At 43.5% G+C, this 69,654-nt stretch overlaps 3 protein-coding genes and 14 non-coding genes across 17 annotated transcripts in view; 13 read left to right on the top strand and 4 right to left on the bottom strand.

The window, feature by feature from the left end:
- Window positions 1-2,421: 2,421 nt before the first annotated feature.
- On the top strand, window positions 2,422-2,503 carry TRNAL-UAG (transfer RNA leucine (anticodon UAG)). Its single transcript has one exon. It is a non-coding gene; the product is annotated as a tRNA-Leu (tRNA).
- Window positions 2,504-4,044: 1,541 nt separating this feature from the next.
- Window positions 4,045-4,126, top strand: TRNAL-AAG (transfer RNA leucine (anticodon AAG)). Its single transcript has one exon. It is a non-coding gene; the product is annotated as a tRNA-Leu (tRNA).
- A 3,180-nt stretch (window positions 4,127-7,306) lies between these two features.
- Window positions 7,307-7,396, top strand: TRNAY-GUA (transfer RNA tyrosine (anticodon GUA)). Its single transcript is given in 2 exon segments — window positions 7,307-7,343; window positions 7,361-7,396. It is a non-coding gene; the product is annotated as a tRNA-Tyr (tRNA).
- A 578-nt stretch (window positions 7,397-7,974) lies between these two features.
- On the top strand, window positions 7,975-8,064 carry TRNAY-GUA (transfer RNA tyrosine (anticodon GUA)). Its single transcript is given in 2 exon segments — window positions 7,975-8,011; window positions 8,029-8,064. It is a non-coding gene; the product is annotated as a tRNA-Tyr (tRNA).
- Window positions 8,065-10,752: 2,688 nt separating this feature from the next.
- On the top strand, window positions 10,753-10,843 carry TRNAY-GUA (transfer RNA tyrosine (anticodon GUA)). Its single transcript is given in 2 exon segments — window positions 10,753-10,789; window positions 10,808-10,843. It is a non-coding gene; the product is annotated as a tRNA-Tyr (tRNA).
- A 1,711-nt stretch (window positions 10,844-12,554) lies between these two features.
- TRNAY-GUA (transfer RNA tyrosine (anticodon GUA)) lies at window positions 12,555-12,644 on the top strand. The gene is given in 2 exon segments: window positions 12,555-12,591; window positions 12,609-12,644. It is a non-coding gene; the product is annotated as a tRNA-Tyr (tRNA).
- A 10,839-nt stretch (window positions 12,645-23,483) lies between these two features.
- LOC128054759 (olfactory receptor 6S1) lies at window positions 23,484-24,479 on the top strand. Its single transcript, XM_052647331.1, has one exon. It carries the CDS (start codon window positions 23,484-23,486, stop codon window positions 24,477-24,479), a length of 996 nt encoding a protein of 331 aa, XP_052503291.1.
- A 5,335-nt stretch (window positions 24,480-29,814) lies between these two features.
- TRNAP-UGG (transfer RNA proline (anticodon UGG)) lies at window positions 29,815-29,886 on the bottom strand. Its single transcript has one exon. It is a non-coding gene; the product is annotated as a tRNA-Pro (tRNA).
- Window positions 29,887-31,436: 1,550 nt separating this feature from the next.
- On the top strand, window positions 31,437-31,509 carry TRNAT-UGU (transfer RNA threonine (anticodon UGU)). Its single transcript has one exon. It is a non-coding gene; the product is annotated as a tRNA-Thr (tRNA).
- A 3,569-nt stretch (window positions 31,510-35,078) lies between these two features.
- TRNAL-UAG (transfer RNA leucine (anticodon UAG)) lies at window positions 35,079-35,160 on the bottom strand. Its single transcript has one exon. It is a non-coding gene; the product is annotated as a tRNA-Leu (tRNA).
- Window positions 35,161-41,424: 6,264 nt separating this feature from the next.
- Window positions 41,425-41,497, top strand: TRNAT-UGU (transfer RNA threonine (anticodon UGU)). Its single transcript has one exon. It is a non-coding gene; the product is annotated as a tRNA-Thr (tRNA).
- A 319-nt stretch (window positions 41,498-41,816) lies between these two features.
- TRNAP-AGG (transfer RNA proline (anticodon AGG)) lies at window positions 41,817-41,888 on the top strand. The gene has a single exon. It is a non-coding gene; the product is annotated as a tRNA-Pro (tRNA).
- Window positions 41,889-45,436: 3,548 nt separating this feature from the next.
- Window positions 45,437-45,518, bottom strand: TRNAL-AAG (transfer RNA leucine (anticodon AAG)). Its single transcript has one exon. It is a non-coding gene; the product is annotated as a tRNA-Leu (tRNA).
- Window positions 45,519-46,367: 849 nt separating this feature from the next.
- On the top strand, window positions 46,368-46,439 carry TRNAP-AGG (transfer RNA proline (anticodon AGG)). Its single transcript has one exon. It is a non-coding gene; the product is annotated as a tRNA-Pro (tRNA).
- Window positions 46,440-54,361: 7,922 nt separating this feature from the next.
- TRNAL-AAG (transfer RNA leucine (anticodon AAG)) lies at window positions 54,362-54,443 on the bottom strand. The gene has a single exon. It is a non-coding gene; the product is annotated as a tRNA-Leu (tRNA).
- A 9,404-nt stretch (window positions 54,444-63,847) lies between these two features.
- On the top strand, window positions 63,848-68,201 carry RNASE12 (ribonuclease A family member 12 (inactive)). Its single transcript, XM_052647313.1, has 2 exons — window positions 63,848-63,914; window positions 67,726-68,201. The coding sequence occupies exons 1-2, from the start codon at window positions 63,848-63,850 to the stop codon at window positions 68,199-68,201; spliced, it is 543 nt and encodes a 180-aa protein (XP_052503273.1).
- A 1,237-nt stretch (window positions 68,202-69,438) lies between these two features.
- RNASE11 (ribonuclease A family member 11 (inactive)) overlaps window positions 69,439-69,654 on the top strand; it is a 4,519-nt gene continuing 4,303 nt past the window's right edge. The window contains exon 1 of the mRNA XM_052647294.1: window positions 69,439-69,452. Coding sequence (XP_052503254.1) covers window positions 69,439-69,452 — 14 coding nt within the window. The remainder of the gene's footprint in view (window positions 69,453-69,654) is intronic.

Consider the following 69,654-nt stretch of genomic DNA (forward strand, 5'->3'; position numbering starts at 1 on the left):
CATCTCCATATCTTTATATCTAAGGCTTCTCATTTTTTCCCCCACTGCCACCACAGTGAGCACTATCTCTTCCCTGCACACTGCTTTCAAGACATCTGCAGATCTTTAACTTCTTTAGTTCACCTTCCTCATTTCTGCTAGAATTCAAAAATTCTACAAAACTGATCTCTGCTGCAATCAATGGTTCTCAAAGCATGGTCCCTGGATCAGTAGCATTTGCATCACCTAAAAACCTGTTAGAAATATAAATTCTTAGGCCCTTGGTCTTCTAAATCAGCAATTCCAAGAGCTGAGTCCAACGATTTGTCTTTTTAATAAGCTCTCAGGTGACTATGATGCCTGCTGACATTTGAGAGTCAGTGCTCTACCGCTGGAGAGATGCCCCTCTCCAGTGATGTCTCTCTCCACAGCAGCAGGGAGCTCTGGCCCCAATATGCCTACCTCTTTAACCCTTGAAAATGCATTGTGGTTCATTGACAGAGATCCCACAGAGGATCTGAGTTAGCAGTCTTGCTCCAATCCCTGCTCCCTTCACTTTTATGTTAAAACTTACTGGATTTCAAGAAGAGATCTCTGTCTCTATGCCCAAATTTCCCCTTTGCATAAGGACACTAGCCATTTTGGATTAATGCTCACATTAATAACTTCATTTGAACTTGGTTACTTCTGTAAATATCTTGTTTACAAATAAGGTCACATATTGGGGCACTGGGGATTAGGACTTCTATATAACCTTTTGGAGGGACACAATTCCACCTAGAACAAAGACCACAGAATTTTACAGGAGGCTCTGGGAAAATCCCCTTTATATGTCCAGGGAACCCCCAACACCACCATAGGATTAATTTTCTCTTCTCTTGGGGGAAATTAAGAGACAGTGACAAGTGTCTGTTCTTAAGGAAGTAAGCCAGGTCTGGGTGCTTCTTCCCTAACATAGACTGTATATTTGCAAGAGAGAGGGGTGCACAGAACATGAACATATACAATCTCCCTATTTAAAGCTCTTTGTGGAAATGTGCTCCCCAAATAGCTTTAATGTTATTAAATGGAGGGTGTGATCCGATGTCATCAGGGAGCCACAATTTCTACTTTCTTAGAAGGCAGAAAATTGGCCCAAATGTCCCCCAGTCCCACCACCCAGCCTTTTGCTGCCACCTGTTCCCCGACCCCATCACCACCTCCAACAAGTCTAGGCAGTAGTTGTGAAATAATTCTGCTACAGCCACACTAGCGAAAGAGATAGCAGCATCTGGTCGTTCCGTAATTTCCAATTCGTTGTAAGGAAAAGAAGCAAGAGTTCCTTTCCGCATAGGGAACACGGAGACTCAAGTGTGTGGACTCTAAACAGATGCTCAAGCGTTTGGAAAACTGATGTGTGTGGGTACTCTTCTCTGTGTCAAGAGGAGTGACAGTGTAATGCTAACTTTCTCTCTTTCCGACTCCGTTCCCAGGCTCCTCTCCGTAGGCCTGCAGGCTCGGGGTTCTGGGTAGGATGAGGTGCGGGAGCACGCAGAGTACCAGCCTGGGCTCAGAATCATGCCTCAGTCCCTGGAGAAGGGCTTGTCTGGCTTCGCCTTCCGCAGTCGCCAGTGGTAATAACCGCGGCATGGCTACAACTGCGCAGGGGAGACAGGACCTCTCTGGGAGACGCAGAAATGTATGTTCCAAAGAAAGGGACTGAAGGCTCCCTGGAAGCAGGAACCGATCCAACCCAAAAGACAGCCTTCTCTTGCAACAGGTTGAGTTGGGAAGATTCTGCTTGGGCTGACAACTAGGCAGCGGACATTGATTGGCGTCGGCTTTTTGGGCTCTAGGCCACTAAGAGCAAAAGGGAACTAGGATACAAGTTTTGTTTCGTTTTGGTTTTTGTTCATTTATTTATGTTAATCCTTTAACGCACGCCCTATCCATGCCTCCTGGAGACTCAAGACTGCTCTCCTAGCTTCAGAATAAAAAAGTATCGAACTCAAAATTTAGCAAAAAATTGAAGTCCAGGCACGCGGAGCTGACAGGGAAAGGCAGCTTTGCTCATTTTTACTCCACCACCATCAGTATCCCCAAGCGATATGGATACTAATCACTTTTTGTCCAATCAACAAGTAGTTTTTGAGCGCTTACTGGACGCAAAGCAGAAGCTGATGTGACCCACCTTCGGGAAGCTGTTTCATTCCACACCCTAAGAGCTGCGCTTCCGGAGCGATACTTGGCTTTGAAATTATTTCCCTTTTAGTTCCTCGAGTGAGAAAAGCTATTTGGGTTGGGTGGATACAGGTTCGAGTTAGTAGAGCAGAGAAGAACTTTCTTAGTGTCCTCTGGTGATATCTAGAATCAAGGTTTGGGATCACAGAGTAGGGGACAACGCTGAAAAACAAGGCAGAAAGGTATTACTAGCAAGTGTAGGGAAATTCTTGGTGTGGGTACGGTAGCGTGGCCGAGCGGTCTAAGGCGCTGGATTTAGGCTCCAGTCTCTCTGGAGGCGTGGGTTCGAATCCCACCGCTGCCAAGGTTTTGTTTCTTGATCACGTCCTCACTACAGGACCGGATAAGGACTTGCCAAAAGGATAGCATTTAAGCTGGGGCTTTTTCAAGTTGAGAGAAGAGAGCTGGAGAGCCTTGAAAGTGCACGTGCCCCACAGCGGGCTGCCCCAGCGAGGGGAGCAGGGAGTGAAGTCAGATGGTCTCATCATTTGCTGTTAAGCCAGCAAACTTCGGGCAGTTGCAGAATGTCCCCGTGCACACTTCCTGCTGCTGACTGCCTCCGGGATCCCTACTGTTTCCTACAGGATGATCTCTATTTATCTGCTGCTCTGCTCACTTAAACGGCACCCCCTCCCTCACTCACCCTTTCTCTTTCCATCCCTTCCAGGCAAGGGTGATAAAGTCAGGCCAGTAAAGAAGATGGGTTAAGCTGGAAGAGAATCATCGAGGGAGGCAGTTGCTCCTCAGTTTACCATCTGTGCCACCAGGGAAGCCCCATCAGCTCAGGGAAGTGATTTAATTCCTAGGCTTGAGTCAGCCAAGGAAGAGTACTCTGACCCTACTTAGCACAGTGTCCTAGGATGAGTTCAAAGTCAGAATTTGAGCTCTTTAAGGAACACTCACTTTCTGACCCTAGAGGGCAGTGCCTTTTCTCCCCAATGTGCACCACCTTTGGTTCCCAAAGGGTGCATTGGGTATGGTTTGGCACCTACTGCACTCAGATTTGAATCCAGACATCTTCTCTTCCTTAAGCCCTTGAGGAGTCATTGGTTCATTTTAGTAGGTGGTGATGGTCCTGACTGGACTCATCTGACTTGTCACTAGTCAGCTTCTGAAAGTGAAGTGAAAGTGCTAGTTGCTCAGTCCTGTCTATTTGAGACCCGATGGACTGGAGCCCACCAGGCTCCTCTGTCCATGGAATTCTCCAGACAAGTGATAGTTTGGACAATTCCATATGAAATTTCCACATGAATCAATCAGCTGATTGTTTTCTAGAGAAAAAAATAAAAGAAGCTTCTTTTCTAAAGAAATAATTCAGCAGAGCCACATGTGTGCATTCTTTGATGTCTCAGCTGGTGGAAATAGGGGGAGTTATAGAATTCTGTTGACATCTTTGGGTTGCTGGTTAGATTCCAAATAGGCGCTGGAGCATTTGCAAATGCTCTAAAAACGCCATTGGATGTCATGTTCCTTTGAAGATAAGATTTTCGTAGCTTTAATTAGCAACAGCCTTCGTTTATCTTTGTAAGAGATTTATGGCAGACTGAGGAAGCCGCAAGGAATAAAACATAGTAACACTGCAGAAGGCCCACAGCCTAGTGTGTGGTACAGATTTAATTTATTCAGTGCTCATTTATTCATTCACTAAATTCTTCCCCTTCCTGGGTGGAAGATGAAAAATTCAGAGTCAACGAGGCGAGTAAACTTTTGCGATAAGTGCCCTGTGCCCTGAACCCCTTGCTCTTGACGTTTGAAGTTAGGACTTCAAGAACGCTTTGTATAAAGCAAAACTGAGATGTAAAGAAAGTATTATCAGAAAGAGTAATGAATATGTGTCCAACACCCGGTAGCGTGGCCGAGCGGTCTAAGGCGCTGGATTAAGGCTCCAGTCTCTTCGGGGGCGTGGGTTCGAATCCCACCGCTGCCAGGGAAGGTTTTTGCCAGTTGCAGAAGACTGAGATCTAAAATGAGACAGACACTGCACCTACTAGGTTAGAGGCGAGAAACGGAACTTGTGGGAGCGAAGGCCAGTTAAGACTAGTCAAACCCGTTTTCTGGCGAGAAAGTTTTGCTAATTGGTAACGTTTTGATTAGTCTTCAAAAATTGATTTCACCAAGGGCATAGGGGTCATCAGAAACAAGTTTTAAAACCTTAAAACGGAAGCTTTAAGTTCAAACGCAACTCCGGAGGAGGAAGCTGTCACATTCGACAAGGGACTGATAAAAGGGCAGGGGAAAGGGAGAGTGGTGTCCTCCCCCTTTCCCCACCCCCCACATTTTCACAGAGGGAAATTCACCGAGGCTTCGCCGGCAGTGTAAAACCGAAATTCAAGAGGCAACTCTTTTGGCAAAAGTGCAGATTGTAGCCGTTGGGTCCATACTGTCGTCAGAGTACAGCGGTGACTTTAAAGTCAGTTCCTCAGGTCCTGAGCTCTCCATTGGTCTGTTTGCTCTGGGACGCATCTGCCTCCCCACGCCCAAGCCCCATTTCTGGTCTGCTGATGCAGACTCTGCATCTTTCTCTACCAGGAAGCGAGAAGAACAGGGAGGGTCTGAGGGAGACTGTCTGGAGTGTGACTCAACAAAAAGGCAATGTCCACCGGAGGAGGGAGGTGTTTAAATTCTTGTAGACTTGAATCAAGGATCTTGGACAACTAACTTGGAAAATTATCTCACTGCCCCTACAGCTTGCTTTCAAAAAGTCCGAAAATGTTTTAACCCATAATCTGAACGCCTGTTAGACATTTTCACCTCTTGAACTGTGAATACAGTGAACTTTGAATCTTTGCCCACATTTCAGGGGTCCAGGAGAGTGTATGGATGGAATTTGGTGTCCACTGCAATCCAGGTTGAATTAAAATGTTACACCTTTCTTACTGTCTTTGGAGAGACCCATTTTGCAGGAGAGAGCACCCTTAGGCAAAGGAGAGAACACCTTCAGGAAGTGGTGAAGGGACAAAGATGGCCCATGTCCTTAAAAGAAACATCAAGAGAAGTTTCCAGTTCCTGGCTGAATTCTCAGTCTAAGGGTCTGCATATGATTATTCCTCTTTTGCTTAGAAAACTCACATAACAAAATTGCAGTCTTTGTTTAACATAAACATTGCACCCCTGCACTCACCGAGCTGAACTAGAATGAAGAGAAACCCAGTAAAGTTCAAACGGTCTCAATTTAAATTCATGACAATGATCTCAAGTGCATCTGCATAATAATCTTACTATTTTTCTCAGTCGCTTCACTGTACCATTCTTAAAGGCTAATTTTTCATTCCTTCTATAGTGTCTTTAAAATAGCAATACCTCAGCATCCATTCTCACTCTTAGCTTTCTATTTCACTAAGGAGACAGAAGCATTCACAGGAGAATGTCAGCATGCACAGTACTACAAGGTACCCATCCACAGGCATCTGAGGACTTTCATTCCTCCTGTTACTGTGAGCTAAGATGCTAGCTAAGACCATTCGCTCTAACTGCACCCTAGAAGCCATCCTTTGTTGCTTACCCAAGAACATTCTTTCTAGTAGCTGTATACATGTAAATGGCTATACATGGAAAAAATCAATTCATGAATTTTTCAATTAATACTTTTTTCTGTTTGGAGGCAGTTTTATTTAAAAGAAAACTGAGCACGATGTAAAGAAAGTTCTCATATATATGCTCTCAGTGCTCCTCTTCCAATATTTTCCCTTCTAATGACAAATTGCATTGGTATAATACATTTTGTTATATTTGGTGAACCAATTGTACCATTTTGTTAATAATTAAATCCAGGCATCATCCTAGCAAAATTTCTTTGTTTGCCATTAAAGATTTCTTCAAACCTGCAGAGTAAAAGAGTCTTGCAATGAAAGTCCAAGAGAATCTGAGCATGCCTAATTATAAACACACCCTGGATAACTATCCTGAACTTTCGGAACACTTACTTTATTTTCCCACTGGCTTGTCTCAGCCTGCATTTTAGACAAATATCTGTTACCCTATACGCTGCTCTCCTCGCACCCAGAAAGTGTTAGTTTCATCTGTAAGAGCAATGAGTGCTGAAACTTGGAGAATTAGGAACAAATATACTGCAAGTTCTGACATAGAGATATAGAAATAGAAATAGAGAAAGACAGAAAAAGAAAAAAAAAAGGGAGAGAGAGAGACCAAAAGCAAGAGAAAGAGACATAGAAACAAGGAAGAAAACAGTGAAAAAAAAAGTTACAGAGAAAAATCAGACCAAGAGGGCTAGACAGTCTGCGAGACAGAAAGAAAATGAGAAACAAATACAGCAATTCAAGAAGAGGAAAGTTTAAGAGAAAAGCACGAACTTAGGGATCAAAAAGGGATCAGAAATACATCTGGTAGTAGGAAGGTGGTGGGGAAAATAAAGAGGACTGAAGCAAGGGAACTGAAAGGCGCAGGGAGTGGGAGATAGACGCTGGAGAAACAGCTACTGACAAAAATTTCGGGTCTGTGGGCAGAAAAGAAGATCCAAGTCCCTAGATTGGCCTCAGCGAGCAGGGCAGAAGAGTATCGACGGGCGTGGTCGTCCCCGCAGAACCGAACGTCACTTTCTCCATCCCTTCCCAGGAAGAGTCATGAGCGCAGAAAGTCAGACTAGGTCTAGGAGAGCAGCGCAGTCCCGGTCTGGAGTGAGTGTTGAGGCGAGGTGAGTACGGAACCTGGGGCGGCAGTTGAGTGGGATGGGGAGAGGCGGTTAGAGGCAGTGATTCTCCTCAAAAGGTCTTCATCGACCCTGCAGGATGCTTTCTTCTGCTCTCCACTCCTCCGCAAGCCCGCCACCAACCAACCCACGCTTCCGTTTGGCTGACGCCCCCTTTACCCTCACCTCTTACAGAGTTTCGGACCTAGGATGGCCGGTATCCCACCACTCCGTGTAGAAAGGAGCAGGGGAGAGAAAACGAGTCAACGAGTGACTGTCCAGGCCCAGACATTCTGAAAATAGCCACCCCGGGTGCCTGACAATCACGGAGCTGGCATGTATATCTTTCTTTGACAAGAGGGCTTGCAACTAACCAGAGGCTTGATGTACCCAGGGTCATCCAGTGTGTTGGCCTCTGTCCTTCCTGCAAAAAGGAAGGACCCGGCATGAGTCCATGCGCACCCTTCGATAGCTCAGCTGGCAGAGCGGAGGACTGTAGGTCTACTACACGTGGTCATCCTTAGGTCGCCGGTTCGACTCCGGCTCGAAGGAAGTGCCTCACTTGCTTTTGCCTCATCATAAGTGCCACCACCTCCTGGCACCTAGTGCCTCTGCCCTGCAAACTGGCCCTTGCCCATGCACTACAAGAGCATCTTCATTCTCACTGGACAAAGCCAATAAAGCCCTCCCAGAGTCTCTTGTCCCTTCCCCAAATCCAAGGACACAGGCCCTTCATTCAAAAGCAACCTAAGTAGACTGCCCCAACTACTTCAGCATCCCAAGTCCTGTAAGCTTTTATTCACGCACCTCTTCCTGGGGAGACAAGTGCCCCCTCTCCCACTACCACTCTGCTCAACAGGGACAGATTCCTGACAAACACGTGTCTGCACAGGAGCTGCCCACTGAAAGCCCTGGAGCCCAACAAGCACTTGGGTCATCTCATAGTTCATGGAAAACCAAGGCATTCTTCTTGAAAATCCTCCCACTCAGTTTCCTAGCGGGTGGGATGGAAGGAGGCGCTTAGAGGTGGTGTTCCTTTGAGGAGCAGTGAGGTTCCCGTTCCTTAGCCCCTCTCATATTTGCAAAAACAAAGGACCTAGTGCTTGTCAGTGCAGGACATAGACATGCACCCTTCGATAGCTCAGCTGGTAGAGCGGAGGACTGTAGACTTGATAAATGTGGAAATCCTTAGGTCGCTGGTTCGATTCCGGCTCGAAGGAGGTGCACTGGTTACTTTTGCCCCATCATATGGGCCACTATTGAAATGTGTCCACTGACATATGCCCCCCCCCAGCCCCAAATACCCCTTTTCTCCTGCCTTAGGAGGCTGCCCCAACAAGGCACCTGTTGACCCCACAAAGCCCTTTAAACTTTTATTCACCCACCTCTCCCCAGGGACAGCAGCACCTGCTCTGCTAGTACCACTTACTCAACATGGATAGATCCAGCCACACAGTACCTGCCCGCCACAAGCCCTGGAGCCAGACAAGCACTGGGCCATGAAATGGGTCATGGACAGTGAAGTCATTCTTCTTGAAAATCCTCCCATTCAATTTCTCTCTCCTGCTCGGCCTAGTCCTAGGGTGGTCCCTTGCTTCTCTCTTCTGTCTAGCCCAACGGCAATCTCTGTGTGTGCTTGTCCATTTCTCCAACTTTCTCTCTGACTCTCTCTCTTTCTCTCTCTCCCTCATTCTCACGTTTGTTCTCTCTTTCTGTGTTTCCTTCGAATAATCCATAAATATATAGACATAGGGAGACTGAAAACCTCCATCAGTGTTCGTTTTATATGCTGTGGGACAGGACTGCCACTCTGAGACTTACCAAGCCCCTGCCAACTGTACACCTGCATTGAGAGCCACTGGCATTAGCAGCAGTGAAAGACACCAGGGCTCTCAGGATGGGGGAGAAGGCTTGAAGTCATGATGAAAACTTCAGAGGCCCGATTCACGTCTCTTGTCAGAGAACGAGGCCGAGGCCATGGGGAAACTTCAAATTCCTTGAAACTTCACAGCTTTTCTGGTTGCTATAGGAAGCTTTGAGTTCCTTCTGAAAGACTAATAATGATTGCTCCTACTCTGCACAATGGTGGGAAAAACACGTGCACGGACTCCCCTGCTGCTTCTGATGGAAGACATAGAAATAGAGATGGAGATAAAGACAGAGACAGAGAGAGACCAAGGGTGATTGACTGCAAGCGGAGGGGGAGATAAAGAGAGAGGAGCAGAGTTTGTGAGCGAAAGGAAAGATTTAGAGTTGAGAGAGCCCCGAGAGTAGGAAAAGTGGGGGTGGAGGGGAGGGCAGACAGTGGTGGCTGAAGGCAGCGAGCAGAAGGGGCCAGGGTTTGATGGCTGGATGTGTGATCTGGAGGGATACACCAACTGTTCTCCTTACACAGATCAGTGGCCTGTGCTTTCTGACCAGCTGGCTTACTTAAGGGCTGGGCCCTAAGGCTACATGGGCTGGGCCTTCCCACCAACCTCCATCCATCCCCACTGAGCCAGGCTGAAGAGGTGGTGGTGGCGGGGGGAGGGTTGTCAAGGCTTGTGGGTGCAGAGAGGAAAGCCAAGGTGTGGCCCTTGCTCTTACCCCTCTTTGGGAGGGAAACTTCTGAAGGTGGGAGATATGTTTGGAAAGCATGGGAAAGAGAACTGTCATGGGAAAGAGTACAACGGTGATGGGCTTGTGACTCTCTGCAGTTCTGGGGCCCAGCTGCTGGCCTCCCCTGACCCCTAAGCCCACAAACTCCTTTTCAGTTCAGGTTCTGCCTCTGCATTCAGACTGCATTTCCCCACACATTTTCCTCTCCAGATGAGTTGCCCCAGGACTTCCCATGTCCCACTGCTGACTAAAAGGGGCTGAGCCCAGGGCTGTGGTGTCTCCATGGGGGTGGTGCCACTGCTGTCCCACAGGAGACCTTCAGGAGAAAGGTTTTATTGCTCTGTGGCCACAAAGAGTCCTCAGCCTCGAATGTGACCTTCTGCAGAGTCCAGAGGGCAGGGACCAAAAAGAGATGCTAAGGCTTTCGTTGGATATGCCCACAGACACTCCTACCTCCTCTTCCTCCCCCTCTCCACGGGAACTGGAGGTTCCCAGGTTTGGGGGAACTAACTTTGATGTTTGGGGGATGTAGCAGGGGCAGGGGAGTACCCATAGCTGGAAGATGGACTCTAATGACTTGGATACTCTAGGGTGAGCCCTAGCACGGTCAAATCCTCTGATCTGGAGCCTCACAGTGAGCAGTAGGGGACCTCCATGGACATGGTCCTCATCCTCACAGGAGCAGACCTGTGGGTCTTTCGATCGGGGTGGTGACACAGGCATTGGAGGGCAGGTGACTTGGGTGTGGCTTGCAACACCTCTGTTCTACCTGTGCTGCGTGGGTGACCATGCACTGTTGGGGTGGCGAGCCCACACCAGATAGGATCTGAAAGGTTTTTCAAAGACTCCAAGTGAGGGCAAGAGGTCCAAGTCGGACAGCAGGGTGCTCTGGCTCCTCCCTTCGTCTCCCGTGCCTATCCACGAAGCCCAGAGAATCTTGAGCTACTTCAGGGAGCAGTCGCCTCTGCCAAAGGAATCCGGGTCTGTGGGCCTAGGAGGGTCACCAAGGCCCCAGACTGGGCTAGCCCAATCAACATCTTTCTGCATCACTTCCCAGGAAGCCTCACTGCACGGAAAAGCAAGACTAGATCTAGGTGGGCACCGAGGCCCCTCTCTGGAGTGAGTAACAGGTAAAGGAGATAAGAACCAGGGATGGGGGTTGGGGATGAGACAGATGGAAAGGGGGAAGGAACACCCATGGAGGCCCATGCTCCTCTTTAAGAAGCAGTGAGGCTCCATCTTTTTGACCTCCGTCATTTCTGCAAAAGGAAAGGCCCAGTACTTGTCAGTGGAAATATCTGGCTGTGCACCCTTCGATAGCTCAGCTGGTAGAGCGGAGGACTGTAGTATTTCATGAATATAGACATCCTTAGGTCGCTGGTTCGATTCCGGCTCGAAGGAAGTGCTTGGGTTTCTTTTTTTTATCCATCACGAAGACCGCTAGCGCCCTCTACCTCTGCCCTGTATATTGGCCTTGGCCCTTTCACTTTCACAGGACAGAGCCCTTCTGAAGCCATTTACCTACCTCTCCTTCCTGAAATCCTGACAAATGCCCCTCAGCCTAACAACACCCCTTTGCTCCTGCCTTAGCAGGCGAGTTAGCCACCCTCTCAACCTCCCAAACCTTTTAAACTTTATTCATATATCTCTCCCCAGGGAAAGCTGCACTTGCTCTGCCGCTACCACTTACTCAACATGGACAGATTCGTGACAGATAAGTGGCCACAGAGGAGCTACCCACCACAAGCCCTGGAGCCTGACAAGCACCCCTGCCATCACATGGGTCAGGGACAACCAAGGTGTTCTTCTTGAAAATCCTCCCATTCAATTTCCCTTTCCTACTTGGCCTAGTCCTAGAATGGTCCATAGCTTTTCTCTTCTGTCTAGCCCAATGACTGTCTCTGTTTCTCTGTCCATCTCTCTCTTTCCAACTTTCTCTTTCTCTCTCTAGCTCTCTCTCTTCCTCACTCTCCAGAGAGGAGAGAAGGTTACCAGGTTTGGGGGAACTAGCTTTGATATTTGGGGATATAACAGAATGAGAGTGTGACCATGGTTGGGAGGTGGACTCTGGTGACTTGGACACTCCAGAGTGAGCCCCTCCATGACCCCACTCCTCCTGTCTGGGAACTTACAACGAGCAGTAGCAGACCTTCGAGAACATGGACCTCGTCTTTGCAGGTGAAAACCTGCGGGTATCTGGATCAGGAGAGGCCACACTGGCACTGGAGGCCGTGCTTGGGTGTGGCTTGCCATACTTCTGTGCGACATGAGCTGGGTGGGTGACCAAGCAAGCACTGTCGGGGTGGCAGGCTCACACCAGATGGGATCTTAAACATTTGTCCAAGACGTGGAGCAAAGGCAAGAGGTCCAAGCCTGACAGCGGGGTGCTCTGGTCCTCCCTTCATCTCCTGTGCCTGTCCAGGAAGCCCTCAGAATCTGGAGCTACATAAGGGAGCAGCCGGCTCTTGCCCAAGAGATCTGGGTCTGTGGGCAGAGAAGGGGAGCCAAGTCCCCAGACTGGCAGCAGCATAACCAGGCTTCTGGGTGCCTAAGGGTGTGGTCTCCTCTCTAGCCCGACATCCTTTCCCCATCACTTCCCAGGAAGCCTCACCGTGAGGAAAAGTGAGCCCAGCTCGTGGTGGCAACAGGGTCAGGTCAGCACCAGAGGGCAGGTCTGGGTTTGGGTAAGGGCTGGGGGAGACGCTCAGACACTCCTCGAGGGCCCCTCAGCGGATGCTACGTGGGTGGTAGGATCCTCTGCTTTCCTCCGCGAGCCGGCTCCCACCTCACCTACGCATCCATTTGGGTTTCAGTAACGCCCCTTTCTCCTCACCCTCTTTCCAGTTTTCTGGCCACAGAGGGCTGCTGTCCTGTTCTCTCTGAAGAAAGAGCCCAAGGGAGAGAAAATGAGTCAACAACTGGCGGGCTGGGCTCAGATTCTGAAAATCGCTTCTCCGAGATGCCTGGCCACCACGGATCCCCGGCGTGTGCACGGCTCTTTGCCAACGGACTTCCAGCCAACCCAGAGTATGTTGTACCCGGAGCCTCTTAAAGCCTTTTGGCTTTTGCCGTTTCTCCAAAAAGGAAGGACCCAGCACGAACGCGTGTGCGCCCTTCGATAGCTCAGCTGGTAGAGCGGAGGACTGTAGATACAAAGCATGTAGACATCCTTAGGTCGCTGGTTCGATTCCGGCTCGAAGGAAGTGCAGTTGGTGATTTTGCTCCGTCGTGAAGGCCGCCGCCACCCCCGGGAGCCTAGCTGCGCAAATTTACCCTTGCAAAGCAGGTTAGCATCTGAACTCTCACAGAATAGGGGCAGGAAAGCCCTTCTGGAGCCACCCTCACTGCGTCCTGTGAACTGGCGCCAAGGAATACATTTGCTTCTTCTCAAGTCCACGGCTTTCAGCGCAAAACAACAGCCCCTGGTCCCCCAAACATCGCTCCCACTTAAGGGGACAGTACCCCAACCCTCGAGCCCCTTTGCTTTTGCATCTTCTGCCTAGCACAGCGCTGTCTTTGATACCCACATTTCTGAATTCGTTTGCTACAATAGTTTTTTAGGGCGGATGGATTCTTTAGGATTTTCTACAGATAAAAATCATAAAACCTCCTAGCGGAGATAGTTTTATTTCTTCCTTTCCAATTTGGATGCATTATATTGTATGCTGCTGCTACTGCTGCTAAGTCGCTTCAGTCGTGTCCGACTCTGTGCGACCCCATAGACGGCAGCCCACCAGGCTCCCCCAGCCCTGGGATTCTCCAGGCAAGAACACTGGAGTGGGTTGCCATTTCCTTCTCCAGTGCATGAAAGTGAAAAGTGAAAGTGAAGTCGCTCAGTCCTGTCCGACCCTCAGCGACCCCAAGGACTGCAGCCTACCAGGCTCCTCCGTCCATGGGATTTTCCAGGCAAGAGTACTGGAGTGGGGTGCCATGGCCTTCTCTGATTATATTGTATAGTATGGTATATACTATATATCATTTTGTTTTGTTTCATTTTGTTTTATTCCATTCCATTCTATTTGCCTGAATTCCTTAGCTAGAACTTCCTGTACAATGTTGAATAGTGGTTGTCCACTCTTGTTCCTGAATTTAGGGGGAACGTTTTCAATGTTTCACCACTAAGACTGATATTAGCTGCAGATTTTTCATAGGTGTCCTTTATCGTATTGAAGACGTTCCCTTGTATTCCTAGTTTGCTGGGTATTCTCATCAGGAAAGGATATCAAGTTTGTCTAATGCTTTTCCTTTATCAATTGGAATGATGATGTGTTTTCCCCCTCTGTTTTGTTAACATGGCATATTATATTCATTTTCATATGTTGAACCACTCTTACATTCTTGGGGTATATCCCAATTGGTTTTAGTGTATAATCTTTTTACTATGCTGCTGGATTAGGTTTACTGGTATTTGGTTGAGGATTTTTGCATTTGCATTCATGTGGTACAATGGTGTATCATTTTCTTTTCTTCTTCTTATTTTTCTTCTAAATTTCATATGAGGCTAGTACTGGCCTCATAGAACAAGTTTGGAAGCATTCCCTCCTCTGCCTTTTGGAAGAGTTTGAGAAGGATTGGAGTTAATTTTTCTTGAAATGTTTGGTAGAATTCACTAATAAAGCCATCTGATCCTGAATTTTTCTTCGATAGGTTTTCAGTTATTTCTTTAATTTCTTTATTTGCTATAGATCTGTTCAGATTTTCTATTTTTCAAAGAAACTTTTGAGTGAGTTTTGATAGTTTGTGTGTTTCTAGAAATTTTTCCATTTCATCTCGGTTATCTAATTTGTTGGCATATAGGTGTTAATAGTATTCTCTTACAGTATTTTTTATTTCTATAAGGTCAGTAGTAACATCTCCACTTTAATTCCTGATTTCAGTAATCTGATGGGTTTTTTTCTTTTGTTTTTTTCCTTTGTCAGTCAAGCTAAAGATTTGTCGGTTTTTTTTCACGTTTTCAAAAATCAACTTTTGGTTTTGTTGATTTTGTTTTTTTAAATTATTTTTCATTATCGCTCCTCTAATCTTTACTATTCCTTCCATCTGCTTGCTTTGTTTGTGTTTAGTTTGCTCTTCTTTTTTCTTAAAACTTTTCTTCTTAAACATTTTTTTCAACCTTCAGATTGAAGGTTAGGTTATTGATTTGAGATTTTTTTTTTAAATGTGCATTTATGGAGAAGGCAATGGCACCCCACTCCAGTACTCTTGCCTGGAAAATCCCATGGACGGAGGAGCCTGGTAGGCTGCAGTCCATGGGGTCGCTGAGAGTTGGACACGACTCAGTGACTTCACTTTCACTTTTCACTTTCATGCACTGGAGAAGGAAATGGCAACCCACTCCAGTGTTCTTGCCTGGAGAACCCCAGGGATGGGGGAGCCTGGTGGGCTGCCGTCTGTGGGGTCTCACAGAGTCGAACACAACTGAAGCGACTTAGCAGCAGCAGCAGCAGCATGGCGCTAAATTTCCTTCTGAACATTGCTTTTGCTGCATCCTTTAAGTTTTGGTATGTTGTGACTTTGTTTTCACTGATCTCTAAGTATTTTCTAATTTCTCTTGTGTTAGCTAATTTGACACATTTGTTGCTCAAAACTGTGTGGTCTAAGTTCTTTCTGCTATTGATTTGTAGTTTCATTACATGGAGATCAGAAAAGGCACTTGTGTAATTTCAACAGTTTAATTTTATTGTGACTAGTTTCGTGGCCCAAAGTCTGTCTTGGAGAATGTTCCATCTGTATTTCTTAGGGAGATATATTCTGTTGTCATTGGGTGGAATGTTCTATGTGTGGTCTCTGAGATCTGCACTGTTAGGTTAGCTTACTGTGTTGAAGTCTTCTATTTCCTTATTTATCTTTTGTCTAGTCTCCATTATTTACACTGGGGTGTCGAAGTCTCCAACTATCATTGTAGGGCTGTTCAAATCTTTTTTTCATTTAAAAAATTAGAGGTAGGTTTTCTTATTAACAAGTTTTGCAAGTTCTTAATATAGCTGGATACTATTTTACCTTTGTTAGATATGTGATTTTAATATATATAATTTTCCCAACTTATAATTTGTTTATGTGTTGTCTTAATAGTATTTTTTTTTGAAAAAGAAAACTTGTAATTTTGATGAAGTTCAATTTATCAATTTTTCTTTTATGGACTGTGCTTTTGATTTAGTTTCTATTAAATCTGCCTAAATCAAAGTCACAGAGGTTATATCTTATTTTGTACTTTTAGAAATTAAAATTATTTTAGTTTTACATTTAAGTCTATGAATCAGTTTTTACTTAGTTTTTATAAGTCTAAGATGTAGATTAAAGTCCATTTTATCATATGAATATCCAACTGTTCTTTTGATATTTGTTGAAAAGACTATACTTTTTCCGCTGAATTTCCTTTTCTCATTGAAAATCAAGTGGCCATAAATGTGTGGGTCTATTTCTGCACCATTCTGTTTCATAGATATTTGTCTGCCTTTATGTCACTTAACATTTCTCTCATATATTTTATCTCTTAGTTCTATGTTCTTTAAGATAGTCTTCAGCCAATCCTGAAGTACCTGTTTTCTCTAAGGTTGCTTGTCCTGTTTTATCCTTCTTTTCACACTGTGGTTATTATACTCAAGGCCAGATTATACATAGGTATGAGTTAACATATATAAATTAAGGAGTACGGAATAATCTCCCATTCATATTTTAGATTTGTATCGTATTTCTTGTTCTCTTTATTCAATTCTATGTGCTATTTTTTCTCCTGTAAGTTCCTCTTATGTAAAATTTGATAATGGAACTCAATCTTGTTTTCCTATGTTATTTACTTACCCTTTTAAAATATGAAAAGGGGAAAGAAGAAGGGAGAGAAAAGCAAACTTTATTTTAAGAAATTTTATCATAATGAAAAAGACAATCTTCTGTATTCAATATTTTCTTTAAATCCTATCTCCCCATTCTGAACTGTGATTCTGTGTGAATAGCTGTGTTTCTATATTGCCTCCACTACTTTTGGGTCAGAAAGCAAGTTGTTTCTGGGAAGCTTGAATTCCTCCTGGAGTTGATAGTTCATTAGAGTTTTACATTTCCTGGCTCAGAGTAGGCCACATGGTATCTGACATTCCCCAGTGGTTGGTTGGCTAATTTTGTGGAAATTGAGTTGCCATCTTTAGGGAAATATTTCTGACATTCATTAATTTTTAACTGCAGACATTTTGTATTTAATCTAAAAACTTTGAGTTTTCTCGAAATATATGCCTGATTGTTGCTACATATTTCTGACACTTTTTCATTATGAAAAATTCCAAACATTCTAAAAATAGAGAAAATGGTATAATGAATAATGGTGTAACAAACTCATAGTTCCATGAATTACCGAATCATGGCCATGCTAATATCATCTATACCTCCACTCATTTTTTTGGAAGCACATCCCAAGTATCATATCATTTTGCTATAAATTATTTTCTATACAGTTACCACAACAGGAATTTTACTGATGAGGAAAACTAAAGTCAAAGTGATATTAAAAGATGATTAAAATAGAAGTATAATTCGAGAATATTGAAATTCCATCATTCAACAGAGTTGTCAAGCTAGTAGTCTCCTTAGTTTAAATATTTTCCTTCTGTTCTCCATATAATGACAGGGAAAGTTTTCCAGGGTATCTTAAAAGTGAGTAATAAGGTACAGAACAGAGTAAGAAAGTCACAGGTAAAGAATTAAGCATTTTGACATTTGCTTACATATACACAAAACAACAGTAGAAAGTTGTGCAATAAAATAATGAAAATGGTTAATTAGGGAAGGGATATAGGATGGGTGGAGGGAGGAGGAGAATTAGAACTTTAAAAATCCATACATTGTTGTATTTTTAAGTCATTTGAGTATGTTTTATATTTTTAAAATAAATATGATCTTTTCTTCTAGAATGTACTATCTCATGCAAAAACTAGGATAGTCCTATGATCAAGTCAGTTTGAAAGTATTATAACAATACCAAGATCATTGTTAATTGGACAGATAGCTATGTCGTTTTTTTAAAAATTGCCTGACTTTATAGTTAGAGCCTTAAGTTTTATAGTTTAATTAAATGTTAAAAACATATATGGCTTAAGTGTGCTTTACTAGCGCTCAGATTTCATGCGTCTCTCTTCACTTCGACCTGTCTTCCTTGCAGCTCAACAAACAGGAGCCTCAGTTTCTCGTTTAGTTTTGTTCAACTTACCTCAACCAGGTCTACCTGTTTGTGATCTCACTATTTCCTCAGAATCTAAAGTGAGGAAACTTCTCATGCCTCATTCATGTTTCCAGTTAGGTATTTTCTTTTCTCTAAAAAAGAATATGTCCAGAAGAATGGAATTCAGTCAAACTGAGTCTCAGGGGGACCTCTGTACAACCAATCCTCCATACTCATGGGTTCTGCATCTGGGAACTCAACCAACTGTGGATTTAAAATAATCAGCAAAAAAAAAATCCAGAAAGTTTCAAAATGCAAAGCAAATTTGATACACCAACAACTATTTACATAGCATTTACATTGTGTTGTGTGTGTGTGTGTGTGTGTGTGTGTGTGTGTGTGTTAGCCACTCAGTCGTGTTTAACTTCTTGCAATCCCATGGACTATAGCCCGTCAGGCTCCTCCATCCATGGAATTTCTCCAGGCAAGAATACTGGAGTTGGTTGCCATTTCCTACTGCATTACATTGCATTAGGTATTATAAGTAATCTAGAAATGATTTAAAGTATAGCTTACCCTTGAACAACATGGGTCTGAACTGAATGAGTCCACTTACTTGTGGATTTTTCCAATAAATATAGTACCTACTTTTTCATTTTACATATCCTTAAATTAACTAGCTATGAGAGTAAGTTTCTTTTCTCTTAAAGATCACAATATGTGGAATCAAAATAAATCAAAAGGATTTGAGTACTGATTCTGACCAAACTGTTTCAGGTTTCTGCTCTTGGGTAAGTCATTTATGAATTCCTCTGTTTTTGAGGCAGAAATATCAGTATGTGGGTTTTCAACTACACAGGATTTGACATTCCTAAACCTCCCTCCCACTGCATTTTTCAAGAGTCAACTTTATATGGAAGATATGTGCAGGTTATATTCAAATACTATTCCATTCTAATCAAGGGGCTTGAACACTCATAGTTTTTTTGATATCCCCAGGGGGTTCTGGAACCGATCTGATGGAGATAATAAGAGACAACTCTACTCTTCTTCCTCTCAGCTTGACTTAACTGGTTTTCATCTCACAATACCAGCTGCTCCTCAAGTCTAGGGCTCAGAGTAGTTTAATTCACTTATTTATTGAGCACCTAATGTGTTCCAGGCACTATGTTTGGTGGTTGTTATTATGCTAAAATATAATTCCTGTCCTACAAGTTCAGAATCTGGCATGAGACACAAATGAGAAAGTAGAGTTCCAATTAGGTATTGAGACTTAGTTTAGCAGAACCAGCCATGAATCAGGTTGGAGAGTGGGCAGGAGGTGGGGTTAAGCTTCTCAGAAAAGAAGCTGATGTGTGTCAGAGTAAACTGAGTTCTAGAACATGAACAGGAATTAGTCAAGTCTTTATTCAAGGACATAAAGTGGACACAGATAGAAAAATGTGAAGAGTGGTTCAGAATTCTGAATAGTGTTTTAGGTATGTGTGTTATTTATTAGAAGATAAGGTCCAAGGCTGGGAGAAGCAGTAAAAGCTAGGGATGATGCAGGAAAGTTTCTCTTATCCCACCCTTGGGGCTACTATTCCTTCCCAACCCAAAGGCCAGGGGAGGGATTCTCAATACCAGTGTAAATCCTCAGGGAGAAAACACAATGCTTCTGTTATTGGGATATAAATATTTCCCATGAGTGCTGTGCAGGAGAAAGACGGATGTTGGCTATGGTCCTCCACAGCTGGTCAAACTCCATTCTTTCTCTCATTACTGTACTGTATTGCCCAGTACTTTCGCAGCTGCTGGTTTGGGATGAGTGACAGATGAAAGCAGAAGCATTCCCACTCAACCTTTGTTAAGGGTCAGCCTCCTTTTCATCAAGCATGAAGTCTGAGAAACTTCTGTTGAATTGCAAATCTCTCTTGTGTCTTTAAGGAATTATTTTCTCTCTTTCTTATGGCTTTATTTCCTCACCAATTGGATCTCTTTTCTTTAGCAGGCACTGCTGCTAGTTGGGCTCCTAATGTTTGGTTCAGTAAATCCTCATTTTGGGGCATCACCACTGGAAACTCAAGTTTTTTTAATTGGAGGATAACTGCTTTATAGTGTTATGGTGGTCTCTGCTGTATGTGAATTAGTCATAATTATATACAATATATGTAATATATTATACATATATTATATATATCCCCTCCCTCTGTCACCCATTCCACCCTTCTAGGTTGTCAGAGTTCCATGCTGGGCTCCATGTGTTATATAACAGCTTCCCGCTAATTATCTATTTTACGCATGATCATGTATAGGTGTCATTGCTACTTTCTCCATTTGTCCTAACCTCTCCTTCCTGCTGGAGAAGGAAACGGCAATCCACTCCAGTACTCCTGCCTGGAAAATCCCATACCAGGTTCCTCTGGTAGGTTACAGTCCATGGGGTGGCAAACAGTCGGCCACAACTGAGCAATTTCACTTTTCTTTCACTTTCTCCTTCCTACGCTGAAACTCAAGTTTTGCATGAAGGATCCTACTTGTTAATAGATGGACTGGTTAGAAATCAACCACTTCTTCAGTCTTCTCCTTCCCTGCACTCAGGCTCATGCCAGGAGCCAGGGAGGACAGGGTCTCAAACAGAAAAACTGATAGTTTGTACATAAAACTCACCAGCAAAAAAGGTGAATATCTGGATTTAAACGGAACATTTTTCAACCATTAGAGACAAAAGGAGCTATAGGTAAGTGCATGAAGTCTTTTCATAGATAGATGAATGGTTTAAACCCTCCATATCCACCCCTTGCCTTCAAGCCTCATGCTATTTTTTTAGTGACATACCTTGGAGCACTAACAGATCATTATATTTCACTTGAAGTGTACCTGTTCAAACCTAAGGCAGTGATCAGATTGTGGAAGAAACTCCTTATACAGGGAGGAGAGGGTGGACCCTAACGGTTGACCTGGCCGTGGCCACAAGAAGGGACAATGTGATGCAGCCTCCTTAGGATCAGAAAGTCCCTTTATTTACGAGGCAGAAGAAAAGCTTTGAAGAATTATACCCAAGAGGAACGCACAAAGAAAAAGCAGATTATCCACCTGCAGCCTCTTTTCCCAAGTGCTTTGCCCATCCTCAGGAACTCCAAGTGTGCCAGGCTATTGTCAGCCTCACAGTAGAAGTCATGGGAAGGACTCCAGGATGGAGCAGGACATTTCAGTCATAAAAAGGGAAAGAAGATGCTTGCAGGGTGATCCTCACCTTCATGGAGATATCAAGACTTTTAGGGGCAGGTAGGAAGAATCCTTTCTATATTTTGGTTTGGGGCTCATCTTCTTCTCACTTAAGGGATAATCAGTTTCAGTATTTCAGACAGCCACAAAGAATCCTCTATGAGGGGACCAGTCCTATTGCATTTCACTCCATTACTTATTTTCTGTGCTTCAACTGCCACGTACTATGCTCACATACTGCTCTTTTCCATTAAAAACCTCCTGTCTCTCCTATCAATTCTATACTTATTTTTAGTATTTATTTTAGGTATCACCTTTCTCCAGAATAGTTTCTGTCTAAGTTTCAGCTCGGATTCCTTCCCATGTGCCCCCTCAAGCCCCCTGGGATTACCTGGGACACTTCATGTGCGACACATTTTACCTTTTCTGTCATTCTGATCAGGCAGTGAGCTGCATGAGGGTAGTGACAATATTGCCTTACCTTTGGATCAACGAACCTAGCACCTGAGACATAATCAACCTAGAACAAAAGCTGAATGGTTTTACTGCTAATAAGGTAATCTCTATAGAGGATACAGGGAGATGAGATGTCGAATGAAATCTCTAGGGGAAAAGACCACAGAATTGCTTTATCCTAAACAAAACGTACAAAAGTTTTCCTACTTGGGTGGGAGCCACAGGTGAGAGATTGTAAGTAGAGTAAGGTGGCACTAGTGGTAAAGAACCTGCCTGCAAATGCAGGAGACGTAAGAAATATGAGTTTGATCCCTGGGTCGGAAAGATACCCTGGAGAAGGAAATGGCAATCTACTCCAGCTCGTGGACAGAGGAGCCTGGCAGGCTTTAGTCCATGGGGGTCACAAAGAGTCGTGTGCATGGGGTTACAAAGACTCATACGCGACTGAAGCAACTTAACACACAAACATCATTACAAATGAAGACTGCTGGGTGTGCTAGAGGACTGTAGGGCTGACAGAGAACCAAGGACTTAAGGTCATTTCTCATGCTTTGCATGGTTAATGGTGATCAGTTTTCTCCTAGTAACTGAGGCTTTAAAAACAAATTTCAGAATATCATTGATTTGTTCTTATAATTGGTGTTAGTCTTCAGAATTGGAATTACGAGAATCAATTGGTAAGGACTTAATTTCTGAATTTATTAGAAATTCAGGAATTCCTAATTTTGTCTCTGGCAAGTCATCTAATAGGGCCCAAGTTTGAAGAGACTTAGCTTGGTATTATGGACTGAAAAAGCTTGAGAAACTCATCTTAACATTCCCCAGAATATTTGGCTTGAAGTTGGCACTAAATTAAAATATGCGGATAACTGACTGATTGAATCAGTGTGGTTTATCCCTATTTTCCCTTTTAAATATAACTTGCTTTAAATAGGCAAGCACTTCGTGACAAACTGAGTTCTGTTAGACCGTTGGGTTGCAGGAGAAAGTCTCCATGAAAAGGTAATATTGTATAATAAATGTACTAATGGCCTAGATTCCTATGACTCATTCTACAGCTGAGCAGATGAAAGACAAACAAGGGTGGATTAATTGACTGTCTTCCAAGGGAAGTGGCAAGACAAACGTAGACTCTGGTGCCCTAACCTAGAGTCCAGAGCTTTCTCTATCACATCGTTTGTCAGCTAAGTGCTGGCAACTCTTTGCATTATGAATTCATTTGCTCCTTACAGCATTTTACAATTGAGTTGCGCAGAAATGTTAAGTAACTTTTCCAAGGCTACTCTGCTAGTAAGTGTAGATGCTGGGATTCAAAGCCAGGCAGTCTGGCTTAAGTTCTGGTTGAATGGGAATCACAGTCTTCTCAAAATCATTTTTCTTAATTTTTGTCCAGCTCAATGGATATTGTTATTATAATAATGAGATATCACCATTTGGGATCTTAGAATAGTAGATGCGAAGATGGAACCTCCTGTCATCTTCACACCTTAGTTTTAGCTACCATTTATAGGAAATCTTCCTCAGCTCTAAAAATCAATTAGATGAGGACCTCAGGTCCTTCAAATCATTTAAAAAATTTTTTATTGGACTATAGTTGATTTACAATGTTGTGTTAGTTTCAGCTGTACAGCAAACTCAATCAGTTATACGTGTACATATATCCACTCCTTTTAGATTTTTTCCCAGTTAGGCCATTACAGAGTATTGAGTAAAGTTCCCTGTGCTATATAGTAGGTCCTTATTAGTTATCTATTTTATATATAGTACTGTGTATATGTCAATCCCAATCTCCCAATTTATCCCTCCCCCGACTCCTTCATAACCATAAGGTTTTCTGTTTTACATCTGTAACTCTAGTTCTGTTTTATAGATAAATTCATTCATCATACCCATTTTTTTTTTTAGAATGCACATTTAAGTCATAGCATACAACGTCTCTTTCTCTGGTTTGCTTCACCAGTATGACACTCTCTAGGTCCACCCGCATCGCTGCAAATGGCATTATTTCATTCTTCTTTGTGACTGAGTAATTTTGCATTGCATATATGAGTCACACCTTCTTTATCCATTTGTCTGTTGATGGACATTTAGGTTCTTCAAGTATTAACAGGATCTGTGACTAGAGAAAGTGGAGCTTCGTGTGCCATATCATGATAAAATAAATTTTAGGATTGTTTGGAGAATCCTCACCAGGACTGTGTTCATGCTATTGCACAGATGGGAAAGATAATGGCTCCTGGTGGAAACCATAGCAGTGGTATAACCGAGTTCATCCTGGCGGGTTTCCCAAATCTCAATAGCACAAAAGCAGAACTGTTTTCTGTCTTCCTTCTTGTTTATCTGCTGACTCTAACAGGTAATGTGTTGATCGTCGGGGTGATAGGAGCTGATACTCGCCTGCAGACTCCCATGTACTTCTTTCTAGGTAACTTGTCCTGCCTAGAGATTCTGCTCACTTCTGTCATTATTCCCAAGATGCTGAGCAATTTCCTCTCAAGGCAAAACACTATTTCCTTTGCTGCATGTATTATCCAGTTCTATCTCTACTTCTTTCTTGGGGCCTCTGAGTTCCTACTGTTGGCTGTCATGTCAGTGGATCGCTACCTGGCCGTCTGTCATCCTCTGCACTACCCCTTGCTCATGAACGGGGCTGTGTGCTTCCGAGTGGCCTTGGCCTGCTGGGTCGGGGGGCTCCTTGCAGTGCTTGGCCCCACAGTGGCTGTGGCCTTGCTTCCTTTCTGTGAACAGGATGCTGTGGTGCAGCACTTCTTCTGTGACAGTGGCCCTCTGCTCCGCCTGGCATGCACCAACACCAAGAAGCTGGAGGAAACGGACTTTGTCTTAGCTTCTCTTGTCATCATAGCCTCACTGATGATTACTGCCGTGTCCTATGGTCACATAGTCCTGGCTGTCCTGCGCATCCCCTCAGTTTCAGGCCGGCAGAAGGCTTTCTCTACCTGTACCTCCCACTTGATGGTGGTGACCCTCTTCTATGGAAGTGCCAGTTTCCTATACGTGCGGCCATCACAGAGTGGCTCTGTGGATACCAACTGGGCAGTGACAGTGGTAACAACCTTTGTGACACCGCTGCTGAACCCATTCATCTATGCCTTACGGAACGAGCGAGTAAGACAAGCTTTGAAGGACGTGTTTAAGAAGGTAATAGCAGGATTTTGGTGGCATCTTTCACTTGCTAAGAGTTTCAACAAGAAAATAGTGAGGTGAAAGTGAAGGGACGTCATCACTTAAGGGATGTCCTAAGTCCAGGCCTTCTTTGTTATCTTCTCATTGTCTCCTCATCATGGATATTACCACATGACCAAATTTTGGAACCACTAAAGAACTACAAAGGCATCAAATCCATCCTTCTTCTCTTTCAGGCAAAATTCCTTGATTCTATCTCATATAAATTCACATTATTATTGATTTATTGTAGTCAATACCATTATAAGAACCTCCAACCTGTGCAATCTTAACCTATGGGTCCATAGTCACCAGAGAATCTAAGAATGAGCTTCAGAAAGTGTATAAGCACTATTATTATGTAAACGTATGTATCTGAGCCTATATGCGCTTGTCTGGGAAAAGGATATATAGCTTTAATTCAATTCCTAAAGAGTTCGTGTAGGATTGTCACCAAAAGTTAAAAACTAATTCTCATTAGAGTCTTTAAATTATTTATGAAAATCAAGAATCTTAAGAAAAATGTCCTATAATCATAGAAATAAATAGACTAACTATATATTTTTGTACATACTTTCTGGAAAAAGTTGCATTCACTGTTAGGTGGAAAAGAGGTAAAACAAATTTAATAAGGGACTTATTTTCTTCTTCATGGCAATTTCAGATGCCTTTGGAAAAGCAGATCAAAAAGGAAGCTTATGAATAGTAGCATTTAATGTGGTTTTCTAATTTATACTGTATTATAAAGGTGAATTAAAGATATATTCATTCATTTTATCAGTGGATTATGTTGCTTTCATTTGTCCATCTTTTTATTACATTTGAATATCTGTTGTCCTCATTCATCTTTTATTTTTAGTAAAATGGGGATGGAATGAGGACTTTCAATATAAAACTATTAAGAATATCAACTGTGGACTTCCCCGGTGGCTCAGATGGTAAAGCATCTACCTACAATGTGGGAGACCTGGGTTTGATCCCTGGGTTGGGAAGGTCTCCTGTATTGGTAGATTATGTTGCTTTCATTTGTCCATCTTTTTATTACATTTGAATATCTGTTGTCCTCATTCATCTTTTATTTTTAGTAAAATGCGGATGGAATGAGGACTTTCAATATAAAAAAATTAAGAATATCAACTACTGTTGTACCTACCAAGAATCAGATTTTGTGTTACATTTTATCTACTTCATTGTATATTTGAAAGGAAATGGAGGTTCTTATTTGTGGTGACCTTGGAATCTTGGACAAATGTTTATGTATGTATATATGTATGTATGTATTCAATCATTCAACAGAGGTTTTTTAAGCATCTTTGTTGGATACTGTGATACAGTAATATATGTTATTATATATAATGTCTTTATTATATATAATAAGATGAATAAGCAATGGTTCCTAACCTCAAGTGACTTTGATCTTAAAGGGGAAGACTAAGAGACAAATAATAATTCAAAGGGGATGATAAGGAGGTTTACAAAATAACATTGGAGGTCATATGAAAATTGATTTATCCTGTTAAGTATTTTCTTGTTAGAGAAGTTTTCGGAAGCTATTGCTCACTACATGAGAATTAACTCCATGTTGGAGTGCATTTGCATACATAGACATAATGCTTAGAAAAAATAAATATCAAAATATGGACAGGACATCAACTTCAAAATAATGTTGCAAAATTGGCGAACTGAGCATTAATATGCAAAGAAATAGCCATAAAAGTTTCAGTGGTCACTAGAAATAGTGATGCTTGTATCTGGTTCTATTGTTAATACACAAACACACACACTAAATATTTCGATCCTGAAAGATTCCTGATTGAGAACTAGACGAGTGGAAGGAATAAGAATAAGCGCTAATTTGAGAGAGAAAAAGAATTCTTCTGGAATGATCTAGAAGTGTTGCCCAGAGAGCAGAAGAGATATTGCCTTAAAAGCTACCTAATTTCATGGAGCATAAAAACCGGAAGTTAATCCCAGAGATCACAAAATAAGAGGAAGCTAAAAATAAGAATGTGTTCCAAACACACAGAACACAGCCTGGTACCTAGGAGGTGCCCAAGAAAGTTGACTTTGTACCGTGTCTGTCTAAGCTGGAACTACATTATCTGGAATTTTCCTTTCTATATGGATCGAAATTTCTATATGGATGTGGTGAAATTTGCAGTGAGATTTAGAAGGTGAAAATGTCACACACAACAACCACTGTGTTCTGAAGATTGGCATAGAATGCCAGGTTTGTTGCAGCTTGCACTTACTGATGCAACAGAGATGCTATTCTGCTAGTCTGCTTTTTACTCCTTGGTATGGGCTTCTGTTAGAGCCACAACTCCTCTAGCACAAATGGATCTCCTCCTCCATCTCTTGGGCCAAGTGCATGCGTAGTTCTATGATGAAGGCAGCCAGCTTCTCCTGCAGATCTCCCATATCAACAAGGTTGGAGACAGTGAGAGACAGATGTAGGTCCCAGTTTTCCCTTTTTATTTCATTTTGTCTTCATGGATTTCGTGTAAATTTGAATCATTCTCGCCTCACTTCAATGCCCACTTGTCCTTACCTGTTCACCCCCAGGGTTACAGATTCAGGCCCAACACTAGTCACAGAAGCAAGAGCTTGACATGAGCTTTTTCATCAGTTCCCAGAATTATAATAAATCTCTTATTCATCACTACTTACAGTGCTTCCACTTTGATTGAATCCTAAATGATACAATTTTTTTTGCAATAATAAGCTGTAGCATTTCTCCTGTTTCCCATTATTTTTCAAACTTCTTAAAGACAGAGACTGGATCATATCTGAATTTGTTTCTATGCCATCCAGAAGAGTACCTGGTAATTTGGAACATAGCAAAGTCTCATTACTTTTTGTTTCTTGTAGGGAAAAATTACATAAGGAATGAAAAAGTGTCAAATAAGTATGCTCAATAGTGATTTGCTGGGGACACTTTTGTATAATTCAAAGGGGATCATGCTGACAATAGCTTATTAAAGGCCCATATTGGCATAGGAGTAACATAGTTATAGGCACCATAGGAGGTGAGGAAGACAGTTTAGTAGCTCTAAGATTGTACAGGCCCTGAGTCTATGGCTGAGCTCCTGAGTGGGCCTTGGAGCAGATGAGTTCAGTAGCTATACATACATAGTCAAGACCTTCCTTAAAGATCCTCATTCCAGGAAAACCATGATTTTGTGAAGTTTTGCATATGGATATTTCCCCTGGAATCCCCATCTTAAAAAAAAAAAAAGAAAAAAAAGCATTGCGGCTATAGGAAGTATTTCAAGATCTGCCAATACAGAAAAGATTTTAGCAGTAAAGACTTTGACAAGTTTTCCAGATGTTCTCTGTGACTCCTAACATTCCCCAAGCAGTGAGGATGACATAGTGGGTCTCAACACCAACAAGCAACAAAATTACTTGTTGGAAGTGTCATCAGTAAAATAAACTCTGAACTCAGACTCTTAGCTGTAGAAGCTGGTGCTGCTCCTCTCAAGTAGAACCCAGAAGATAAGGTCCCAATTTCCACCACTATAGAAAAAAGTACCTACTGAATCTTTAGCCAGCTGCTCTGTTTCTGATTCCCAATGGACATTACTTTCTCAAAGATCAAAAGATCTTATTTGAGATAAGAAATCCCCACATCTCTCCCACATAAGATCATCTTAAACTATTTCTGCTTTTCAGAACTAATTTTCCTTCATCTCCCCCTTCAAGCTGCCTGGGTATTCTTTAATTTGCTCCTTCAAGCCTTTTTTTCAGGTGCTAAAGAGTTCCTTGTCTTGACTGTAGCCAGTACTTCTGCTTCTTACCATGATAATGGAAGGAGGATGGAAGGAGGAAAATGGAAGGAAAGTGGCACAGATGCCACTTTCATCTGTGCTCCAGATAAAAACCCTTAAGAGTCAGAACATACCAAGGTCAAGGAGTGCACTTTTGGCAACCCCAAGATACCTTTGCCCAGGTTTCAGGTCAGGGCAGCAAAAGATCTACTGATTGTCCTTGAGTGGACAATTAAATAATTGTGAAGCTATCCCAAGTCCTCCAAGCTAAATGTGTGAACTGTCTAGGTCCTCCCCTTCTCACTCAAGATACTAAGAAGAAAGATTTACTTATCTGTCCACACCTTCCCCTCATTCTTCATTCCATGCAGCACAGTCATCTTCCCTAAACTTTTTGCTTTAAATGCTGGTAAAGATTGTTAGTGGGCCCTAAGCAAATAAAGAAGCCATCGGAGCAAGTGACTGTCATGAGCCTTCCTTCTCTAGTTCCTTCACTCATGGGTATTTTGTTTTCACATTTTTAAACATTAATGATCACCAGGGCCTGTCCTTAAATTCTCCTTCTCTATATAATTGCTCTTCCCTGTTAGTTCTTACCCACATCACTGTTAACTGCTCTATGTTTTTTATTTGTAAAATTCCTTTCCGGATCTTTCTCTTGAATCTAAGGACTTCATATCCAAATTTTCACTGCACATCTCCACCAGTAGTCATTCAGCAAACACATTAAAGCCCAGGCTAGACAGTCACCTTTCTCAGTGGAGGGTCAATCTGTCAGGACGTCCTGACAGATTCTACTTTCTCCCCTCCCTCCAATCACCAATCACAAAACTCTTTATTCTTGCCTGGTCACAAAACCTTTCTAAGAGAAGAAACTTGCAAAGGACAAATACGATCAAGTCAGACAGAAATCTTGTCAAAGATCCCCCTTGTATAAGCAGTTAAGGAAGACAGGCAAGTCTGAAGGCCTATCATACCAGTGGTTTCTAAGTCTGAGCGACTTCCACAAATCGGGATTAACCATACCCTAAGGTCACAAGTAGACACTGGTTTTCCAAGTGAGCAATCAAAGTGAAGAGTCTGGTGGAGTCTGGTGGATTCTTGCCAGAAATGGCAAGACAATTGTCACTATGTTATACTGTGTTTTGGAAAATAATGCCTTAAAATGATTCAATTGTACTCCCTTTGGACGGCGTGGATGCCTGAACCCCTTGAGCCCAAGGGTTCCCGGAGCCCCTATTTAGCATTGGGAAGACCGCGTACAGCACTTGCGACTCTGGGGAAGACAGACTAGGGCCTCAGGAAGAGAGTTCTGTCAGGCGTTGCAGCCCCAGCACACCTCCGGGTACCACTCTACTCCGTGTGAATGCCGAATGAAAAGCGCACTAGTTTTCTTTCCCGCTCGAAGTGCCGACGTAACATCTGCCTGAGCAAGATATTCCTGACAAAATATCTAGAGGGGCCTCTGTCTACAACGAAGTCCTTGAGTCAGGTCAAGGTTGAAAGGGACTTCGCCTAAGTGGATCTAGGCTTAGTGGTGTTGGCTTCATTTAGCTTTAAAGAGGGGGGAAAGGGGAAAAAAAAAAAAAAAAAAAGAACAAGCACCAGGGCTCGTCCGGGATTTGAACCCGGGACCTCTCGCACCCAAAGCGAGAATCATACCACTAGACCAACGAGCCAAGCTCTCTGGCCTGTCTTCCTATTTAAGAATATTCATTTATTCTGTTCGCTGCATCACGTTGTATGAAGACCATTTTTGATTCTTCTCCTAAGCCCAGCGATTTTCTCCAGACTTAGGAGCATCAGCGTGCGGATTCAGGGAAACCCGAGCCACAGCGTTCCAGAGGCAGAACTGTTCGGTAAGGGACTCAGGTTGAGCTACCAGTCCACCTGTGAACCCTCTTGCGAGGGTCTGAGTTCTTACAGAGTTAGGACAAACTTCCCTGCAGGTGGCCTGGAGTTAGAGGACAGGTAAAGACAAAAAACCACATTGATTTCATCGAAAGCCCTCCCGCCCAGGGTCTAGAGCGGAGGAACTCGATACCACGCCCCTGCGGAGGTCAAATACTGGAACCACTGCCTCAGCCTGCCCACTATGTCAACACCCTGTATCATGCTCTTGCTGTTTTCTTTCAGCTTAATTTAATGAACTTTGTACTATAAATCTAGATTTAAGGCACTCTTCAAGGGAGCGCGGAAGGCGGCAAACGTCGGGAAGAGTCGACCATTTCCAATACCGTCTTCTTTGGAAGCCTACTCTCGCCCGCTTCTCCAGCACCCAGAAGGTGGTGGGCGGAGTGGGAAGGGAGAGCGTTGTCCTTACTCCGCAGTCTCTTCTACTTGGGGAACGAAGCTGTTGGGCTCTAGCTTGTCTGCCTTGGTCACACGGTGCACCGCGCCCCGAGCATATTCCTGGCTCAGGGCACAAACTTGATAAACAACGAACGCAGGGCTCAATATCCGCGCCAGATTGCTGGGCGGGCTAAGATGTGAGAGAAAAGAAGGGGACCGCCCCCTTCCCAACCATTCTCTGCATCGCCACTTCCTGTTGATTCTGGAATTCAGGTTGGTTATTTAGAAGAGCTCTGAGACCGAGAGAGAAGCAGCTGCCGCTCAGACTCCGAGCTGTTGGCAAAGACTGTTAAAGGACCGAGGGAAAGGTTACTCCTCTTCTAGTCCATTTCTGCTTCAGGAAACCTGGAGGAATCTCAGACCCAGGCTAAGACTGAACCTGGTTCCACTGATAGATCGTGGTGGGGACGGCCTAGACCCTTGAATGTCTTCACCTCGGGCACGCTCTGGGCTTTGAGAAGTCCGCCTTTCTTTAAACAAGAACAAAGCCTAGTACTAGTCTACGAGAGCTGTAGCAGTTACTTTTACAAGAATCCAAGCAGATAGGAGACAATGACGTGATGCCGTGTCTCGCACCCTCACCTACCCTACTTTATCCCAGGGCTGCGCTGGTGGCCCTGGTGTTGCCCAAGTTCAGGGACTTGTCAGGCCTGAGCCTGAGGAGCACGCAGTGTGGGCGCTAACAGTGCTCTTCCAGTGACTTACATTCCCGTTTGCGCCTAGTCAAGAACATATTTATTCTTCGTATATAAAGAAGCGCTTCCTTCCAAAGAAATTCCTTTTAATTTTTAAATATCTATTACATTTTATTTAAATGTCATCTAGTGGCAGGTTTCAAAACTTAGGGAAGTCGATGGTAAGAAACGCATTGCGCGTTGGCTCCATAGCTCAGGGGTTAGAGCACTGGTCTTGTAAACCAGGGGTCGCGAGTTCAAATCTCGCTGGGGCCTAGAGAGAGTGCCTTTCCTAATGAGGGTGGTGCTTCCTGCGCTTTTCTTGCTTACACGGACTCTTGAAAGTAAAGGAAGCAGTGTGTGAAGTTTCAGGGAAAATTATCATCTGAAGATTTGAGAGGAAAGATAATAGGATTGGCAGAGTCCACATAACTGCGTTTAAGGTCAAGAATAAATCAACCTCGGCCAACAGGTTGATCCTCCGGCTGCCACCGGAACGTGGAGTCCTGCGCATTTTCCCACTTGCAACCTGCCTGACTCCCCAGTTTTTCCTTTGTTTCTGGAGCGAGAACTGATTTGCCGATTACTCTGGAACAGCTCAGCCCAGAAGCTATGCAGATACACCCCAATCCGGACGGTTTCTGCTCTTTTACTTCCTCAGACTCAGCCTCTGTGTCCTGCCCCAGGCTACTCCAGGATTCAGTATACCCTAGATTCAACTCTGGAGATTTCTTGACCTCCAGTTTAAGCCCGAACTTCAAATACAAAGAAGCTAGGCCACTCACTGGCTGTTACTATAATGCTCGGTAGTCGACACTTTACCGTACTAGAGGTACCCTTTGGTAGCTCAGCTGGCAGAGGGGAGGACTGTATTGGTGATAAGGCTTCTGTTATCTTTAGATCACCGGTTCGGTTCCGCCAAGAGGAAGTGTTTAATTTTTCGTTGCAATCTCCTATTCAACTAGGTTTTATCTCCTAAATCAGTACTGTGGAATGTTTAATTTGATTTTCAGGCAACAAAAGAACAACCTTTTGCCGACCATAAAACTTAATGTTATATGTCCTTTCTGTGATCATGCATTATAGGTGATTCGGTTTACTGAGAAGATATGAAATAACGGTTGGAGAAGGAAATGGCAACCCACCCCAGTATTCTTGCCTAGAGAATTCCGTGGACAGAGGAGCCTGGTGGGCTGCCGTCTATGGGGTCGCACAGAGTCGGACACGACTGAAGCGATTTAGCAGCAGCAGCAGCATGAAATAACGGTACCCTTTTAAGATTTGAATGGTATCTCCTAATCTTGAAGACCAGCTAGTCTTAACTGAATATTGGGTAATATCCCTCAACCCCTTCCCCCAGCCCTACAATATTCCCTTACCATGAATAATTTATACTAAGCAATTCAGAGTTTAAAGAGAAATACTGTAGAAATATCTGTCCTTCAAAAGAGTGTGAACAAACAATGTAGAGAATAAGCAATGCAAAAAAGCAAAATATGCATGTGGGAATGTTCTTTCAATAATAAGAAATAAATACTAATTCAAACTAGAGGATTTTGTTTCACCACCAAATTACACAGTGTTTACTGTTTAATACTGGCCAGGATACAGTGACAAAGACTTTCTCATAAAATTGTCACTACTTTCTGGAGTAGTACAATTGGGCGATATAAATCAGGAATCTTAAAAAGACATTGTATTTTAGAAAAAAAAAAGTGGACATCGTGTTTCATCAAGTATTCTTTTCCTACTCCTAGAAATTTATCATTCATTTTTGGAAAAAAGGAAATACAGCAAAAGATGTTTATCTGTGGGTAAATTGTGTTCTGTATAATTTAAGTATTTTTTTAAAATATGCTACATAATGCAAAGGACATTTTTTAAAAACCAGAGCTTTAACCTTACAAATGATGTTTAAAAATACACCATGCCACAGTGGAAGAATACGAAACTAAATATATTCTTTCCATACAATCCAGCAATCACATTCCTAGGTACTTACTCAAATGAGTTGAAAACTGATATCCACACAAAAACCTGCCCATGAACCAGCTTTATATGTGTATTATCTTCAAAACTGGGAAATGGTAAAGATGTCCTTCAATAAGTAAATAAACAAAACTGTGGTACATCCATACAATGGAATACTATTCAGCACCAGGAAGAAATGAGATATCAAGCCATGAAATGGTATGGAAGAACTTTAAATGTGTATAAGTGAAAAGCCAATCTGAAAAGGCTACATACTGTATGATTCCAAATATTCAGCTGGAGGAGGAAATGGCAACCCACTCCAATATTCATGCCCGGAGAAGCCCATGAACGGAGGAGCCTGGCAGGCTACAGTCCATGGGGGTCACAAACAGTCCGACATGACTTAGCGACTAAACAACAACAACCATAAATACTCAACATTCTGGAAAATGCAAAACTATGGAGATGATAAAAGGGTCAGTGGTTGTCAGAGGTTATAGGGGAGGGAGGAATGCATTGGGGAAGCCCTGAGTATTTTTAGGGCAGTGAAATTATTCTGTATGATACTTTAATGATGGTAGATATATATCACTGTACATTTTGTCAAAACCCATAGAATGTGCCACACTAAGAGTAAACCGTAGTGTAGACTAAAGATTTTAGAGGATTTTTTCCCCCTCTTCACAAAGCACAAAAATATGATCATTGTGTGTATGTGTGTGTGAAGAATATCGGTGTCTTAAGATTTTTCTTAGTGAGAGGTGGATAGAAAGCAAAGGCACTGATCTGGAGGAGTCATCAAAGTGAAACAGGAGGTGACCTGTGAGGACACAGAAGATAATTTTGATTGAGGAGAGGGAATGACATAAAAAGGAAGGCAGAATCAATGTGTCACCAAAAATCCCAAGACTTTGGTTCCTATGCAGAATCCTCGTTGTCTGCTCTGTACCTTTCTTTCTTCAAGGCACTGCAGGGAAATACTCTACCTCTTTGAGAGAGCTGTACAGCCTGTGGGATAACAGGGGCTGAAACGGCTGAGAAGGGCAGTGGAACAACCATTCTGATAGGGCACTACTAAATAGACCCTGAGTGTATCCCTTCCTCTTTCCCACACTGAGTTAGGTTCTCAACAGGCATTGCAACTGGGTGATTCAGAGACCGGGACAGTCTCCAAGGTAAGTGAATTCACTTAGAAGGGGCAAAGCAGTGGCTAAGCCAACATTCACAGAACACTCCACTGGGCTTGACATCCGGAGTCAGCCAAAAATCAGCTTTTAAGGGTTTTGGAATCACAAACCCACCTGCAAAGTCAAATTCAAAAGAACCATTTACCTGCCCTGCCCCAACCCTTAAGGCAATAACGCCTGAGTGAGAGCTGGAAGCCTGGAAGGAAATGGCTTTCTGCATGGATGCATTCATTCATCATCTTCAGTTACAAGAGTAATGTGATTAAAACCAAATCAAGTCTGTGCAGGTTATTTCCAGAGCACAGAGCTGCAGCTCCTAAACCAGTGTTGGCTCCCAAACCAGGGCTGATGGGGGCTATGGGGCACTATCTAGGAAGTCTTTCCTACTGGATGGTGTCTAAGCCAGGTCATGAGAATGATTCAGGGTGAGTGTGGATTTTATAAGAGGAGGACAGAAAGAATTCCCCCTTGTGAGAATGCAAAAGTTTAGATACAAGCAAAGTGAGGTGCAAACAACTAGTTTGAGCATAAGTTAAGAAACCGAGCTAACCTGGTTTGAAATAAGTATTTCAGAGCAGGATTGAAAGGTTTCATGGAAATTCTTGCGAGAGAGAGAAAGAGGTTTTCATGGATTCAGCTTGAATTATACTACTTCTGATTTATAGCTATACTAAAACACACCGTTGGCAGTGGTGGGATTCGAACCCACGCCTCCGAAGAGACTGGAGCCTAAATCCAGCGCCTTAGACCGCTCGGCCACACTACCACGGGTGGCGCAAATACCTCGTCCCTGAGCTGTTTACTACAGTATCCGTGCTCATAATTTTGAATTTTCTTGAGTAGGTGGAATTTCCCTCAGTGTTTTCATTTATCCCTAAGGACCTGAGCAAACTCGGAGAGAGGAGAACCCATTGTATTCTCACAGGCCTGAGAAAGTTGTCAATGATTATTAGCGCAAATTTCCTTGAAAGACCTTTTCTTTAACCGAGGCAATTCCACGCAGAAAGGTGGGGGAAAAAAATCTCACTGGAGACTTATTGCAAGTGGTTTCAGAAGACTAAGAAACTCCCCTCTGTTGGGTCGTTGGCCTATGGCCGTGAAACTCACAGAGAGAATCAGGTCGGAGATCAGATCAAGCAACAGGTTCGCTTCCGTTGACAGATCTGGCAAGCCTGTCGCCGATAGACAGGAAAATCCTTGGTCGCATTCCCTGCAGGCTCGGTCAGAGAGAGAGATTGGTCTACTTTTCCTGAAAGTAGCACTCTGGGATAGACCCACGCACACGCGCACTGCTGTAGCCTCTGAACAATTTCCCTTACAGAGGGACCAGGGTGACTGACTCCCAGAGGGTGGTTACATCCAAGAACTTTCCCACACCGGGGAGGGGTGTGTCCGAGTTTCCATGGGTTACCGAGCCGCTAAGCTTCAGATCTTTTCTTTCGAATGGAGTAGAGGGAAAGGATAAGTTTCAGGAGTGCTCCCAGCCAGGGATCTTCAGCACCCAAGTGGAATCGCATACCTGTCGATCTGTGCTCCGCGGTAAACCCTGGGTTACAAGCCACCTTATTCATTGCTCTTTCTGATTGGCCATTTCTGGGTCTCTGGAAGCAGAAACTCTCCTAGGAGTCTCATTAAAGTTTCCTAACTTCCTCTTACTTCCCTCCTCCATCACTCCAAAAAACCACACCCTGCTCTTGCCTGCCCTTGCCCCAGAGCCTCGGAGGTCCTTTCTCGGCGGCCTGAGGGTTCGCGGTCAGGGTCAGGCGTGCTTCTCTGTATTTTCTTGGGACGAAGGTCTTGCTGGTTCCCATCTTCGATGCCAGGAAGCGGGGTGGGGTGGGGAGCGAGGAACACGGAAGAACTTCTAAAAAAGCTGATTGGAAATAGGGCTCAGGAAGCACCGGATGAACGTAGAACCAAGACGGGGAAGCAGGAAATGGGAAAAGCTGGGGCCACTTTAGGAAGAGTTCAAGGCCAGAGGCGGGCTCTCCTCGCACTCCCCATCAGCTCCCTACTGCCGCCAATCCCGGTGCCCTCTGGGTCAAGTCCCCTCCACCCCCCGCCTCATCTCACTCCTCTCCCACACTGGGTTAGATGCTTCCTGATCGCTCTTTTTCGCTCTCTCGTTCCCTCCCTCTGCTCCCAGTTGACAGGCAATCTGAGCTCCGAGGGTGGAACTGGGTGTCAACCTGTGGGCTCCCACCTGGTTCTTTCTCTCCAGAAGGTACCGGAGTCACGAGCGTGGCCATCTCTCGGAGACGGTCAGCAGCAAAGGCCAGCGAATCTAGCGGAAGGTGTGGCTTCTATGCCCCATATCACTGGAGATGGAGGAGCTCAAGTACCTGTCTTCAGCCCGTTTGGCGGAAGTGGACAACTTACAAGAAACTTCAGTTTGTGTTTCCACGCTTTTTGAGGACCCTCAGAAAAAAAGTGTGTGTGAGCTTATTGCCTTGAGCAGTACACGCTTCTTTGCAACAGGTCATAAGCAGTGGGAAGACTGATGCTAATCTCAAATTGGAGAGAACCTAGAGATCGTGTGCAATAAACTTTGTGCATAAGACTAGGAAGCATCAGATTGAAAGACAGAAAAGGCCTGGGGTTCTTTACTACCAAAAGGATGTAGGGATGGATGCGAGGAGAGAGAACAAGTGTTTAACATATTTATCAAATTATTTTGTCTAGTAGTGAACCAGGTGAGAAACTCAGGGTCTATGGATTGGTCCTGGGAAATCTTACATGGAGGCTTTTGATTAGAAGATTAAGTGAGATCATATTTAGGTCTCAGTGCTAATTTGGTAAACATACACATTTAAATAAACCACAGCTTCTGTAAATGTTTTGACTTTTTTTTTTTTTTTTTACAAATATCGATTCCAAAAAAAGTACAGAGATTCTGGTAAGATGGAAGTGACCTGGAAGTAACCTGAACCCTTGATTATTGATTTATTTTTTAGTTCTAGGTCAGGGCAGTGAAAGGAACCAGCTGACAAGAAAACACTTGATCATTATAGCAGAGGTCCCTTTGATACTAAGGGACTGCATGTTCAGGCTCCACAAACTGACAAGCTTCAAAGCATTTTCTTATCAGGACAAAGTACCACAGTCTCACCTGCCATTCTGAATTTCCTTTACTAACCAGTGTGCCTGGCCTCCCCTATTCAATCACCTGTTATCGCTCGAGCACTCATTGTCTCCTTAAACTCACAGGATTCTTCAATGGGGAAAGTATTTTGATCTGTTCATCACTGAAGTGGATCATCTGTTAGACTGATAGAGACCTGAAATCAGAAGTCTTAGCTTTCCTAGTGGAATGCCAGCCTTGCCAAATACTTAATTGACAAACATCTGAAGCCCTTTGGAAAAATGCCTGATAGAGATAACTGTGATGTTTGTCTGGCACATGCCTATTCTTTCCGTTTTCAGTGTTGGGTACTAGTATTTTAGGCTCTAACATTCTGCAACATTATAGGAGAATTTAACAATAGATTTCCTGCTATCCATACCTTGTCAATAGTGTAAATGATGAAAATTTATACACAAGTGGGAAATTTACTTTAAGACCTTGATGCTCAAGGTACAGTCTAAGAACCAGCAGCATCAGCATCTCCTGGTAATTTATTAGGAATGCACAATCTCAGGCCCATGAATTGGAATCCTAATAAATTCCTCCAAAGTTAGAGAATTGTTACAAGTAGTCTACTTTCCAATCTATGCTTCAACTGTTCTATTCTCTATTTAGGGCATTTTAAAGTTTCCACCAGACTTGCACTACATTTCAATGTAAGTCTCTCACCCTAGCTCCAGTAGAGAGCCATCCAATTACTGGCTTGGCTCCCATCTGCATGCGCTATAAAAATCTCACTAAAAGTTCTTTATGACCCAGTGGACTGTAGCCCACCAAGCTACAGAATTCCATAGAATTCTCCAGACAAGAATACTGGAGTGGGTAGCCATTCTCTTCTCCAGGAGATCAAACCCTGGTCTCGTGCACTGCAGGCAGATCCTTTACCATCTGAGCCACCAGGAAAGCCCACAAAAATCTTACTAAAAATTAAATACTGGTAAATAGTATGTTCCTTTTGATGAATGTATCAGATAGTCTTTTCAGCATTTATTGAGTCTCTACTTAAATATTTAGTAGCTTTTTCATGGTCTCATGTGTTTAGTACATTGACCATCAGAGTAATACAAAATACTGTGATGTATTTATACTTACAACTTTTCTAAAATAACTATTTGAAGAAAAAGGAGAGAAGGGAAAGGGAAATCTTTCCCCTTATTTTCAATAGGAAGAATTAAGCCTCTTATTTTAAATTTGTATTTGTCTTTATAATGTTTACTGAAGTTTATGGAAGAAGTGGGACAAAAGGGAACAATCTCACCAGGCTGATTGCCTCTGCAAGCTTCAGGTGAAAAGAAATGTAACCCTGAACATGCTCAGCCAAAGGGAAAGAGGAAACTTATGAGACATTCTTTTTTCTTTGTTTCTATTCATCCGGCTGGTAGTAATAACCTCCTTCTCCTCCACCCACCCTGCCAAACTCAGTCACTACAAAATATTGTAATAGTCTGGCTACTTTGGGTTTTGGGAAGATCCCCTGGAGGAAGTCATGGCAACCCATTCCAGTATTCTTGCCTGGAGAATCCCATGGACAGAGGAGCTGGGTGGAATACAGTCCATAGGGTTGCAAAGAGTTGAACACAACTGAAGAGACTTGGCAAGCATGCTTTGGGTTTAAGAAGATAAAATCTGATGTACACTTGATTTTCTTCTTTGATTTCTCTACTACCTTGTCTAGCTTCTGACTCCAGTTCCAGAGTATCCAAGTACTCAGAGGGCAGCTTCTTGATGAACACACAAGAGTAATTATAATGGATTTAGGCACTTAGGATTAGGTAATGGGGAACACGAACCAAGAAGCACTGTGAAAATTGAGAAAGAATCTTCTTTTGGTTCTTCAAGGTATATTACAACTGACCCCACATCCACGAAATAAATCTGTGCTCTCCATTTGGTCAGGTTAGAGGAGGTGCAGAAAATAAATAAGGTTATTATCCCTGTTTTAGCATGCTTGCAGTTGAGTGAAAGACGATGTTTTCTGTCATACATACAATATAAATCTAGAAGAATGAATACCCACATACGCACCACCATTAGGTGGTAACACGAGTAGTAACTGATACGCTAGAGTGAGTGCAGCCTCAATTTCCCAAGGGTCAGAAGTGTAGGGAAACTAAAGAAAATAAATTTAAGAAAGCATAAGTTGAGGCTAGTACAACTTCTTTTTTTTTTTGGCTAAAATTTTGCAAAGCCTTGTTCCTTGATATTCTGGATAAATAATCTATGTACCTTAGAAACAAGTCTATCTATCCATAGATGTACTTGGATGCTACTAAGATGAATAATTGATTGGATTCTCTTAATTGTGCCTACTTTTCTATATAAATTCTTGACCTTTTAAGGTACTTTAAGGTCAGTGAAAATGCAGGGTCTTCAGCCAAGGATATCAAGGAAGTCTCTTTTGTGGGAGAAAAAAAAGCTCCTTGAATGGCACACAATGCATTTTCATGCAAGTAGATAAAATGATCTTATTTGACCTCATTTTTTTCTGCTTGGGCACTTAGAAATTTATTTTTGTCTACAGCCTAGACAATATGTTCTGGAAAATTATTTGGTTCCTTAGGGTATTAAAAAGCTGTGAGGTAGTGTTCCTGACAAAAATATATAGGCTGAATCCAGTTGGAGAACTGAATCCCCTCCTGTATTCTTGCCTGGAGAATCCCATGGACAGAGGAGCTTGGTCGGCTACAGTCCATGGGATCGAAAAGAGTTGGACACGACTGGAACGACTTAGCATGCAGAATGTGAGACTTCTGAGAGCTGCTATGAAAAAAGAAAGGCTGAAAGGAGGGGAATTTTCAAATTGAAAAGAAAGAATTGAAAGAAACAGTAAAATTAGAAGCAGTGAGAAACATTCCTTGAATCTAGTTTAAAAAAAAAAATTGGAGGGAGCCAGTTGGGGAAATTTGAAAATATGGACTATTAAATTACGGAGTTATTATAAATGTTGTTAGGTCTAACGTGGTACTGAAGTTATGCTTTTATTCTTAGTTCTTATTTTTAGGAGATGTCTGTTAAGTATTTAGGTATGGAATTTAAAGGTTACAGTAACGTTCAGATTTCTTGCAGATTTAATGATCTTGGGCAAATGACATTAAAAATTAATGAGTACACGAGCAGGCCTATAGTGAGAGAATCTAAACCTTACTAAATAAAAGTGGTTCACTTCTTGGGCTTGCATGAATCAGTCCTTTTCCTCCCCAAAGTTCTAGTCTATGGCTATATTTGCAGTAAGAAATAAGTACAAGATTTTTTGTAGTTAAATACAATTTTAGTTCCTGTTCACTAGCTTAGAAAAACACGATCTCTAAAAAGTGAAAACAAAATCCTTTTTAAAAAATTGTATTATTCATACCAAGCATACATGCAAATCCGTATGTCTTTAAGGAAATATTAAAATTTTCCTCTCTAGCACCCCTTTTCCCTGCTTACTCCTAACCCTGGACCTTTGAGAGGCAATAATTCCAGCATACAAGCAAGAGTTAGGGGCTCTTGCTTCAGAAGAGACAAAAAACCGCGTTGTAAACCTCTTCTCACCTTCTCTGTGGATTTCACCGCCACATAAAGGGAGTGCACCATAACCTCCCTGCCTGTCGGATATGCGCCTTTTTATTCTCAGGTGGGTCTCTCGAGTGCCCAGGTATCTGGAGTTCTGTCATATGCATCCTTTCTGGGCAGCAGAGGAACAGAAGGCAATGTCTCAGCCGACTATCAAGGTAAGGGACTAGAAGACAGTCTAGTAGCGACTCTGCTCAAAGCAGAGTCTTTTCGAGTGGTTGACACGACGCAGAAAGTTTTCAATTTTGCAGCATACCTTGGATTTTTGCTTGGGTCAAAATCCCATTTAACACAGTAAACTTACTGAAAACACGTATAACAGGGAAGATAGAGAACCAGCATACACGCGAGGGCTCCATAGCTCAGGGGTTAGAGCACTGGTCTTGTAAACCAGGGGTCGCGAGTTCAAATCTCGCTGGGGCCTAACACTCGTTTTTTTTCCCCCCTCCTAAGCAATGCCTGCAGGACAAGGGTACCCATGCGGCTGTTCGGCAGATCTCCCCTGTCTTCGGCAGATCGTGATAAGACTTTCAGGCCAAGTGGACGTAGTTCCCCTGCTGCTGTCCTGGTCTGGATCACAGCTGATAAATCCTCCGCTGCGTCAGGCACGCGCTCGCTGGGGAAACACACGCATTTCTGCCGGTAGAAGGCACTCAAACTCGTATTTCTTTGAGAAACGCCTAGTGACGTGGCCTAGTGACGTGCGTGAGCCTTGAGGCGGAAATAAAAGGGCGTCCTACTGTGGCTCGTTGGTCTAGGGGTATGATTCTCGCTTAGGGTGCGAGAGGTCCCGGGTTCAAATCCCGGACGAGCCCTTCTTTGTTTGCTTCCGGTAATTTATTTAAAACACATGTGCTGTCGTATTTTGTTCTCTCCTCTCTGCTTTGAAAAGTTGCGGCAGAGGACCCCTAGGGATGAGAAATGGTAAAGTTACGGAGAACTACGAGTTAGTTTTGAATTCTGTCTGGCGATCCATTCCTCACTCTCCTGGCTGGCAGGCTGACGTGGCAGCTCCGAGCGCTTGTCTCTAGGCCTCTCAGTGCATCTGCTGTGAAAGGGAAATGGTTGCACGTTCCCTTTCCCTGCCTAGCGCCAGGGATCCCGTTCAGTAAAATAAAACAGTGTATGGGAAACTGAAGAAAGAAAGGAACAGCTTGCCCTGACTGGACTGACTCCTTTTTTTTTTTTTTTCCTACACACAACCATTTCAATATGTATTAGAGGATTCTTTAACTTAATTTCAAAATGCAATCATTTAAAGAAAAGAGAAATAGGAACAATACATATACATCAACAAACTGGGCCAGCCAACACCTAGACTTAAACAGTGTGCTGGGAAGTCCTGAGTAACTGCAATCAGGAGTCCCAAATGGGAAAAGGTCTCAGGCAGCGTGTCCATGCCACAGGTGAGACTTCAAATTGTTATTTTGGGGGTTCCTACTTATAATCCCAGGCCGCAAAGTGATATCATCATCGGTTTGTGTCCCCAAATGCAGCTCTGGTTTGACTTTCACCTTTTTACGATGCTGTTTGTTTCACCTTGTGAGTCACAGGATTTCGTTAGGCCTCAGAGGTTTGGCCCTACTCTCAGGGGCTCAAGGATTCCAAGATCTACTCTCTTTCTTATCTAAAGCACTGCCTACTTCCTGTGCTTGAGGGAAGGTACAGAATCTGGGCAGTGTCCAGGCAGGTCAGAAACAAGGTCGGAGGCTTGTTCTCCTGCTTCTGAAGCTTGAACAAGACTTCTTCCATTTTAATTTCCCTAAAAGTTGACCTCAGGATTATTTAGGTTGGAGAGCATAGAAATAAGGCAAAAGAATACAAGCAGTCTTCTTAATTCTATTAGTCAAGTAACGATTCCAGATAGTCAACAGAAATAAAGTGACCAAAGACACAAGTAATGGGTTAAACATTGCAGAGAACAATTTTTGAGCAGTAGAGGATTCAGTAAAGAAAAAGTTTCAACATAAATGAGAAGTATGCTTTCATACATCAACTCTTACTTCCATTATCTTATTGGCAGCAATAGTGGTAATGACAGAATGTTCTATCAAGGCACAATTGCAGTTATCTATGGAATTTTGTAACTCTTTGGTTCCTTGCAAAATTTTACATAAAGGTTCTAAGGAAAATCTAATATTAGGAATAGACAAAGTAGGAAATAACATCTGAGTCCTTAATAAAAAGTTCTCATAGGAGGAAAATAATAGGTGGTCCTTTTTGAATATAAATGATCAACATGTGTTAGGCTTCTGGAAAAAGGGGTTCCTAACTGATACATAGAAGTAGTTTCTACATCACTGATTACAAAACCTATAAACTGAGGGGCTATTTCAAAAAACATATTAAAGGATTTGGGGAAGATAGTCCATTCACAATAGTTGGTGGAGTACTCCACTAAGCATGAGTCCTCAAATGTGAGAAGTTGGTCCCTGTAGCAGTCCTTAGGTAGCTTTGCCACAGTCTATCAGTAAGTGGGTACAGTAATTAAAGTAGCACATGAAATTGGCACATAATTCTTGTATTCAAGACTTGAGCTGTATCTTTAGCAGTGCTTTATAATCTAGAAAACAGGTAAATTTTGTCCATAGACAGTCAAAGTTAAGAAAGGACAGACCTTGTTGGCAGGGCAGGAGAAGTTATCCTGAATTTGTGTCTGGCTCATGTTTCTCCAGCCTAAAGATTCCCCAATAGCTTCCTTCATATTTGTCTTTTAATTGTAGCCTATCCTTGAAGGTTGAGGCGTGAATGACAATCCTCATTACAGGCTTAGTTGAAGAATAGTCTGTATGTTGCTTTTTCTCCCAGATGGCCACATTTCTGGTGTGCCCACAGAGTCAAACCTTTTAAGTCACTGGAATCTGGATAGACTTCTACTGCTTGGATTCAGGCCTGAATAACAGAGTTATACCATCGTCCCGTAGAATTTGGAACACTGTGAGCATCTACATGAAAGACTTTGACTTCCCTGCTGGTTCAGATGGCAAAGAATCTGCTGCCAAGCAGGAAACCCAAGGTTCAACATCAATATTCTTGACTGGAGAATTCCATGGATAGAGGAACCTGGGGAACTAGAATCCATGGGGTTGCAAAAAGTCAGGCACGACTGAGCGACTAACACTTTGACTTCTTTCCCCTGTGCTTTTAACATACCAAATGAGTGACTCCATTTTTTAAAAGAAGAGGAACTCCATGTTACACTCTCGGCGAACTTTGGACTGCATACCTGGGAAGCCATAGAGATAAAATACCAACAGCCAAGCAGGCCTCCCTGGAGAATAAAAACCAGACCGGGCAGACCCGGTACCTCTACCTCCTGGAGCCAGAAGGAATGCAATGTCCACTATGTAATCTTAATAATACTTATTGATGTGGACTAAAGGGATGGCATCACTGCCTCGATGGACATGAGTCTGAGTGAACTCTGGGAGTTGGTGATGGACAGGGAGGCCTGGCGTGCTGCGATTCACGGGGTCGCAAAGAGTCCGACAGGACTGAGCGACTGAACTGAACTGAACTGAAACTCTATGTCCAGATAGCTTTAGAATGTAAATTTATGGCTGTAACCTGATTGTATCTCTTACTAACAATGTCCAGAGTGGACTTTAGAAAATTTGGAGGTGTGGGCTTGGGCATGTACACTTTGTATAAAAGGTTGTCACCAAGTCGATAGGGGTCCTTGGCTAAGGAGGAAACTCTGCCTGGGACCGGTGTGTGATAAACTGCACTCAACTATCCAGGCTGTTCTTCTGAGTGAGTTTGCTTCCCAGAGCGTTTTGGCTGTAACAAAACTGCCTGAAAACTTCAAATAGAGCTAAATACAAACTGCTTTTCCCGCCCTTGAAGGAACGCGGGTCTGAAATGTACTAACATAATCACCATTTTAAGCGTGTGTGATATATTATCCTTTAAAAGAGTTTTTATGCAGTATCACATACTGTGGTGTCTGTATTTTTTTTCTCTTTCTCCTACTCCACACTGCCTGTTAAAAAACAAGCAAGCAAACAAACAAAAACCAAAATTTTAAAAAACAAAAACAAAAAACAAACACTCATCTAGAGTAAGGTCATCTCTAGCGGAGGAATTAGAATGATTGTTGTTCAGGCGCTCAGCCGTGTCCGACTCTGCGACTCCGTGGACAGTGGCACGCCGGGTTTCCCTGTCCTTCACAGTCTCCCGGAGCTTGCATGATGCCACTTAACCATCTCATTCTTCCTTCAATCCCAGCAACAGGGTCTTTTCCAATGAACAGGAACAGGGGAAGTCGCAAAACTAGGCAAGTCCAGATTGTCTATCGCGAGAGGAAAGTCAAGAAACTGTATTAACGTGGCAGGATTTGATCCGCATAGTTTCAAAAACCACCTGGCAGCGGTGGGATTCGAACCCACGCCCCCGAAGAGACTGGAGCCTTAATCCAGCGCCTTAGACCGCTCGGCCACGCTACCCATTGAGGGCAAGTTGGAAACATACTGTATATGATCCTCTCTCCTCTCAGTCCCTCCACACCCAGTGGTTTATATATTTATCGCTTGGGGGAGGCTCTTCGTATCTAACCCCTCCTTCTTCCTGATATGATTTGCTCTCTTTCTTCTTTGAAGCCACAGTGCTTGAGATTTATGGGAACAGTCTTGTTGCACAAGAGCGTCTCGAGAGGCTGGACAATCTTTGTTAGCTCTAACGGGTACCGAGCGCCTGCCTGGGCCCGGCACAGTCTGGTCGCCCGGGAGAGTCGGCCCTCCCGGGTCTTGGGGTTGCTTTCCGTGGAAGGCGCCACATGGCAAGAGCCTTTGGTTCTTGGAGACGCAGAACCTCGCCAGGCGATGAGTTCTATAGCTTACAAGGGAGAGCCAGAGAAGTTCCAGCCTGACCGAGCCCAGGAACCAGTCAGTAATGTGCCGAAGCCTGAAGAAGCCTCCCACTTGGGCCCCAGTGTCCAGCCCGCAGCGGACCGAAAACAGATGCTCTGTCAGCAACACGGGTCCACGCCCCTCCCCAGTATCACAGGATCACCCCTCGGCGTGTGACTGTCCCTACTGCAACTGCCTGCCTCCGTTCCAGCAGCGTCTTTGGCTCACTCAGAAGCGAGAACAGGCGGCGCAATTATTTTCTGTTGATCCTGAATTTTTTTCTTAAAAAAGATCTGTGGAATAGCAATCCGTAATGTGGACGAGAGTGCAGTGATTTATTCTTCCACTAGGTGTCACCCACGTACATAGCAAAAAATTTTTACAACCAACTGTAGACGTGGCTGAAAGTTTCTTTACTAAAGTTTGAAAAAACAGAGTCAGTTACGTGGCTCGTTGGTCTAGGGGTATGATTCTCGCTTAGGGTGCGAGAGGTCCCGGGTTCAAATCCCGGACGAGCCCTATTTCTTTTCCTTTTCTAGTCAGCTGTCTTTCCCTTGCCTGCCTCCCATAAAGCCTCTGATTTGTTGATGTTAAACACCATCACGTTAAACAAGCACCCTATGTAGCTAATAGTACAGTAAGGAGCACCATTTTATACTCCACTATTACAGATTTAAACATATCTTTAGACAAATACTCCTTGTTGTATTCTTAAATCACGAGGATAAATGCCAGATGTTATTAAGCATATTTCATATAAAATTTCTTCTACAAAATCATTATTTCTAAAGTCAAGTATCATTTCTCTTTTGCAGTTTCTTGTTATTAAACAGGAAGTGTTCCTTCAGAACTTAGAGAGGTGGAAATTTTCCTCCGCAGTAAGCCTGTGGCCCATACTGGGTTACTGGGACCTCAACAAGTCAACAAGTGTGACCACATGTCTTGTCACAGAAAGCTTGGACTCCCTCCCTCATTCAAACCTAACATTCCAGGGCCCTTGGGTGTGTTAGTAGGGGTGCGGGAGTTTCTTGTAGAGTAGCACCCTGGGAAAGAACTTCTTAACAGGGGTGCTAATACATGCCTGCAAATTAGCCTCAACCTGTAAATCTGTTTAACCATTCACTGGGGGTCCAACGCCAAACCAATTAAACCAAAGTCTTAGAGGATGGTCATTTCATAACAGATCTTCAAATGTAATTAAGGTTGGCCTGGGAGTTACAGATGCTACCTAGTTGCTCTGCAGGCCACAGCTGGAGACCACGCCCAGTATCCCAGCAACTAGACATCCTGCATCCCATTCCACCTGCCTCAGAATCACCCTCTTCCAGCTGGTACTTCCTCTTCACTCCTTAAGTTTAGTTCTGAGTACAATCTTTTCTCTGGGATATGGGGTGGGAGGAGTGGTAACTCTCATCCTCTACACAAGGGCTAGACTCTCAGTTCGTGACCTTCACCCTACTTGCTCCCTACCTGCTGGATATGCAGTGTTCACACCCCCTTAATTAAGTCAGATGCACTCTGACTCACCTGATGAACAAGACCTAGAAACCTAGTAATTTTTCAGTTCAGTCAGTTCAGTTCAGTCGCTCAGTCACATCCGACTCTTCTCAACCCCATGGACTGCAGCCCATCAGGCTCCTCCGCCCATGGGATTTTCCAGGCAAGAGTACTGGAGTCGGGTGCCATTGCCTTCTCTGCTGAAGTACCTAGATAACAGTATTTGATGCATAGTATTTTCAGAGTTGTTTTAGAGATATTAAACACCCCCCCCCAATGGAAGATGTTAACTACTTGATGACCATGAGCACATAGTCCCCAGCCTCCAGAGCCAGAGAACTGATACTGTTAACCCCTGTGACAGTGCCTGTTCCCTCACCATCAGCCAGTCAGAGAAGTGTGCATGAGCTGATCGCATACCCTGTGACCCTTTCCCTCACCTGGCTTTTTAAAATGCTTTGTTTAGGAACTTCCCTCATGGTCCAGTAGTTAAGAGTCCATGCTTCCACTCAGGGGACACGGTTCAGTCCCTGGTCAGGGAACTAAGATCCCATATACTGCACTATGCAGACAAAAACAAAAATGCTTTCCTGAAACCCTTCGGGAGCTTAGACAATTTAGAGTATGAGCCACCTCGTCTCCTTCCATGGCCCTCCAATAAACTTTTTTCTTGCTCCAAACTCCAACATTTCAGTTTGTTTCACCTCACGGTGAGTCAGGTACACAAACTTGTGTTAACAGAGAGAACGATCCTATTAAAACCTTTGTTGTTGTTCAGTTGCTATGTTATGTCTGACTCTTTGTGACCCCTTGGACTGCAGCAAGCCAGGCTCCTCTGTCCTCCACTATCCCCTGGAGTTTGCTCTAATTCATATCCATTGAGTTGGTGATGCTATTTAACCATCTCATCCCAGTAGCATATTGGACACCTTCCAACCTGGGGGGCTCATCTTCTGCTTTCACATCTTTTTGCCTTTTCAAACTGTTCATGTAGATCTCCAGGCCAGAATACTGGAGTGGGTTGCCATTTCCTCCCCCAGTGGACCATGATTTGTTGAAACTCTTCACTATGACCCGTCCATCTTGGGTGGTCCTGCATGGCATGGTTCATAGCTTTATCAAGTTATGCAAGGCCCTTCACCATGAGACGGCTGTGATCCATGGAGGGGATTAAACCCTAGGAGAGAGCAGATCATTGCTCTGCTTAAAATCCTTTGATACATCTGTGTTTCATTTCACATTTTATCAAACTTCTTGCCATGACTTCAAAAATCTCTACATGACTCTGCCATTTCTTAGACTCCTCTCACTTTTTTGACCTCATCTCTTATGTCTCTCCCGTTGTCAGCTGTGTTCCAACTACATTAGCCTATGGTCGTTCTCAGAAATGCCCACCTCAGAACCTTTGCACATGCTCTTCTCTCTGCTTTGAATCTTATCTGAGCCAATCTTACTGAGCCAATCCTGCTTTTAAGATCTCTGCTCAGATGTTATCAGAGTGAACTCTGTATGAAATAGCACCCACCCCCCCTTTGCTCTCTGCTCCTCTGTCTCTACTTTAATTACATTCTTTGCATGGACCAGCACCTAACTTTTGCTGGCGCTCCTGCTGTTGTTTAATTCTCCCTCCTCAGCCACTAGAATGGAAGCTCCGTGAGGACAGGGCATTGTAATTGTTGTTTTCACTGCCAAAGTCTATTTCAGAGGCTGGAACAGTTCTTAGCACCTAATAGATACTCAAGAAGTATTTGTTTAATAAACTGTGTGGATTGTTTTATTTTATTTATTTTTAACCACAGAGCAAGGTCCTAACTGCCAGATCACTGGGGAATTCCCTGTGTGAATTATTTTAAATCAAAAAGGAATCCCTGGGGACTTCCCTGACAGTCCCTGGTTAAGACCTTGCTGCCCCAATGCAAGGGATGGTGGTCCAATCCCTGGTCAGGTAGCAAAGATCCCACATGCCCCGGGGCCAAAAAAAAAAGAACCCAAAACAAAAAACAGAAGCGATATTATAACAAATTCAATAAAAACTTAAAAAATGGTCCACATTAAAAAATAATTTAAAAAAGAAAAAGGAATCCCTGATTCTGGATGCCGAAGGGAATAAGGAGCATGGAGGTATTGGAGCTTGAACAGAGGGCTCTTGCAGAGTCAGGTATCCTATGGGTGTGCCATCTTCTAAGAAAACCTGAGAGCGGGGCCATGTGTGCAATATATTCTTTGGCAGCTCTCCTCGGTCACAGTATGGACCTGCAAATGCTTTACAGAAGCATTGAAAGGTTCTCCCAACTGGACATAAAGAAAGGCACAAGGTGGGCTCTCGCAGTTGTAAATTGTGCCTCAGTGCCACTGACTTCTGTAGCAAGCTCTCCCCAGGCAGAGCTGCTGAAGTACAGAGTTGCTTGGGCAAATTCTGAACCATGTGGTGTTTTGAGGTCACACTGTAGGGTTGCATTTAGCAGGGCTATTCTGTTAGAGCCTGTAAAATAATGGACTTAATAAGATGAGGTACAAAAGTCCGTAAAAGGGAGACTGCAGAGGAAGAGGAAAAAGAAAGAAAAGGAGCTGTATAATCCAATAGGACTTTATCACCTTCACTTGACCAGGCTTCGTGATAAGCGATCTGTGACTGTGAGTCAAAGAAACAGTGCTCACACGTAGGGAGAATGCTGGGAGGAGTATATAAAACAAGAAGTGAAAACCTGTTGATGGTCACAAGACAGGTATTAATAGTCAAAGTGACTCTATTCTCAGGGGCTATGACCACCAGTTGAAATCTGCCCCCTTGTGGACAAACAAAATATTACCATGAGTTTTTCCATTAGGGTCTTGGAGATGATTGATTTAATCCCCTTGCAGTCTAAAATCCTGAAAGTGAAAGTGAAAGTGAAGTCGCTCAGTCGTGTCTGACTCTTGGCGACCCCATGGACTGCAGCCCACCAGGCCCCTCCGTCCATGGGATTTTCCAGGCAAGAGTACTGGACTGGGGTGCCATTGCCTTCTCCGCAGTTTGAAAGCAGCAATTCGAAATTATCTTTTCTTCAGGTGCTCGGGCTTCTTTATGGTCCAGCTCTCACATCCGTACGTGACTCCTGGAAAAAAAATAGCTTTGACTATACCGACATTTGTCGGTGAAGTGATATCTCTGCTTTTTAATATGCTGTCTAGGTTTGTCACAGTTTTCCTTCCAAGGAGCAAGCGTCTTTTAACGTCATGGCTGTAGTCACCGTCTGCAGTAATTTTGGAGCCCAAGAAAAGAAAATCTGTCACTGCTTCTACTTTTTCCACATCTATGTCCCATGAAGTGATGGGACCAGACGCCATGATCTTAGTTTTTTGAATGTTGAGTTTTAAGCTAGCTTTTTCACTGTCCTCTTTCACCTTTATCAAGAGAAGTTTTAGTTTCTCTGTTTTCTGCCATTAGAGTGGTATTATCTGCATATCTGAGGTTGATGTTTCTCCCTGCAATCCTGATCTCAGCTTATGATTCATCCAGCCTGGCGTTTCGCATGATGTACTCTGCATATAAGTTAAATAAACAGGGTGACAGTATACAGTCTTGTCGTACTTCTTTCCAAATTTTCAACCAGTCCACTGTTCCATGTCCAGTTCTCACTGTTGCTTCTTGACCTGCACACAGGTTTCTCCGGTGGCAGGTAAGGTGGTCTGCTATTCCCATTTCTTTAAGAATTTTCCACAGTTTGTTGTGATCCACACAAACCAATCAATCCTAAAAGAAATCAACCCTGAATATTCACTGGAAGGACTGATGCTGAAGCTGAAGCACCAACAGTTTGGCCACCTGATGCGAAGAGCTGACTCATTGGAAGAGACCCTGAGGATGGAAAAATTGAGGGCAGGAGGAGAAGGGGGCAACAGAGGATGAGAAGTTTGGATGACATCACCGACTCAATGGACATGAGCTTGAGCAAACTCCAGGAGATAGTGAAGGGCAGGGAAGCCTGGAGCACTGCTGTCCACAGAGTCACAAAGAGTCGGACTTGACTCAGTGACTAAACAACAGTAGCTTTCAGATTAAAAACTAATTTTCAAGGACCTCATTACTTTTTGCTGAATCTTCCATGTGCATTATATGGAGGTGGATATTACAGGGGAAAAAGCTATATTATTGTCCAGGGAGATGGTGTTGGTGGGATTAAGCTGAACTACTTATTAAAGTACATGGCATCCCATGGATATACAGGGAAAGCAGAAAATAGAGCTAGCACCCATTAGCAAAACTCTTGAGTTGTTTCTTTAACTAAAAGTGAAGGTTCAGACTGACAATCAAAGATTTAAAATCTTCAGGTAGAGATGAATCAACATTTTTCTTTTCTTTTATTGATCTTTCTTTTCTTATGTCCATATAGGGCTACAGGCTTCCACCAAAAAGCATCAAAGAGGATTGTTAAATTTTGCCAACGATAGGCTTTTGATACTGTTTTTAATGGTGAAATCTAGTTCTTTTAGGACATTCACTCTTAGATTTTTCCATTCAATAGTATTTAAAGAGTATTTATTGAGCAAATACTTGCTGAACGTTTGCAGTATTCCAGGCTCTGTGCTTGGAACAGAGGTTACTTCAGAGAACCAGGCAGATGCGGTTTCTACCCTCATGAGACAATCAAATAACTTTTCAAAAACTGAGGAACACAGTTAATTTAATATACTAGTGATAAGGGCCATAAAGGAAAAGTACAGAGTGTGATGCAAGCAGAACAGAGACTGTCCATTTAGGCTGGGGCTTCTGGGAAGGCTGGCCCATGGAAAGGAGGGGCACCCAGGCTTTAAGCGGGTAAAAGGGGAGGGGTGAAGGGGATAAGGCACATACGCAGGAACTAGACGTAAAATCTTGAGTTGACAGGAACCCTGATGAGTTCAGGGATCTGAAAAGAGGAGTTTTAGGAGGGTTAGGGAGACAGGGAGAGTGGTTTGGGGTGAGGCTCCTTTGCAAGGCCTGGTAGGCAGAGGTAAGGACTGTGGTCATTATTTTAAGACTTATGAAAAGCCACTGATACAGTTTAGGTGTGGGGGTGGGCGGGGGCGGTGGAGAGCACAGGCACAGAACTAAATTTGTGTTTTCCAAAGATTACTGCGGTATAGTAGGGTTGACAACAAAGCCATGGAGAACCCCTGTGTCAGCTTTCTAAGGAGCAAGCCCAGAGCCCCACATCAGGGAAGTTTACGGATGAATGTGTTTTATCAACTCTAAAATTGTTCGTTGTTTTCATCTCGTGCATTCCACCAACTCTGCCAGTTCCCAGCCACTTCAGAGGAGGTCAGTGAGGCCTGTGGAATTAAGCTCAGGGTCACAGAACTATTTAGTAGCAAAGCCAGTGTAAAGAGAGGAACCTAGCTTCCATGACTCCCAGGCCACTGCTCATTTCACTCTAGCTGGAGGCCTCTGAGGAGGGAGGGTGTTTTTCTTTTTCTTTTTGTTGGTGGTGGGCTTTATTTTTGGTTTTGTTTATTTATTTATTTATTTTTAATTTGGAGAAGGAAATGGCAACCCACTGCAGTACTCTTGCCTGGAAAATCCCATGGACGGAGGAGCCTGGTAGGCTACAGTCCATGGGGTCGGAAAGAGTCGGACATGACTGAGTGACTTCACTTCCACTTTTTAAAAAATTGTATCTGGGTTCTTTAAGGCCTTAATAATGACTGGGATCAGGAAATCATCATTTGAAGGAATCTTATCTGATTTTCAGGGAAACTGGAATTGACTCCCAAGAGGACAGCAGAGATGGGAGTGGTAGGGAAGGTGTGAATGTGCTTGGAGGTGCTGCAGGGGAAGGATGGGTTAATGCTCCTTCCTCAATGTGGACTCAAGGGAAACTGTTCAGGGCTCGGCCTGGGACACACATGAGGAGTCAGGTACATTATGCTCAAAGCTTTCTCAGAAGTAGGCAACAGAAAGGCTTACCAAGTAGCTATTAGATATAGTTAGGGCAATCTCCCCTCAACCTGACCTCCCCTGGCCTACCACTTGGTGGCTGTCATTTCAGGAAGACAAGAAAATTACCAAAAAAAAAAGAAAACTGGTTTGCCCCCAAGGGAGTACAGTCCCTCCCACTGCCTGGGTGCATAGCCTGGGGCTGTACCTGCAAGGCTGAGAGGTTAATAGCCTCTGATTCAGAACATGTCCTGCCCAAATCAGCAGCAGCTTGTTTTTGGACATAGGCAAGCTCCAGTCTACCTCACCTGGATGGAGACAGGTAAGGTAGTGGGAGGGCAGCTGGAAGAGGGCCCAGAGGCTTGTGAAGGTATTGAATGAATGCCTTCCTGTATTCCTACTGGCATGAATCCTGCCAGTAACAGCTTATCTAGGAAACAGCTTTGCAGTTGCTGAAGGTAGCCAATCAAACCTTCCAGAATAGGGTGGCTTCATGTTATTTATTTTTTTTTTGCAATAGTGTTTCCTGATTTAGGGAAATATATTTGTGACCAGAATGCCAATTCCCTAAGCTGTTTCACAGGCTATTCCATCTCACTCCTGAATCAGAGTTCTGCTCCCCATTTGGGGGACTGTTGTTGCCTGGGATCTAGCCCCCTGTTTCTGCATAGCTCACCCTGACTGCTCAGGTGGCACTCATGGTAAAGAACCTGCCTGCCAGTGCAGGAGACTGTAAGAGATGCAGGTTTGATCCCTGGATTGGGAAGATCCCCTGGAGAAAGACAAGGCAACCCACTCCAGTATTCTTGCCTGGAGGAGACTCCAGACAGGAAAGAGGAGGCGCGCATTGAGTCAAACACTGAGCACACAGGCACGTGTAGCGCCCTGACCCCAGCCTGGGAGGCAGAAAGCACAGAACACATGGCTGCTCCCCCAGCGTGGAGGGAAATAGAAGTGGTGGCCAGAGAATCCTCATCTTAAGAGGATAGCTTTCGGGGTCATTTAAATGTAGTTCAGAGCCTTTATTTGCAAAAGTAAAAGGAACGCTTGGCAGCGGTGGGATTCGAACCCACGCCCCCGAAGAGACTGGAGCCTTAATCCAGCGCCTTAGACCGCTCGGCCACGCTACCCACCGAAAGAACAATAGCGGATGGGGAGGGTGACTTGAGGAATATACTTTGTACAGTGCGCTCTCCTCCGCCTCCCTCCACAGCCTGTGGTTAGTATATTTATCGTTCGGAGGAGGCTGTTCGTATCTCTTTCACCACTCCACCCGCCTCTTTTCTTCCTGATTTATTTTGCTTGCTTTCTTCTTTGAAGTCACAGTGCTTGAGATTTATGGAAAGAGCCTTATTGCACAAGAACGTCTGGAGAGGCCGGACAACCTTTATTGACCTTATAGTCAAATTCTTCCTTTATTCTTTTCTACCACCTCTATTTTAGAGATGAAGGAACTGTGACTCTGAGAGGTGACATGGCTGAGAAGCGACCCAGAAGAAGAAAAAGATTTTAAATCTTTCATCCATTCCATAAACCTTTTTTGATCTCCTGTGAGTACCAGGCAGTGTGCGAGAGCAAGCAAGTGCATTGATCTGGCTCTCCAGAAGCACACTGCATTGGGGAAAGCCAAAGACATTCTTTGCCACACCGCTGAGTAGTCACTACTGCTGAGTTGTGTACAGGAAGCTGGGAGGAAAGCTTTGTATGGCACTCAAGGATAAGACGAAGTGGTTAATTCAAAAAATTCCTGGAGGAACTGATAAAGTCCCATGCCCTTTGCTTGGCAGTCAAGAGATATTGCTTGATAGGTGGACTTATGTCAAATGCCTGAGAATTTGTGGGAACCAGCAGAAATTGCAAGCTCCACTTCCAAGGTTAGAAAGAAGCTTGAGCTATCTATCATCTGACTGTTGTCCACATCAGAGTAATACGTGAAAATGGTTTGGGAGGGCTGCTTGGTGAAAATGAACAGTGAAGAAAGAAAATAGATTCCAACTCAGAAGCACTTCCTACCTTCTGTCTTAAGAGTAGTGCTTTTAGTGGGCATCTGGATGATAAAGAAATAGGGAGGGAGAGCTAGAGAATGGTGGAGGATGGGGGTGAGGAGTACTTTCTGCTTTAACCAAGCTTCCTAAATTGAAGGTATTCACAACTCTTTCTCTGCCAGTCATCCCCGCTTCCAAGGCAGACACACATGTTCTTACCACTCCCTTCCTCCCTGCCTGACCGTGGAATCTCCCTCCCTGGTGGAACTCAGATCTCTCCAGTTTATCTCCAGGGTGTTGAGTAATCCACATCATAATGGAAAACTCAGCTTAGTTGTGGGGTGGGTGCCACTCTACAAATTATGATGCTATTTACCAACTCGAGGCTCATCTAGTGTGGTGATCCTTAAATATCAGGGAGCATTATAATCACCAGTAATGGGCTACTAATTACAAATGCAGAATCCAGGGCCTCATCTCCAGAGATTTTGATTCTATGGGTCTAGGGTAAAGCCCAGGTTTCTGTATTTTTCATCAGTAGCCAAGGAACTCTGATGGATTTCCCTTAGAAACCACCACCTGCACCTCTTTTTTTTTTTTTAATCTGCAGGAGCCAGGTAGTGATAGACGAAGGAGTGGCTGAGGACTGACTGTGAGGTCACCAGCCCTTCCACAATATGCTCCCCACCTTCCTTCCATTCCCATTCTTTGGCATGGGCAATTTGTGCTTCCTCAGTTTTATGGTAAAGTACTCAGAAGATGTATCTTCAAGGGGGCCCCTTGCCTCTTCTTATGGAGTAATAAGCACCCCTCAGGCCGAGCTCCTTTGAAACTCTGTGGTCACCGCTGTGGATGGGCATGGAGGCCCAGCACTTAAGGAAGAAGACATATAAGGGTGATGAGGGGAGTAAGCATACCCTATATCAGAGTGGCCAAGAAAAAGGACAATTTGAAAAGGACACCTGGTGAAGGGCCTGCTGATGGATGGTAGGACTAGTAGATGTACAAATCTGTGTTAAGGTATTTTTTCTCTTTTGTAATTAAAAATGTTCAGGAAGTCTGTTAAACTCCACATCCTTGTGTTTTGTATTAGTGACTATAGGGCAGGTCTGTGTCCAGGCTTTGGGAGAAGGGTGAAACAGGCCAGAAACAGCTACAGCCCCATGGAGAAGCACTTGTGAGAAGCCAGGGACGAACCAAGAAGAAAATCGGAGCATCTGTTTTGCACAAGAGATTAAAGCGCTCCCCAGAGATCTTCTTGAACGGTTGCAGAAGGGAACTAGAATTCTAATAGTGATGAAGCGTGGAGCTTGGATTATTGCTATACAAGGGAGGGCAATCTCCCAAATCTAAAATATTGGGTCTATTTAGGTTACATCCCCTTTGGCTTATTATTTCCTTTGTTACCACTCAGATGCCTGGCTCCTAGTTTGCCATCTATGTCTCCTCATCCCATGCACTTTTTCCCAAATGATCTTTCATAGAACCCTGTTCCTTTGACTGTTAATAGTGGTGTCCCTCAAATGATGCTCCAAGCTCAAATCAATTTGAAAAATCTTGAATTAAATGCAACTGGTCAAGCTTCTTTAATGCTGAGCTTCTCAGAACCTCACGCTCTGTGAATCTTGTGACTGCAAAGGAAAGGATATAATGAACAGTGTTTCCTCTAACTTTAGGTCATGAAACTTTTTTCTTGAAGTACACTCATTAACATTTTACAGAACGACATTTGCCTGAGGCAAGGTGGCCCAACCAGTGTTTTTTGTTTTGCTTTTTGCTCACACTAGGTGGCATGTGGGATATTAGTTTTCCAACTAGGGACTGAACCCATGCTCCCTGCATTGTGAGCATGGAGTCTTAACCACTGAACCACCAGGGAAGTCCTTCCAGTGTTTCTTCTCTCCTTCTCTCGTAGTAACAGGGAGCCAGAATTTTAGCTGGGCACATGCCCACCCAAAATAAACCCTAAGTTTCCCAGTGTCCCTTACAGTTGGGTCTGACCAAGCTTTGCCAATGAGATATAACTGGAAATAGTGTGCGAGACTTTGGGACATGTCCTCAAAAGGCAGTGCATGCCCTTTCCCTACCTTTCTTCTCCCTGCCGGCTGGCTGGACTGCAGACTGGAAAGCTGTGTTCAGAGCAGCCTTCTGGACCGTGACACAGAAACCACACAATGAGAGAGAAGAAGCCAGCATCTTGGGACACCTCACTAATCGTAGGCTTACTACCTTAGGTTTCTCTCTGGTGGCTCAGAAGGTAAAGAGTCTGCCTGAAATGTGGGAGACCCGGGTTTGATCCCTGGGTCAGGAAGATCCCCTGGAGAAGGAAATTACAACCCAGTCCAGTATCTTGCCTGGAAAATCCTATAGGAGCTGGGCCAACTACAGTCCATGGGTCACAAAGAGTCAGACACGAATGACTTCACTTTGTTTACATAAGAAATAAACATTCATTTTGTTTAGACTATTACTTTGAGATTTCTATCATTAGCAGCCATTTGGGAAGCATGTAAAAGTGATCTTTTTAGACTTTTTTTTTTCCTCAAAACAAGCTGTGATTAGGACATACACAAAGTCTAGGGATTTACACATAAGCTGACAAAAATAATAAAGGATATTCCAAAAAGGATACTTGGAATAGGAGAGGGCCTTAGCTGATTAAATGGGCTTCCCTTGTAGCTCAGTTGGTAAAGAATCTGCCTGCAGTGCAGGAGACCTGGGTTCAATCCCTGGGTTGGAAGATACCCTGGAGAAGGAAATGGCAACCCACTCCAGTATCCTTGCCTGGAAAATCTCATGGACAGAGGAGCCTGGTGGGCTGCAGTCCATGGGTTTGCAAACAGTCAGGCGTGACTGAGCGACTAACACGAACACTTAGCTGATTAAGAGTATTTAGAATCAATAAATATATTCTAACAAATATACTAATTGTAATAAACTGTTCAAAAATTTTCTTCTAAAGCTTACATCTCTCTCTATATATATTTCAGTTCAGTTCAGTTCAATTCAGTCACTCAGTCATGTCCTACTCTTTGCGTGCTGGACTGCAGCACGCCAGGCTTCCCTGTCCATCAGCAACTCCCAAAGCTTGCTCAGACTCATGTCCATCGAGTCAGTGATGCCATCCAACCAGCTCATCCTCTGTCGTCCCCTTCTCCTCCTGCCTTCAATCTTTCCCAGCATCAGGGTCATTTCCAGTGGGTCAGTTCTTTGTATCAGGTAGTCAAAGTATTGGAATTTTAGCTTCAGCATCAGTCCTTCAAATGAATATTCAGGACTGATACATATATATATTTGATCTCCTTCCCCTATCAGTAGGTCCAAGGGCTCTATACAAATATGTATGTATTTGAGTATAGTAAACTGTTTTTCTTTCAATAAACTTCATTTGTCAAAGACAAATACAGTACTGTAAGCAGTCTCCAAGGGCGTTGGCCCCGTGGCCCCACTGTTCAATCTTTCCCAGCGTCATTTCCAATGAGTCGGCTCTGTACAGACAGTTCCTCAGAATCCACAAGGATTCTGAGCTTTCAGAGTCCAGCATGGTGCAGAACATACACTCAGCTGCTTAAGCTCATCCAGTCAGTAAGGTGAGCAAAAAGTTCCCTCCAGCCCTCAGGCCTCCTTTCATCCATCACTTCGTTTCTTAGCACTCCTGAGACAAGCTCCCTGGGTTCTTAATTGGAGGGCATTTAAGCACCAGCCCTTGGTGCTTCACCACAACACTCTTAGCTGTTGTGAGTCAAATCCAGGGAAGGGACCAAGGAGTTGGAAATGTTTTCCTTCCTGAGTGGAGCTTGTTCAGGGTACTCTTGACACGGAGCCTACTTGTAAGTGGCAGCAAACAGATCATAACAACAATGAAAATAAAAATATAAATGACATAATATATTAAAAAGTATAAATGAAATAGAAAAGAAAAAAGTAGAACATGTAAGTGCGGGTCAGGCATGCACGGGCTGGACTTTCAGGTGGGTTGGTCTGCGCGGGCCTCACTGGCAGACTTGAAGGAGGACGGTGAGTGACCACAGCATCTGTGAGGGGCAGACATCGGGCGTCCGGCGGGGGGCGCGGCCAGAGCAGACACCACAGGCAGGAACCCCCCGACCTATACGGAAAGCACAGCTAGAACAGATATGGATGGGGGCGAACTTGTCACTAATGTGGCTCTTACCAACTCCCACTGATTTTGTCATTCTTTTCGTATCTATTAGTTACTGTTCTTGTTTAGTCACTAAGTTGTGTCCAGCTCTTTGGAATCCCATGAACTGCAGCATGTCAGGCTTCCCTGTCCTTCACCATCTCCCGGAGCTTGCTCAAATTTTTGTCCACTGAGTCAGTGATGCTATTTCACCATTTCATCCTCTACTGCTCTCTTCTCCTTTTCCTTCAATCTTTCCCAGCATCAGGATCTTTTCCAGTGAGTCAGCTCTTCCCATCAGGTGGCCAAAGTATTGGAGTTTCACCTTCAGCATCAGTCCTTCCAATGAATATTCAGGACTGATTTCCTTTAGGATTGACTGGTTGGATCTCCTTGCAGTGCAAGGGACTCTCAAGAGTCTTCTCCAGCACTACAATTAGAAAGTATCAATTCTTTGGCGCTCAACCTTCTTTATGGTCCAACTCTCATGTCCATACATGACTACTGGGAAAACTATAGCTTTGACTATATGGACCTTTGTCGGCAAAGAGATATCTTTGGTTTTTAATATGCTGTCTTGATTTGTATTGGTTATTATTCTACTACTCTAAAGAAGAACTTTCCTTTATCACATGAAAGATATTTGGCTACCCTGAAATATAATTCCTACGGGCTAGGCAGAGTAAATGTGCAGCTCTTATATTTTAATTATCAATTTTCATATTAAGGATTGATTCAGACTCAGAGGGGAATAGTGATCTTTGTCTTTTCACTGATGTGTCCCAAGTGTCTAAAATAGTGGTTGGCACAGGTAAATAAATAACATGTGAATGATAAAATTTCCTTATGCTGCTGCTAAGTCACTTCAGTCGTGTCCGACTCTGTGCAGCCCCATAGACGGCAGCCCACCAGGCTCCCCCAGCCCTGGGATTCTCCAGGCAAGAACACTGGAGTGGGTTGCCATTTCCTTCTCCAATGCATGAAAGTGAAAAGTGAAAGTGAAGTAGCTTAGTCGTGTCCGACCCTCAGCGACCCCATGGACTGCAGCCTTTCAGACTCCTCCATCCATGGGATTTTCCAGGCAAGAGTACTGGAGTGGGTTACCCATTGCCTTCTCCTAAAATTTCCTTATAGTAGGTGACAAAAATCCTGTATAAACAGTAACAGAGGAAACTAAGTCTTAGTACAACCATGAGTCAAGAATTGAGTGTGAACCCTGTACTCAAGGAGTTTTTTAAGGGAATTTGATAAGAATGTTAGTCTCCTGGTTAGTGCTATTGGCTAATAGACGTTTCTAGATGTCCCTGGGTCCCCAGGAGGAAAAAAACCATAATAACGATCACGTTGAATTTCTCTCAGATTAGCAGGACAGAAGACCTAGAATTAGCTTTAATTTGATATAGAAGCAATAAGGTGATGCAAATTTTCTTGCCTAAGTTTGTAGAATAAGATCTATACCTGTTAGGCAGCAAAAGATTTGTTACTTACAATACTGCACTGATTTTTTTAAGTGAATCAATTATCAGGAAGGGTCTTTTTTTTTCCCCCTTGATATCTTTCCAGACATTTTTGAAGAACATTCAAGAACATATTTGTTTTCACAAAAATGAAATCATACTTTGTACTTTATTATGTAACTTTTCATTTAATTCATCAGACTTAATGGAAAAGAATATAAGAAGGAATGGGTACGTATGTATCACTCAATCACTTTGCTGGACATCAGCAACTATCACAATATTGTAAACTGCCCATGCGTGCGTGCTAAGTCGTTTCAGTCAGGTCCAACTCTTTGTGACCCTATGGGCTATAGCACTCCAGGCTCCTCTGTCTATGGCAAGAATACTAGAGTGGGTTTCCATACCCTTCTTCCAGGGATGGAACCTGTGTCTCTGATGTCTCCAACAGTGGTAGGCGGGTTCTTTACCACTAACGCCACCTGGCAAACCTGATTAAAAAAATATAATTTATCAGACTTACCTCAAATTTTTATTTTATTTATTTATTAAGACAAACTTTTAATTTTGTATTGGGGTACAGCCAATTAATAGCATTGTGATAGTTTTAGGTGAACAGCAAAGGCACTCAGCCATACGTATACATGTATCCATTCTTCCCCAAAACCCGCTCTCGGGAGGGGTCTTGCTTTGGTTACAAGGTACTGATGGGAAGGTGGGGGCACAGAGGGACAGGTGGAATCCAGGAGACACAGAAGAGCTGGCGCCATGGAGAAGGGAGGCGCTCAAGCCAGAGTTGGAGAGAGATGGGGGAGTTAAAAGGGAACTTTGAGAGTTTTACAGCAGATGGAGATTTTAAAAACTAGTTTTCCATTATTGTTGGTGTGACTACTGAGGCCCTGTGCCCAGGGAGGACTCCCACACTCCCAGGGAAAGTCAAAGCAACCTCCAAATATCTGTTCCGTCACATTTCCTCTGCAGGAGAGAGCAAGTGAGCCTAGGTCTGTCTGGAATGTTCTTGGATCCTGTGGGGAAAACACCCTGGGCGTCTCTATACTCTCTATCCAAGAAAACTTCAGTGGTGTCTATAATACTGTTTGCTAAAAGCTGGTGCAATTGGATTTGCTTGGGGAGATTTGGGAGAATGGTGAGCTCTTTAGTCTGTCTGTCGATTGCTGCTTTGCAGATCACTCCACATGGTGGCCAAGAACAACAACCTAAATCTGGAGGTTGAACTCCACTAGTCAATTCTTGCTTGAGGTCCTGTATGTGGTTTCATGCACAGGGAAGTGAAATGGGTAGAGCAGTCTGGGCATCTCCCTCGCTGTATGGCCTCCCCTCATGTGGTCTCAACAGTCAGACTTCTTTCTGCAGGACACCCAGAGTCAACGTCCTAGGAGAACCACTGCCCAGTGGAAGCTTGTGACCTCGGCTGAGAGGTCACCTGATGCTACTTGATGGGAGCAGGCACAGAAGCCCACCCTTGTTCTCAGGAAAGGACAGAGACTCTGCATCTTGCTAAGAGAACTTCCAGATGTTCAAGCTGTTTTTAGAAAAGGCAGAGGAACCAGAGATCAAATTGCCAACATCCGCTGGATCATGGCAAAAGCAAGAGAGTTCCAGAAAAGCATCTATTTCTGCTTTATTGACTAGGTCAAAGCCTTTGACTGTGTGTATCACAATAAACTGTGGAAAATTCTGAAAGAGATGGGAATACCAGAGCACCTGACCTGCCTCTAGAGAAACCTATATGCAGGTCAGGAAGCAACAGTTAGAACTGGACATGGAACAACAGACTGGTTCCAAATAGGAAAAGGAGTACATCAAGGCTGTATATTGTTACCCTGCTTATTTAACTTCTATGCAGAGTACATCATGAGAAACGCTGGGCTGGAAGAAGCACAAGCTGGAATCAAGATTGCTGGGAGAAATATCAATAACCTCAGATATGCAGATGACACCACCCTTATGGCAGAAAGTGAAGAGGAACTAAAAAGCCTCCTGCTGAAAGTGAAAGTGGAGAGTGAAAAAGTTTGCTTAAAGCTTAACATTTAGAAAACCAAGATCATAGCATATGGTCCCATCACACCATGGGAAGTAGATGGGGAAACAGTGGAAATAGTGTCAGACTTTATTTTGGGGGGCTCCAAAATCACTGCAGATGGTGACTGCAGCCATGAAATTAAAAGATGCTTACTCCTTGGAAGAAAAGTTATGACCAACCTAGATAGCATATTCAAAAGCAGAGACATTACTTTGCTGACTAAGGTCCATCTAGTCAAGGCTATGGTTTTTCCAGTGGTCATGTATGGACGTGAGAGTTTGACTGTGAAGAAAGCTGAGCACCGAAGAATTGATGCTTTTGAACTGTGGTGTTGGAGAAGACTCTTGAGAGTCCCTTGGACTGCAAGGAGATCCAACCAGTCCATTCTGAAGATCAGCCCTGGGATTTCTTTGGAGGGAATGATGCTAAAGCTGAAGCTCCAGTACTTTGGCCACCTCATGCAAAGAGTTGACTCATTGAAAAAGACTCTGATGCTGGGAGGGACTGGGACCAGGAGGAGAAGGGGACGACAGAGGATGAGATGGCTGGACGGCATCACTGACTCAATGGACGTGAGTCTGAGTGAATTCCGGGAGTTGGTGATGGACAGGGAGGCCTGGCATGCTGCGATTCATGGAGTCACAGAGAGTCGGACATGACTGAGTGACTGAACTGAACTGAACTGAAGGGAGTGGTAAGATTCCAGAAGAGACTGTGGGATAGAAATATACTGTGGCCATTTTGGGGAGAAATACAATCTGCTACATGGCTTTAAGGTGAGCGAGGCGTTGGGCAACTGCAGAAGTCTTGCAAGGGTAGCCAACCACATCTGTGAGACATGAATAGGCTCCACAGTTTCCTGAGGGAGTTGAAGCAGCTGGAGGTCTTTGCACATTTCTCTCCCTCCATGCGTTCTCTCCACTGGTGGCCTCTACACAGCCAAACTTCTGACGTGGCAGCTGAAGGCATCCACAGTAAGTGTTTGCTTCCTCCACTGTCCCTTTGAGGCCATTGCCTTGTCCCAGACAATGTGGGACGTGGGTCAGTTTCTAGCCGTCCTGGAGTAGAGCTCATTAATTTGACAGGATGAGTCATGAGAGGAATTACTTATGTTGTTTTACATCCTGGCACTAATATTAGTTTCCAGCAACTATCTGCCTCCTGCAGTCTTCTTCTGAGACAGACCTGAGACTTGGCAAAGGGAGAATGGTGGGAACTTTAGGTTGAATGCATTCATCTGACAATCTCTTTCCTTCTTTCTCCCCTCCTCCTCCTTCTCCCCCTGCTCTTCCTCTCTGCTTCCTTCTTCTCCTCTTCCCCCTCCACCTCCATCCTTCCTTCTTTCCCTCTTTTCTTCTTCCCTCCCTTCCGTCTTCAGGTGCACAGAACTAAGTTGATCATATTCTGTTTACAGCCTCTTTGGTTTTATTCAATTTTATTATTTTTCCTGTTTATGCCTGATCCTTGCTTCTATTTCTCTCATTCTCATGGGCATCTGTCTTAGAGTATGTAATCCACATTCTTCCATCCTATTTAGATATTGTATATCCTTGGAAAATATATTATTTTGGAGCATGCATGTTTTCAATGTAAATCAACTGGCAGTGATTTTTCTTTTTTCACACAGCACCATGTTTTTGAGTTCTATACATGTTGCTATTTGTAAAACTAGTGCATTATTTGAAGCTGTTTTATACTATTTTATTTTATGTATCTAAAACATTTCTACTTGTCCATTTCTGTCATGCGGAACATTTAAGTTACCTTTAGCTCTTTTCTGCCACTTATCATGCCATGATGAACATCCCTGCACGTATTCCATCTGGAAGAACTCTGTTGGAGTCTATGCTCATGGTCTCAGATTATACCCATTCATAATTTCACCAAATACTTCCGGATTACTTTCCAATATCACTACACCAGTTTTTCAAGCCGGCTAACATTTTTTCCAGCACTTGATGTTAGATTTTCTAATTGGGGATAATCTGGTGGTTATAAACCACTTATCTCTTGGTTCTGTTAATTTCCATTTATTAGATACAGTTAAGCATTGACTTTCTCTTCTGAAATTGACTTTTCATAACTTTTGACTATCTTTTCTCCTCTGGAGTGTTTGTGTCTTTTTATTGTCGATATAAAGGAAATCAGTCCTGAATATACATTGGAAGGACTGATGCTGAAACTGAAACTCCAACACTTTGGCCACCTGATGCAAAGAACTGACTCATTGGAAAAGACCCTGATGCTGGGAAAGATTGAGGGCAGAAGGAGAAGGGGAAGACTGAGGATGAGATGATTGGATGGCATCACCGACTTGATGGACATGAGTTTGAGCAAGCTCTGGGAGTTGTTGATGGACAGGGAAGCCTGGTGTGCTGCAGTCCATGGGGTGCAAAGAGTTGGACATGACTGAGCGACTGAACTGAACCACTGAAAGAAGGAATTCCTTATGTCTAGGTGTTAATCACTGGAGACGGAAATGGCAACCCACTCCAGTACTCTTGCCTGGAGAATCCCATGGAGGGAGGAGCCTGGTAGGCTACAGTCCATGGGGTTGCAAAGAGTCGGACTCGACTGAGCGACTTCACTTCAGGTGTTAATCTTTGGTTGGTTTTAGGCATTACAAATGTTTTCTCCATTTGGCTGCCAGCACTATAAAACATTTAAACCCAGTCTCAACTCTATTGCAAAAGAGTAGTACTCTGAAATAAGAGATAAGCCTAGTTGCATTTGTTGAGGATAAGTTTTGTAACAAGAGTTGATTCCTCGCCTGTAAACTTAGTATCACATCTGTATTTTAGCAATTTGGCAGGAAACACTGAACGAGTTACAATACATAGAGTTTTTTTTACACAACAGAAATGTTTTTGCAAGATGTGCAAATCAAAATTTGTTAATTGAAAATTTCACCAACAATTAATTATGCACTTATATCTTTGTGACATTTTTGCAGCACACACCAAAAACAGGGCAGTTTGAATTGTGAAAGGACAGCCAGAGTGAAAATTTGGGGAAAGTAAATAAAAACCTCCTGTATGTTCATTTTCATGGTCTGGAATTATGCTTTTATTTTTATTGAATAGAAAGAGACACATTCTTTGAAGACTTTTCCAGGACTGTCTCCTAGACAAATTTTACCCCCCAAATAGCTTTCTACATGACAATTAGAAAGACATATACAGATACATACAAAGGAGACTGTGTAGCTGTCTTTCCAAAAGAGAAATCATTTCAGAGCAAAAAAGAGCAAAATTAAGTCCATTTTCCCATTCGTATATCAAACACTGTAAGATTTTGGCAACAAAAATAATTCTATTGTCTCAATACCTGAGCCACTATCTTTTACTTAACACCGTTATCTGCAAAGTTTCCATGTAGGTGTCCAATGTATACCATAAATCAGTGGTTCTCAAATTTTGCTGCATATTAGAGTTACTGGGAAACTTTTAATATATTCAACACTCAGGTCTTACCCAACACTAAATGAAGCAGAGTGCCTCAAGGTGGCATTTAAAAATGCCTCAGTGAGTCCTAAGTTCAGCAGAGTTTGGAAATCATTGCCATGCTGTCTGAGAGCCTAGGGCTTTATCAAGACTCATGTTAATGTCCAGGAACTGTTTCTGCCCTGTTCTGGACACCACGTGGGAATGAAATTTGCTGAAACTGGAATTCAAGGCTTAAGGATTGAGATGGTGAGATTTTTATTATTCTTGCCATATCGTGTCTGTGCCTGAAACTTTCTGCAACTTATTTCTTCATTAACGAAATGGAGATAACAACTATTTCACAGGTTTGTAGTAAGGACTGATGAAAATTTGGAAAATAACTAGACTCAGGACTTTAATAATAAGTGTTTTGAAAAGTCACTGCTTGTTTAATGAGGACACATACAGGACCTGCCATACCCAACTGTCCCTCTGAAAATAACTTCTCTTCCTAAAGGCAGCCAAGCACACTCCCCTCCTACAGGCTCCTCCCTTTCTGCTCTTTCCACTTGGACCTGCCCACACTCAGCTGGCTCCCTACCAGTTATTGTCTGGGAACAGTGAGACACAAAGGACTTTCTGAGATTCATGATCAGAAGGATATGTTGTCTATGAGAGTTACAGCAAAAAGGAAAGGTGAGAGAGTCTAGCACAAAGCCAAGTAAGAGGACAGAAGGAGAGGCTGGGAGGGAAGGATTAGTAGACAGTGCTAAAAAGCATATGGAATTGGGTAGGATCACGGTTAAGACAATTATGGGAGAGAAAGTTGTTCACTAATAGGAATAAAACAATCAGATATGGGGTACTTTTAATAGCTTCTGTATGTTCTGCTTTGTATTTAAGCATTCTGATGGATTTAGGAGAAATAGGTGATGAGATACCAACTATTAAGAAGCTGTGGAGACCACCACCACCAGCAAAACCCAGGAATAATTAGAGTACTGTTCAATGCCAGCCTGAGAGCTGAAATGGTCAGAAAGGGCTTTCTTGGGGAGCTGTACCTCTAGCTGGACATTGCTGGGTTAGCATGATTTTATTAACAGAGAGAAGGAAATAAAGTATCAAAGGCTAGGGGAGAAAGTCCCTGGGTCAGGAAGATCCCTGGAGTAGAAAATGGCAACCTATTCCAGTATTCTTGCCTGGAAAATTCCATGGACAGAGAAGCCTGGTGGGCTACAGTCCATGGGGCCACAAAGAGTTGAACATGATTGAGCAGGCATGCACAGGGGAGAAAGTCAGTGGATGGGGCTGGTGGAATCTGATCACTCTCTGATATTTGCTGTCTTCTCTTCCTCTATAGGAATTAGACCAAAACATGTGAAAGATCTCATACCTCTGATGATACTAATGGTGATAATCTTCCTGGTGCTTCTGTTCTGGGAAAATGAGCTGGATGAGGAAGCAACGGCGGCCACTTTAGAGCAGTTGCATGTGGATTACCCTCAGAGTGACATTCCGATAAGGTACTGCAACCACATGGTCATACAAAGAGTCATCAAGGAACCCAACAACACCTGCAAAAAAGAACATTTCTTCATCCATGAGAGGCCTCGAAATATCAATAGTGTTTGCAATTCTCCCAGGAGGGTGACTTGCCAAAACTATGCCCCCAGTCTCTGCTTCTTGAGTGAAATCAAGTTCAAAATGACAGTCTGTAAGCTCACTGAAGGCACCAGATATCCTGCCTGCAACTACCGTGTTTTCGCCACAGAGGGGTTTATTGTTGTCACTTGTGATGACATGGGGCCAGCTAAAATCCAGAGATACACTGAATAATCTGAGACCAGCATCAGAGTCTGCTGTTCTCTCGTCTCCTGTCTCAGAGGCACTGGTGCTGGTTTTCCTGCATCCTGTGGACATGGGGTCGTGCCTAGAGTGAAATGCATTTATCTTTCCACTATTGTTGAGCTGGAATCTTTTTATTCTGCTTCAATAAAAAAAAATTGACTGAATTAAACCATAAACTCTGTATGTGTTTTAATTCCTTCTCCATTTTCTGTGGGTCATTTGGTGAGAACCCAGAGTGAATCCTATGCAGGCCTGAAATTAGGTAAGGGAAGTAAGGTACTCATTTGACACCCAAAATTTGAGGTGCACCAAAATCCCCAGAGTCATATAGACAAATAAAATTTTAAGGATCAATATAAAAATCCCTGATGAGCAAAATATCTGAATTTTAAATTAAGACCCATTCTGACAGGGTTGGATATAGGATGAGGTGGAGTACATGAGTTATAACAGTGTAGGGTCAGATCCTGTTAGTTAAATTTTGATATTTGTTCAGCAGGGTTTATTTTGCATTAAATTTATTTGTTTGTTTCTTTGTTTTTATTGGAGTATAGTTGATTTACAATGTTGTGGTCCTTTCTGCTGTATAGAAAAGTGACTCAGTTATACATATATTCTTTTCCATTAAGGTTTATCCTAGGATATTGAATATTGTTCTCTATACCATAAGAGAGTCCCTTGGACTGCAAGGAGATCAAACCAGTCAATCCTAAAGGAAATCAGTGTTGAATATTCATTGGAAGTACTGATGCCGAAGCTGAAGCTCCAACACTTTGGCCACCTGATGCAAAGAACTGACTCCTTGGAAGAGACCCTGATTCTGGGAAAGATTGAAGGCAGGAGAAGGGGACAACAGAGGATGAAATGGTTGGATGGCATCACTGACTCGATGGACATGAGTTTGAGCAAGCTCTGGGAGTTGGGAATGGACAGGGAGGCCTGGTGTGCTGCAGTCCATGGGGTTGCAGAGAGCCAGACATGACTGAGCAACTGAACTGATACCGTAGGACCTTGTTGTTATCCATCCTAAATGCATATAATAGCTTGCAACTGCTAACCTCAACCTCCCAATCCATCCCTTCCTCGTCCCCTCCCTCTGGCAAACCACAAGTTTGTTCTTTATGTTGTGAGTCTGTTTCTGATTCATGTGTGTGTGCTCAATTGCTTCAGTTGTTTCGGGCTCTTTGTGACCCTAAGGACTGTAACTCACCAGGCTCCTCTGTCCATGGGATTCTCCAGGTAAGAAAAGGGAGTGGGTTGCCATGCCCTCCTCCAGGGGGACTTCCCAACCCAGGGATCGAACCCTTGTCCCTTACATCTCCTGCATTGGCAGACGGGTTCCTTACCACTGTCGCCACCTGTGAAGCCCATTTCTCTTTCATAGATAGGTTCTTTTGTGTCATATGCATTAAATTTGTTTTTTAATGTTGCAATAAAATGC

The sequence above is a fragment of the Budorcas taxicolor genome, chromosome 10, assembly GCF_023091745.1.
Source record: "Budorcas taxicolor isolate Tak-1 chromosome 10, Takin1.1, whole genome shotgun sequence".
Taxonomy (NCBI): domain Eukaryota; kingdom Metazoa; phylum Chordata; class Mammalia; order Artiodactyla; family Bovidae; genus Budorcas; species Budorcas taxicolor.

Coding starts and splice junctions, on each gene's coding strand:
- LOC128054759 (XM_052647331.1), top strand. CDS start 23,484: ATGGCTCCTGGTGGAAACCATAGCAGTGGTATAACCGAGTTCATCCTG.
- RNASE12 (XM_052647313.1), top strand. CDS start 63,848: ATGCGTTCTCTCCACTGGTGGCCTCTACACAGCCAAACTTCTGACGTG. Junction 63,915..67,725: donor GGCAGCTGAAGGCATCCACA/GTAAGTGTTTGC, acceptor CTTCCTCTATAG/GAATTAGACCAAAACATGTG.